This window comes from Cnephaeus nilssonii (genome assembly GCF_951640355.1).
Source record: "Cnephaeus nilssonii genome assembly, chromosome: 5".
Lineage (NCBI taxonomy): Eukaryota > Metazoa > Chordata > Mammalia > Chiroptera > Vespertilionidae > Cnephaeus > Cnephaeus nilssonii.
The window spans coordinates 27,583,380-27,655,468 of record NC_137076.1 but is presented as its reverse complement, the minus strand read 5'-3'; the positions used below and the strand labels follow the sequence as shown (position 1 = coordinate 27,655,468).

Genomic DNA, 72,089 nt, shown 5'->3' with positions numbered 1-72,089 from the left:
CATGGGGGTGAAAAGATGTCTTTAAGGGAGTTCAAGGAAAGGAGCCTTTCCAAAAATTCCTACCCCTTCAAGAAAACCTACGAAAGCTATAAAGCCAACAATATGTGGCCATTATCACAGGCCAAATGAGGAACTGAATAAAAATGATCCAGAAAAAGACTAAGACAATGTAGAAAAATTCACCACCTCAAGTGATAACTTGGGCAGCCAGTCACTTCAGAGCAAGGCCAAAGACCTCAGAACTTTCTATGAAGTCTCCGAAGTCTGGCCCCCAACAGAAATGCTGACAGTGTGGAAGCCAAATTTTATACCTACAGGTTACACCAATAATAATCTAATCTAATAATAGACAAATATGCAAATTGACCGCACCTTCGCTACGCACAAGCCACGCCCACCAGCCAATCAGGACGAATATGCAAATTATCAAAACAAAGATGGTGGCTAATTTGCATATCACGACAGCGTAGAAAGAAGCCAAGAGCTGTAGAACTGAGCAAAGCTGCAGAGAAGCAAGCAAGCCGGGGGTGGGGGGGGGTGGGGGGGGAGGAGAAGGGAGGAGTGGAGGCGGGGCCGGGGGAGAAGGAAGTTGAGCAGGCAGGGCCGGGGGAGAAGGGGCGGGGCCGGGGGAGAAGGGAGGAGAGGAGGCGGGGCCAGGGGAGAAGGGAGGAGCGGAGGCGGGGCCGGGGGAGAAGGAAGTTGAGCAGGCAGGGCCGGGGGAGAAGGGAGGAGCAGAGGCGGGGCCAGGGGAGAAGGGAAAAGCAGGTGGGCTGGCGGAGAAGGTGGGCTGGGGGAGAAGGGAGGAGCGGAGGCGGGGCCGGGGGAGAAGGGAAGAGCGAAGGCAGGGCCGGGGGAGAAGGGAAAAGCAGGCGGGCTGGCAGAGAAGGCGGGCTGGGGGAGAAGGGAGGAGCGGAGGCGGGGCCAGGGGAGAAGGGAAGAGCGGAGGCAGGGCCGGGGGAGAAGGGAAAAGCAGGCGGGCTGGCAGAGAAGGTGGGCTGGGGGAGAAGGGAGGAGCGGAGGCGGGGCCAGGGAAGAAGGAAGGAGAGCAGGCTGGCGGAGAAGTTACAAAAGCAGGGGGCCTGGCGGAGATCGCGGGGCGGGGGACAAGGGAGGAGAGCAGGCAGGGTGGGGTAGAGTGCAGCAGGAAACCCTATTGCAGGATTTTTCCTGCAATGGGAACGCTAGTGATTAAAATAAAATTGATAAGAGGTTCACTTTCAGTGTAAGCATAATCTGCAGACAATTTTTATTAAATTTATTTGGATAACATCTACATTTAAAAGACCAGGGGCCATCATGTTCTAAAGGACCAGATGGATGACCAGTCACTAGGTGGGAGAGGGGGACCGCAGCGGGGGAGTGCAACAGGGCAGGGCGAGGCAGGTGCTGCAAAGTTGTTAGTCTCTGGCCAAGGCCGGGTGGAGGCCTAACAACCTCGCCACTGCCTCAGCGGCTACGGATCAGGCCTGGAGAAAGGCCTGGAGAGAGAGTCAGGGTCTAATCAGCAACCCCCATGGCTGCTGTCGAGGCCCAGAGAGAGAGAGGCAAGGGCTTATCAGCAGCTACACGAAGGCTGCGGATCAGGCCCGAAGGGAGGCCTGGAGGCAGAGGCAGGCAGAGGGGTTAGGGGCAATCAGGCAGGCAGGCAGAGGCAGTTAGGGGTGATAAGGCAGGCAGGCAGGTAAGCAGTTAGGAGCCAGCGGTCCCAGATTGCAAGAAGGATGTCTGAACGTTGGTTTAGGGATCAGGCCTTAACCAGCAGCTGGACGTTCCCTGAGGAGTCCCAGATTGGAGAGGATGCAGGCTGGGCAGAGGGAACTCCCCTCCCCTCCCCATGCACAAATATCATGCACTGGGCCTCTAGTTCAGCTATAAAAAGGAAGGAAATTCTGACACATGCTACAACATGGATGAACCACGAGGACATTATGCTTAGTGAAATAAACCAGACACGAAAGAACAAATACTATGTGATTCTACTTATATAATGTCTGTAGAGGAGTCAGAACCATAGAGACAGAAAGTAGAGGTAGGAGACAGGGTCTGGGACAGAGGGATGGGAAGTTATTGTTTAATGGCGACAGAGTTTCAGTTTGGAAAGAGAAATGATTCCTAGAGACCTAGTATGCAGCATAAGACATATAGTAAACAAAACTGTATTATATACTTACATTTTAAAAAGAAGACCAATCTTTAAAAAAAGGGAAGGGTAATCTTAGATTATATGTTCTTATCACACACAAAATAGAAGGAAGGAGGAAAATTTGTAGAGATGATGGTTAATCTGATAACATTGATTATGGTGACAGTTTTACAGGTGTTTGCTTATCTTCAAATTCCTTGAGATATATACATTAAATTGTTTAGTTTTTTATTTTAAAATTACAGTTGACATTCAATATTATTTTATACTAGAGGCCCAGTGCATGACATTTGTGCACCGGGGGTTGGGGTGGGGGTAGCCCTCAGCCTGGCCTGTGCCTTTTCCCAGGCCCAGAGCCCTCTGGGGATGTCTGACTGAGGGCCTAGGCCTGCAGTCGGACATCCTTAACGCTGCCACAGAGGTAGCCTTCAGCCCGGCTTCTGGCTGAGCAGCGTTCCCCCTGTGGGAGCGCACTGACCCCCAGGGGGCAGCTCCTGCATTGAGCATTTGCTCACTGGTGGTCAGTATGCATCAGAGTGACCAGTTGTTCCACTGTTCAGTCCATTTGCATATTACCCTTTTATTATATAGGATTAGTTTTAGGTGTATAGCATAGTCATTAGATATTTATACAATTTATGAAGTGATCGCCCCAAAAATTCTAGTACCCACTTGGTACCATAATTATAGTACATAGGTATTACAATATTATTGACTATATTCCCTATGCTGTTATGTCAGTCATGCCTCAATAAACAAATAAATATAGGATGTTTTAACCACTAAAAATAAATTGATTTCACAATCCTTTCAAATTTCATGATACTTGAATTGTTTTATTCCTTTTGCTTAGTAATTTTCATTTTGGGAAGAGTGTATGAAAATATATTTTATTGTAAAATTTTCTTTGGTCAAACAGACATTGCCTAAGATTATGTATGATCTTAAATAAGTGTGATATGTTTTAAAAAAATGTGTAACCACACAGGCCAGTGTGTTCAGTGGTTAGAGTGTTGTCCCTCCATCTAAAGGATCGTGGGTTTGATTCCCAGTCAAGGGCACCTACCTGGAATGCAAGTTCAATCCCCAGCCCTGGTCGGTGCACATGCCGAGGCAACCAATTGATGTGTCTCTTTCATATCCATGTTTCTCTCTCTTTCTCCCTCTATATCCCTTCCTTCTACACACTCTAAAAATTAGTGGAAAAAATATTCTGGGGTGTGGATTAACAACAACAAAATGTCTAATCAAAATCTCAATTGGACCAGTGCATGGAGGACCGCCTGTAGGGGGTGCGAGTGGATACAGGAAGACCATTCCTGAGGCTTTGGAACAGAAAAAGACTGAACAGCATGAGATTTTGATAGATTAAATTTATAAATTAAAGTATCTCTGGAAATGTCCAAAAGGATAGGAATAAGCTGGGGTCACTTCCCTACTCAGAAGAAGAAGAGACTGGAATGAGAGAAAGGAATAATTGAAAACAAGGCAAGGAAGGAGGGAAATGCAAGTTGGAAAAGAAGAAACAATCAGAAAGCACAAAATCAATCCATACATATCAATAATTGAAATTAACTGATCATCTAAATCTACACTGTTCCATACGGTGACCGCGAGCCTATGTGGTCATGGAGTACCTGAAATGTGAATGGTCCGAACTTTGAAGTGTTAACATTTTGGATATGTTGTTAAACAAAACATATTATTAAATTTAATTCCAACATTTTTAAAAACCTTTTGGCTGCTAGGAAATTTCAAATTACAGTGATGGCTCATAGTACAATCCTGTTGGACTGCATTGGTCTAAAAACTCAAATGAAAAGACAAATATTGTCATGCTGGATAAGAAAATTTAGAATCCAGTAACATGTTTACATCTATCCTAATGATAAAGAGGTGATATGCAAATTGACCATCACTCCAACACACAAGATGGCCGCCCCCATGTGGACACAAGATGGCCACCACAAGATGGCCATCATGGAGGGCAGTTGTGGGCCATCAGGCCTGCAGGGGAGGGCAATTAGGGGTGACCATGCCAGCAGAGGAGGGCAGTTGGGGGCGACCAGGCCTGCAGGGGAGGGAAGTTGGGGGGACCAGGCCTGCAGGGGAAGGAAGTTGGGGGGGTCCAGGCTTGCAGGGGAGGGCAGTAGGGGGAAACCAGGCCTGCAGGGGAGGGCATTGGGGGCGACCAGGCAAGCAGGGTGGGCAGTTAGGAACAACCAGGCCTGCAGGGGGGGGGTAGATGGGGGGGACCAGGCCTGCAGGGGAAGGCAGTTGGGAGGGACAAGGCCTGCAGGGGAAGGCAGTTAGGGGTGACCAGGCCTGCAGGGGAGGGCAGTTAGGGGCAATCGTGCTGGCAGGGGAGCAGTTAGGCGTCAATCAGGCTGGCAGGGCAGTGGTTAGGGAGTGATCAGGCAGGCAGAATCGGTTATTGGTAATCAGGCAGGCAGTCAGGCGAGCAGTTGTGAGCCAGCAGTCCTGGGTTGTGAGAGGGATGTGGGCCTAAATGGGCAGTTGGACATCCCTCAAGGGGTCTCAGGTTAGAGAGGGTGCAGACTGGGCTGAGGGACACACACACACCCGCTCCTGCCGTGCAAAAATTTTGTGCACCGGGCTTCTAGTATATATATAAAGAGCCAGGGTCAGGCTTGACCAAAACCAGAAGGCAGTGCTGGGTTGCCGAGGCCCAGTTACCCAGCACTGACCGCCAAGGGAGGGTGTCGATCTGGCCCTGAGAGAGGACTGTAGAGAGAGAGAGGCAGGGTCTGATCCGCAGCCTCCTTCTCAGCTGTTGATCAATTGTTGCCTCTCTCTTTCTCTGCCAGCTTGGTCAGCAGCCCGCCTCTGTTTCTCTCCAGCCTCCTGGGGCTGCAGATCACACCCACCTCTTTTATAAGGCTCAGCGATAGGCCCAGAGATATTGACTGGCATAGAAACCGACCAATCAGAATCAAATCTGGGTTAATTTCCAGGAGCCAATGGCTGCATAGGAGGGGGAGCTTTTGACGCTGACTGGCATAGGAACTGACCAATCAGAACCAAATCTGGGTGAAGTGCCAGGAGCCTATGACTGCCTAGGAGGCGGAGCTTTCTTATAAATTTATAAATATATATTTTTTATTGTTTAAAATCTTACAAATAGTAGTACACACGTCACATTTTTCCCTCCATTGACCTTCCCCTTGTCTCCCCTACCGCCTGGCACATGCCCTCACCCCACCCCCCAGTGTCTTGTGTCCATTGGCCATGCTTATATGAATGCATACAAGTCCTTCGGTTGATCTCTTACCCTCCCAACTCCCCGCAACACTCCCAAGCCTTCCTGCTGTAATTTGAAAGTCTGTTTGATGCTTCTCTACCTCTGTATCCATCTTTTTTGTTCATCAGGTTATAAAGTTCTTTATTATCCATAAATGAGTGAGATCATGTGGTATTTTTCTTTCACTGCCTGGCTTATTTCACTTAGCATAATGCTCTCCAGATCCATCCATGCTGCTGCAAATGGTAAGAATTCCTTCTTCTTTACAGCAGTGTAGTATTCCATTGTGTAGATGTACCATAGTTTTCAAGTCCATTCATCTGCTGATGGGCATTTAGAATGTTTCCAAATCTTAGCTATTGTAAACTGTGCTGCTGTGAACATAGGGGTGCATACATCCTTTCTGATTGGTGTTTCTGTTTTCTTGGGATATATTCCTAGAAGTGGTATTACTGGGTCAACTGGCTGTTCAATTTTTAAATTTTTAAGGAAACGCCATACTGTTTTCCACAATGGCTGCACCAGAGTGCATTCCCACCAGCAGTGAGGAAGGGTTCTTTTTTCTCCACATCCTCTCCAGCACCTGTCATTTGCTGATTTGTTGATGATAGATAGCTATTCTGACAGGTGTTAGATGGTACATCATTGTCGTTTTGATTTGCATCTCTCAGATGATCAGTGACTTTGAGCATGTTTTCATGTGTCTCTTGGCTTTCTGAATGTCCTCTTTCGAAAAGTGTCTATTTAGGTCTTTGGCCCATTTTTTGATTGGGTAGTTTATCTTCCTTTTGTTAAGTTGTATGAGTTCCCTGTAAATGTTGGAGATTAAACACTTACCGGAGATAACATTGGCAAATATGTTCTCCCATGCAGTGGGCTTTCTTGTTGTTTTCTTGATGGTTTCTCTTGCTGTGCAGAAGCTTTTTATTTTGATGTAGTCCAATTTGTTGATTTTTTTAGTCTCTCTTGCCCTAGGTTCTTTGTCTATAAAGATATTGCTATGACATATGTCTGCAACTTTGCTGCCTATGGAGTCTTGTAGGATTTTTATGGTTTCCATTCTTATGTTCAAGTCGTTTAGCCATTTTGAGTTAGTTTTTGTGTATGGTGTAAGTTGGTGATCTAGTTTCATTTTTTTGCAAGTATCTGACTAAATTTCCCAGCACCATTTATTAAAAGGCTGTTTTGACTCCATTGTATGGTCTTGCCTTTTTTGTCAAATATTAATTGAGTATAATGGTTTGGGTCAATTTCTGGGTCCTTTATTCTGTCCCATTGGTCCATATGTCTGTTCTTGTGCCAGTATTAGGCAGTTTTGAGAACTGTGGGTTGGTAATATAGTTACATGTCTGGTATTGTGATCCCTTCAACTTTGTTCTTCTTTCTCAGGATAGCTGTGGATATATGGGGTCTTTATTATTATTATTATTATTATTATTATTATTATTATTCCAGATGAATTTTTGAAGAGTTTGTTCTAGATCTTTGAAATATGCCATTGGTATTTTAATAGGTATTGCATTGAATCTATAGATTGCTTTAGGTAGTATGGACATTTTAATGATGTTGATTCTACCAATCCATGAACATGGTATGTTCTTCCATTTGTTTATATCTTCCTCTATCTCTCTTTTTTAATGTCCTGTAGTTTTCCAAGTACAGGTCCTTTAATTCCTTGGTTAAGTTTATTGCTAGGTATCTTAATTTTTTGGTGCAATGGCAAATGGGATTGTTTTTTTTTTCATTTCTATTTTTGTGAGTTCATTATTGGTGTATTAAAAGGCCATAGATTTCTGGGTATTAATTTTGTATCCTGCTACATTGCCAAATTCATTTATTAGGTCTAGTAGTTTTTTGATGGAGTCTTTGGAGTTTTCTATGTATAGTATCATGTCATCTGCAAATAAGGACAGTTTTACTTCTTCTTTTCCAATTTGGATGTCTTTTATTTCTTCTTCTTATCTGATCGCTATGGCTAGTACTTCTAATACTATGTCAAACAGGAATGATGAAAGTGGGCATCCTTGTCTTGTTCCTGTTCTTAGGGGAAATGAGTTTAGTTTTTGCCCATTGAGACTGATTTGGGCTGTAGTTTTGTCATATAAGGCTTTTATTATGTTGAGGTATGATCCCTCTATCCCAACTTTGCTGAGAGTTTTTATCAAGAAAGGGTATTGGATTTTGTCAAATGCTTTTTCTGTATCAATTGATATGATTATGTGATTTTTGTCTCTCAGTTTGTTTATATGATGTATCACATTTATTGATTTGTGGATATTGTACCATCTTTGCATACCCAAAATAAATCCCACTTGGTCATGGTATACAATCTCTCTAATGTATTGCTTAATCCGTTTTGCTAGAATTTTGTTGAGGATTTTAGCATTTATATTCACCCAGGATATTGGCCTGTAGTTCTCTTTTTTTGTGGTATCTTTATCTGGTTTTGGGATTAGGGTAATGCTGGCTTCATAGAAAGAGCGTGGAAGTGTTCCTTCCTCTTGAATTTTTTGGAATAGTCTGAGGAGGATAGGTTTTAGTTCTTCTTTGAATGCTTGGTAGAACTTCCCTGTAAAGCTGTCCGGACCAGGACTTGTTTGCTGGAACATTTTTGATCACTGTTTCAATTTCTTCAGAAGTTATTGGCCTATTCAGATTTTTTTATCCTTCTTGGTTGAGTTTTTGGAGCTTGTATTTTTCTAGGAATATGTCCATTTCATCTAGGTTGTTCATTTTGTTGGAATAGAGTTGTTCATACTCCTTTTTCATAATCATTTGTATTTCTGTGGGGTCGGTTGTTATTTCACATCTTTCATTTCTGATTTTGTTTATTCAGGTCCTCTCTCTTTGCTTCTTTGTGAGCCTGGCTAGGGGTTCATCAATCTTGTTTATCCTTTCAAAGAACATGCTCCTGGTTTTGTTGATCTATTGTATTGTTGTTGTTGTTTTTTGTCTCTATTTCATTGATCTCCGCTCTGATCTCTATTATTTCCTTTCTTCTGCTTATGCTGGGCTTTTCTTGTTGCTTTCTTTCTAACTTTTGAGTTGTAGAGTTAGGTAATTTATGACCATTGTTTCTTGGGTTTTTTGTTTGTTTGTTTTTTTTTTTGCTGTAGCCTTGTAGAGCTATGAACATCCCTCTTAAGATTGCTTTCATCGTGTCCCATAGATTTTGGATTGTTGTGTTTTCATTGTTGTTTGTTGCCATAATGCTTTCTATTTCTTCTTTGATCTCCTCTGGTAACCCAGTCGTTGTTTAATAGCATGCTGTTTAGTCTCCAGGTGTTTGATTTATTTTATTGTTTTTAATGTATTTGATTTCTAGTTTTATGCCATTGTGATCTGAGAAGATGCTTGATATGATGTCTATCTTCTTGAATTTGAAGAGACTTTGCCTGTGACCCAATATATGGTCTATCTTTGAAAATGTCCCATGTGCATTTGTGAAGAGTGTATATTCTGTGGCTTTGGGGTGAAACGTTCAGAAGATGTCAATTAATTCCATTTGATCTAGTGAGTCATTTAGGATTGATGTTTCTTTGCTGATTTTTTGTTTAGAGGATTTGTCCAATGATGATAGTGGGGTGTTAAAGTCACCTACTATGACTGTATTACAGTCAATCTCTTCCTTGATAGCCTCCAGAAGTTTTTAATGTATTTGGGTGATCCTGTATTGGGTGTGTATATGTCTACCAGAGTTATTTCTTCTTGTTAGATTTCTCCCTTTAGTATTATGAAGTGGCCTTCCTTATCTCTTGTTATGTCCTTCACTTTGAGATCTAATTTGTCAAATATAAGTATTGCTACCCCAGCTTTATTTTCATTTCCATTTGCCTGAAAAACATTTTTTCATTCCTTCACCATCAGTCTGTGTGAGGTTTTGTTTTGTTTTTTTGTTTTTTTCTGAGGTGGGTTTCCTATAGACAGCAGATATATGGATAATGTTTTCTTACCCACTCATCTACCCTATGTCTTTTGATTGGGGCATTTAATCCATTTACATTTAAAGTTATTATTGATAGGCACTTGTTTGTCACCATTTTTTTTTTCTTTACGCCTGTGTTCCTTCTTCGCTTCGTATTTCTTCTTTTCACAGCAGACCCTTTAGCATTTCTTGCATTGCTGGTTTGATGGTAATAAACTCCCTTAGTTCTTTTTTGTCTGTGAATCTCCTGATTTCCCCCTCAAATTTGATTGATAGCCTTACTGGGTACAGTATTCTTGGATTCAGACCCTTCCTTTGCATGACATTGTATATTTCATTCCATCCCTTCTGGCTTGATGTGTTTCTGTTGATAAATCAGTCACTAGTCTGATGTGGGATCCTTTGAGGTAATTTTCTGTCTCTCTCTGGCCACTTTTAAGATTCTTACTTTGTCGTTGGTGTTTGCGAATTTAATTATAATGAGCCTTGGCATCGGTCTTTTGGAGTTCATTTTGTTTGGGACTCTGTGAGCTTCTTGGATTTGTGTGAGGTTTTTCTTCCCTATATCAGGGAAGTTTTCTGTCATTATTTCTCAAACAGGTTTTCTATTCCTTGCTCAGTTTCCTCTTCTTCTGGCTCCCCTATTTGTAGATGTTGTTTCGGTTCGTGTTCTCCCCAAGTTCCCTTTGGCTCTCCTCCTATTTTTTAAGTTTTTTCCCTAGATGATGCTCTGCTTGGGTATTTTTTTTATACCATGTCTTCTAGCTCACTGATGTGGTCGTCTGCTTCTTCTAGTCTACGGTTGATGCTTTCTATTGAGTTCTTTATAGCAGCGATGCCATTTTTCATTTCTTCTTGGTTCTTCTTCATTTCCTTTTGGTTCTTACACATATTGTTGAATTTGTCTTCCATTCTTTTCAGCGACCTTATGACCATTTATCTAAATTCTTTCTTTGACATATTCCTTGCCTCCATTTTGTTTACTTCCTTTTCTGGTGATGCCTCCTTTTCTTTCATATGTGGGCTGTTTCTTTGTCTCCCCATGATCTCTCTTCTCCAGGTGTCTGGTTATGTAGCTCTCTCTCTCCTTTCCATTAGAAGGTGCAGAGCTCCTCCGAATCCCCATATTCACGCTGTTGAGTTCTGGTGTTCCTGGGTTCACAGCCATTCCCTGGGTGTTGTTGTTGTAGATTTCTGGGAAGTATAGGCTTCCGATAACAGCCACTCTCCCTTTAAAGATGGCATGGTCCTCCCCTGAAGTCAACAGTGCCTTTTGGAAGTCAAAGTGTTCCTGGTGTCATCTATTGGATTACCTGGACACATTTTCAGTGTATCCAATTCTTTTTATCCCACTCTCTCCAGCATACACTCTGTCAAGTTCATTCTCCCAAACCTGGGACCATTTCCTCATCACTTTTTAAAATTTTTTCCTCCTTCAAGAACTAGCATAAATCTAGGAGGTGGAGCTTTTGACGCTGACTAGCATAGAAACTGACAAATCAGAACCTAATCTGGGTGAAGTGGCAGGAGCCAATGTCTGCCTAGGAGGCAGAGCTTTTGATGCTGACTGGCATTGAAATCAACCAATCAGAACCTAATCTGGGACCGCTTTGGCAGTATTGTACATATGGCTGGCTGTCAGTCCAGATATAGGGATTATGTGTTTTTGTCTGCCAAGAGCATCTCCTCCTGCTGAAAAAGGCTCCCCCCCAACATTTAAGCAATCCTATCCTATATAATCTATTGACTTCCTTCCAGACAAAGCCATCTTGGTAGGGGCCGAGTTAGAGGCCTTTAGGGGGCGATCATGTCTGCAGGGGAGTTCAGTTGGGGGCAATATCAGGCCAGCAGGGGACGGCCATTGGGGGTGAGACCAGGCTGGCAGGGGAGGGCATTGGGGGTGACCAGGCAGGCAGAGGAGAGAACTTGGGGTAGAGATCATGCCAGCAGATAAGGTAGTTGGGGGCAATTGGGCTGGCAGGAGAGCAGTTAGGCATTGATCAGGCTGGTAGGGGAGTGGTTAGGGGGTGATCATGATGGCAGGCAGAAGTTGTTAAGGGAAATCAGGCAGGCAGTCAGGCGAGCAGTTGGGAGCCAGCAGTCCTGGATTATGAGAGGGATGTGGGCCTAAATGGGCTGTCCGACATCCCTCAAGGGGTCCCAGTTTGGAGAGGGTGCAGGCTGAGCTGAGAGACACCCCCTCTAGCGCACAAATTTCATGCACTGAGCCTCCAGTTTAAATATAAACAGTGCAACAATTTGCCAATAGGATGGGTGTAAATAGCCGGAAAGAACATTGGATTAACCCTGTTAGTATCAGACAACATAGACTTTAATGTGGAAAGCATTACTAGAGATAGCTAAATCTCTGTCATAAAAATATAACAATTCTAAATGTGTTTGGACTTAAAAACATAGTCTCACAATCAATGAAGGGGAAAAAAGACAGAACTACTCAAACATGCGATGGTAAGAGCTGAGATGTGCTATTGGTGTAAAATGCTGTGCAGAATTTGAAGACCTGAAGTGGGCGGAAATGAAAAGAATGTAAAATACTACCCTGGCCAGATGGCTCAGTTGGGTGGAGCATCATCCTATGGACCAAAAGGTTTCAGGATTGATCCCCCAACGGGGCATATACAGGAGGCAACTGATGGATGTTTCTCTCACCTCTCCTAATCAATTAAATAAAAACACAAATCTTCAGGTGAGGATTTTTATAAAAAAAACACACAATGTAAAGTATCTTTCATTAGATAATGACAGCAACAAAGAGAGATATTTTAAAAGCATCCCTCTTGATCTTGATAACTTAAGCAGACAAAAAAGCAAAGATATTGATTTCAACAATATATAAACAAGCTTTATCTCTTGGTCTCATATATGAAACATGAACAGACCCAGTGCAAAATACGCAATAAAGAAGGCTTGGGGAACTGTTAGGAATGTAAAATAGTGCAGCCTCAATGAAACACAGCATGGTGATTCCTCAAAAAATTGAAAATAGAATTATTATATGATCCAGAAATTCCACTTCTGGTTCAATATCCAGAAGAATGGAAAGCAGGGATTCAAAGTGATATTTGCATGCCCATGTTCAGAGCAGGATTATTCACAACAGCATAAAAGTGAAAATCTTTCCTTCAAGAAGACAAGAAGCAAGGTCTTGTAGGCTCCTTGATAACATGACCACTAGAGCTATTAGTAAGTGCTATGGACTGAATGTGTGTGTCCCTCAATATTCATATTTGGGACTCCTATCCCCATTCCCCCCAGTGTGATGGTATCTGGAAGTGGAACTTTTGGGAGATTATTAGGTCATGAAGGTAAAATCCTAGAGATGGGATTAGGGCCCTTATAAGATGACACTCTAGAGAGATTCTCTCTCCCATGTGAGCACACAGTGAGCAGGTGCCATCTGCAAGCCAGGAAGAGAGCTCTCTCCAGAACCCCACCAAGCTGGCACCTTCATCTTGGCTTCCAGCTCCCAGACTGTGCGAGATAAAGGTCTGTGGTTTAAACCATTCAGTCTAGGGTATGTTGTTCTAGTAGCCCGAATGGACTGACACATTAAGGCACCCATCATTTCTTGTGTGGTTGGTTGCAGTAGCTTTCCAGCTGAAGGTCTTGCTTTACCACCTGCCACCTTACAATTCACCCTCTATCCTCTAGTTAGTGTGACCTTCCTTAGTTATTTATATTTTATTTTATTGAGGTAAAATTCATATATTCTAAAACTAGCCATTGCAAAGCAGGTTGCTCAGTGGCATTTAATACATTGACAATGTTGTGCAACTCTATCTAGTTCCAAGACATTTTCAATGCCCCCAAAGGAAACTCCAGAGCCATTAAGCAGTTACTTCCCATTCCCCAATCTTCCCAGCCCCGGGCAACCACTACTCTTTGTTCTTGCTCTATCTAATTACCTGTTCAGAATATTTCATAAAAATGGAGATATGTGATGTGTGGTCTTTGTTCACTGAGTATAAATGTTCTCAAGGTTCATCCACATCATAATGAGTGTCAGTGCTTTGATCCTTTGTTATGGCTGAATAGTATTCCATTGTGTGGAAGGACCACATTTGTGAATCCATTAATCTGTTGATGTGCATTAAGTTGTTTCCACCTTTTGGCTACTATGCATCATGCTGCTGTGAGCCTGCATGCACGTATATTTGTCAGGATATCAGGTTTCAATTGTTTGGGGTACATAAATAGAATGGAAATGGCGTGCATTAGATTTTATGACATTTAAGGCACCTCTCATCTCCTCCCCTGTTTATATTTTTCAGTGGCCCTTCCAGTGTGGTTCAGTGGCTGAGCGTTGACCTATGAACCAGGAGGTCATGGTTGGATTTCCAGTCAAGGTCACATGCCCAGGTTGCAGGCTCCATCCCCAGTGGGGTCATGCTGGTGTCATCGGTCAATGATTCTCTCTCATCATTGATATACCTATCACTCTGTCTCCCTCTCCTCCCTCCCTCTCTGAAATCAATAAAAATATATTTAAAAAATTAAAAAATATATAAAATCGTTCAATGGCCTCCCATGGAGCTTATTAGCAAAATTAAGCAGGCCAATCCGTTAGACCTCCTGCTTCTGTACAGCTACAGGAGCAGTTCTCAGGGATGGGACATTAGTGAGCTGTAGAGACACAGATGGGTGTTCTCCTCTGCCCCTAAACCCCACTCTGCCTCCTTGATCAGCAGCCCACACCTGACCACTGTCCATGCTCTGTGATGGTCACACTGATCACCCCAACATGTTGGAATGTCCTCTGTTTGTGACTGAGTGGGTGAATCTCATTCTGGGTGTGGTACCTGGCCAGTGAACCAGATGAGAGAGCTGGGCCTTTAAGGGATAGGCTGGCTGAAATCTGGAGCATAGAGAGAAACTGGCCTTGGGGGTCACCACCACTCCTGCCCCTGCTTAGATTGCCAAGCCTCAGATTGATCACTCTTCATCCAGAGAATGTCTCCAGCAGTGGGCCTCAAGTCACACCCATCACTCCAGTGGCCCATCCCAAGCAAACAGGGCATGGCAGGGTGGAAGTGCCTTAATAATAGCTCCCATTGTACCTCTCACCCCTCAAAGCCTGAGATATTGACTATCTTGCCCTTTAGAGAAAAAGCTTGCCATCCCCTGAGCTTAGACACTAAGTGGGTGTCACTATCTTGAAGCCCTTGTGACCTTGCTCACCTTGCAACAGGTATGTCAGGGCCTTTGCATGTACTGTTCCCTCTGCCTGAAACAGTCTTTCCCACGTCCTCCTTGTCATCTTTGTCTTTACTCAAGAACCCCCTTCACAGAAGACTTCCCTGTCCATCTGCATGAGGCAGGGGTTTCTGTATCAGATTTATATCTATATTTAATCTGTACCATCTATCTATTTGTATACGGGGCGACAGAGAAACAGAGGTTTATTTTAAGGAGTTGGCTCATGCAATTGTGTGGCTCGGCAAGATCGAAAACTCCAGTGGGCTTAAAATTTAATTGAGTTGATGCAACATTTTGTCTGAAGGCTAGAAACTCAGGCAGAATTTCAACACTGCTGTCTTGAATTCCTTTTTCTTCAGGAAACCTGATATTTTTTGGTCTTCATCCCTTCAATTGATTGGGTGAGACACACCCACATTATCAAAGGTAAACTGGTTTTTCAAATATATGTATATTTATTTATTTATTTCAGAGAGGAAGGGAGGAGAAGTAAATAGAAACATCAATGATGAGAATCATTGATCAGCTGCCTCCCGCATCCCCCTACAGGGAATTGAGCTGCATGTGTCTTGACTGGAATCAAGCTGTGACTTCCTGGTTCGAAGGGCAATGCCCAAGCACTGAGCCACACTGGCTGCGCTAAGGTAAACTTCTTTTAAAGTCAACTGATAATAGATGTGAATCCCATTTTTAAAATACCTTCCTAGCTACATTTAGCTGGTGTTTCACCAAACAGCTGGTCTCCATGGCCTGGCTAAGTTCACACAGGACATGAACCATCCCTCATGTAAAGGACCTTTACTGGTGGCCCCATCATAGGCAGGCCTGCTCAGGTTGCCCTGCTCTCCTTTCCTCGCTGTCTGAAATCAACCCTCTGCTGTCTTCAGAATGTTCAAAGCTTAGAACCATAGGTGCTCAAGCAACACTCAACCCCATGTTAAAGAAATGAGGACAATGGACTCAGGGCAAGAGAAAGGGGAAAGAGGCAGGAAAAGAAATGAGAAGATGAACATCGGGGGAGCGGGCAGCAGGCTGATGTCAGCTGGGACACCTAGTGAGTGACGAGGGTCTTCCCTCCACGGAAGTCTCTGGCAAGTGGGGGCTGGAGGAAGCAGGGCTGGGCTGTGAATGTGTTCCCCCACAATCCTAGAACTGGGAGGTGGTTTCTAGGACCAGGGGCTCTAGGGCCAGGGGGCTGTGCTGGGGTGACTTCCAGGCTGTAGGGTTTTTCCATGACGACCGGATCTAGAACCCTGTGCTTGGGTCCCACCCTCAACAGTCTTCGAGGATCTAGAGCAGGCATCCTCAAACTACGGCCCGCCGGCCACATGCGGGTGTTTTTGCCGTTTTGTTTTTTTACTTCAAAATAAGATATGTGCAGTGTGCATAGGAATTTGTTCATAGTTTTTTTAAAACTATAGTCCAGCCCTCCAACGGTCTGAGGGACAGTGAACTGGCCCTCTGTTTAAAAAGTTTGAGGACCCCTGATCTAGAGACTAGATGAGGCCTTTGGAGTTCCAGTTTCACTTTGCAACCAGTAGTTCCACTCAGCCTGGTGGCTGTCATCCCCACCCCCCGCCTGTCAGTTCTGGTGATGCTGTGACCCCAACAGCCCCAGCACTCTCGCCTCAACTGCTGACTCATGCCTTCCCCTCACTCACTCAGGCTCCCCCACTGGAAATATCACCCTGCCCGCCCCTTACCGCCCCCTCCTGGGCACAGCCTCCCCACTGGGTCCTTCAGAAGCCTCTAGGAGTCTACTCAGGCCCATCTAGAAAGTGGTTACTGGGAGGGTGAGCCTAGAGAACAAAAGGGAATGCAGGTGAGAATGCCATTGGAGATAGTGAGCTGTGAATGAGGAGTATGAGAACAGGGGAGGCTGCAGGTGAGGATGCAGGTGAGAAAGGAGAGGATACTATAAGATTATGATGCTGAAGAGGACATAGGTAAAGATGCAGCAGAAGGTGCAGGTGAAAAGGCACATAACTGAGTAGGTAGAATGTAGGTAAGGATGCTGATAAGAAGACAGGAAGAGATCCAGATTAGGATTTAAAGATGCAGGTGAGGTTCACGATGAGGATTCAGGTGCAAAGACAGGTGAAAATAAGTAAAGATACAGGTAAGTTTACGGACAGACATGTAGGTGGGGGGCCAGGTGAGGATGCAAAAATGCAGGTGGTAGTAGTCAAGGATGTAGGGATGAGAGGAGGTACAGATTCCAATGAGAATCTGGAAAATATTCTGGATGCAGTAAGAAGTCAAGTAAGCAAGTATGTGAGATCCCAGGTGAGGGGGCAGGGAGCTGCAGGTGAGGATGGTGAGGGCATCAGTGCACAGGAAAGAATGCAAGATTCTTGGGGATTTCAAGTAAGGATGGAGCTGAGATGCAGGTGAGGCAGCTAGGGACCATAATTGTTGCTTTCCCTCTGGCACAGACCTGCAGACTTTGGGAGATCACATGGAATATAACTTATGGATGAAAAAGAAAAAAAGGCCACATGCTAACCTGACTAGTTCAGGGAAGACCTGCATGGCAGTTTTGCAAACTCAAAGACGTAAAGTAGCCACATAGGATGGTCTGAAATGAAACCTTTAACTAAAAGCAGTTGATAGTGAATAGTCATGTCCTAGGCCAGTATAATCCCTGACAAAGGTCCATTTTTACCTTAGATGAGCCTATTGTCTTTTTACATCTACGATAATATATTATGGGAATGTCAAAATAATTTCCCTTTTCCCAGGCCTCCTGAAAGCACAAGCACCACTCTGCCGAGACCAGAAATTCCCTCATTGTTATTGAGTTAATTGTTGACTGTTAACTATCTTGCACCGACTTAAGTAAAAGAAGTGTTTGTCTATCATTTTACTTTTTATCCAATCCCAGAGGTTTCCCTGCTTTGCTTTCTCCCACCTCCCTTATCTATCACTCATGGATTTCATATAAACCACTTATGTCTCCTGCTTTGGCTGGAAAGTATACAACAAGGTGAAAAACGGCCATTTGCTGGAGCATTATCCCAATACCCAATACGATGAGATCCTGCTTCCCTGCAATTGTCGACAGTTTGGCTCAAATAAACTCACAAAAATTCTTTTCAGGTTTCAATGTTTTTATGTTAACAAACTGAAGCTTTATTAGGGGAGGGGCCCTATGAGGGCTCAGTTGGGACAACCAAAGACGATCATGTTCTGTGCGAAGCTGGCCAGGTCCCTGCACAGCTTCTTGTTCTCATCGTCTTGGCATTCGTCTGCTTCAGGCCACAGCTCTACCCAGGTGTCCTTCCCAATGATGTACTTGATGCTGGGGAGGAGGGACACATGGCAGGTCAGGAAGGGGTCCTAGAAGGTGGGGTGGGGCAAATACACGCATGTGCAGGGTGGGCACTCACTTTGATTTCTCTCCCCACAGGTCCGAGGAGAGGCCCCACATGAGGTAGTGTTTCCCCTCCTGCATCTTCAGGGCTGCTCTGCACTTGACGTGGCTGATGAACTTGCGCTCCTGTTCAGGCTGTACCTCGTCGGTGCCTGGAGGGGAGAGAAGGACGCTGAGCTGGGGTGGAGGAGGCAGGAGAAGGGAGGGGAAGGCAGCAAGACAGAAGGCAGCCCAGGGCTGACCTGATTTGATGGTCTGCTTGATGACCATTATGTACTCGTCAAAATCATCCGACAGCTCCTTCCTGAGCAGGCTGGTCTTGTACACTGCGGAAAAGGGGACAGGGGTGGGGGGCGTGTAGGAGGGCCAGCATGGGTCACGGGCAGGCTTGACAGCAGGGCAGCCTACCTGCAAGGTACCTGGGCACATGGCTTCCCAAGCAACCACATGCAGCCACACAGGGTCATATAACCACCATCTCACATAGTCATCCACAGCCATGTGCACAGTTATAGCTGCCCACAACTCATCCCATACACAAGGACAGTTACTCCTGTCCACTGTCACCTAAAAGCACTATCTCCTACACACAGCCACATATGGTCACTCACAACCCCATCTCACACATAGTCACCTACTGCCATGCACAGAATTATAGCCACTCACAATTCATCATATACACAGGGACAGCTCTGCCTATCCACTGTCACCATCTCACACAAGCATAGCTATTTATAGCCACACTCTCACAGACACACACAACCACATCTACTCACAACCACATTTTTTCACACTCTTGCACATACCCAGCCTAGTCATAATCATGATTCCCCAGCAATCATGGCCTCTAGTAACACACACACTAGTCACCCACAACCATAGCCCGAAACACATGAACCTGTGGCCACTCACAGCCAGTCACACACACAACCATGACCACACCTGCCATCACATTGTCTCACCCACACAACCACAGCCACACACACCATCACTCACACACATTCACACTTGTACTTGTGTCTCTCCACCCCCTCCTCACCATAGTCCACTCCTGGCTCGCAGGCTTTGTCCAGCCGGTCTTCTGGGGTGACCTGGTCCTCTGAATGGTGCATGAAACAGCTCTCTGCGGGGTGGGTGGGCAGGGGACATGATCTAAGCTCCACTCCACCATGCGTGTGGTCAGCCCCAGGCCCATCCCTCTTGGTGTCCCCTGGGTGTGGGCTTTTGGGGCTGCTTACATCAACATTGTGGAAAGGGGTGGGGTGTGGGGGAAGGGTATCAAGTGGGCCTGGCCTGCCACTTCCTGGCTCCTGTGCACCCACCCTCAGCACAGCGGCATATTTCACTGTGGCAGAGTTTGCTCAGAAGTCCATCTTCCTTCTCCGGGTGGTAGAACTGGGTACAAGTCTCATCTGTGAGCAGAGGGGGTGGGAGGTGTCAGAGAGCTAAGGCCTCCACCCAAGTCCATGCCTGTGGGGCTCAGGTTCCCAACACCAGTCCCTCAGACCTGGAGATGCCAGGTCCTGAACCCTGGGACTCCCAGGTCCCCAATCTCCAAACCCTGGGACCGCATCTTATAGAACCTTGGGACCCTCAGGCCCGAGGTTGGCTGCTCACCCAGGTTGTAATAGGAGTACACCTTGACTGCCCCTGGCTGGATAAGCCCCACATTAAAGTATTGGTGAACTTTGAAGGAAATACAGTCCTCTTGATCGTGTGAGATCTGGGAAAAGGAGGAGGTAAGTCAGTGGGGTGACATGGGAGAGAGTCTAGCATAAGAAGAAATGGGGGACCAAGGAGGGATCTGCGTGGAGAGTATGGGTGGGGGTGAGGAGTGGCAAAGATTGAGCAGGTCAACAAATCTGTTTTCCTTTTCTCCAAGGCTCATGGCTAGATTACACTTCTCAGCCTCCCTTTCCATTTGGTGTGACCATGAATTTGAATTCTGGCCAATGAATTGCTATCTGTGCCCCTACAAACATCCCATGGTTATCAATACTGCACTGTGTATTTGAAAGCTGCTAAGATAGTAAATCTTAAAAAAATTTTTTTTATTGATTTCAGAGAGGAAGGGCGAAGAAGAGACAGAAACATCAATGATGAGAGAGCATCACTAATTGGCTGCCTCCTGCACACCCCACACGGGGGACTGAGCTCGCAACCTAGGCATGTACCCCTGACTGGAATTGAACCTGGGACCCTTCAGTCCACAGGCTGACACTCTTTCCACTGAGCCAAACTGGCCAGGGCATAAGATAGTAAATCTTAAAAGTTCTCTACACACACACACACACACACACACACACACACACACACACACACACACATTATAACTGTGAGGTGGTATATGTGCTAACTAAACTTACTCATCCCATACACAAGGACAGTTATTCCTGTCCACTGTCACCTGCAAGCACCATCTACATATATCTAATCATTAGATTGTATACCTCAAACTTACACAGTGTTGTATACCAATTATATCGCAATAAAGCCGGGAAAATAAATGAGAAAGAAAAAAGAAAGGAAGAAAGACAGACATGTATGTATATGTGATAGACATGTACTAGTATATTTGGAGGTAATTGCTAACAATTAATGAATCTGGGTAAAGGGTATATGGAACTTTTTATACTGTTCTACAATTTCTCTGTAAAGTTGGAATTATATAAAAAAATTAAAAGTACAAAAATTAAAATGAAAACACTTAAAAAATCCATCTCATGCACAATCAATCCTCTTTTCTTCTAGAAGGAATGGATCAAGTAGAGGACTCTAAGACCAATAGAGAAGGAAAATGCCAGCCACATATGTGTCAAGGTCCCAGTGGAAGCCTTACCTCATTCAGGTAGATGATGAGGGTGTTCTTGTTGGAGAAGGGCTTGTTTTCCAACTCGAACTTCGAGATGTACCTGTCAGTGCCACTGCTCAGCTGGAGGAGGGAAGAGCTTGTGAAAATCCCTTCCTTCCCTCAGCCTCTGCCAGGTCCCACGCTCCTTCCCACTAATCCTAGCCCATGAGCCCAGGATTTTCACACCTGCTTGAGGTCAGCAGTGTCGGGAGCAAAGCCAGTCATCATGGATATATCCAGGATGGACATAATGGCATCATGGTCTCCCAGGTACCTGGATGGGGCAGGGAGAGAGGGTTTGAGCCCCAGGTGGGACAAGGGGGTCTGATCAGTGACTGAGGATTCTGGTTCCCACACAGCAGCACAGAGGATGTCAGATCTTAGGAAACACCCCCACCCCCAAGGGGAATAAAGGAAAGGTGCGTAATGGTTAAGGCGATGAACTGCTCAGCCTCTGAAGCCCAACTCCATGGGTTCACATCCGAGCTCTATGTGACATTTGATGAGTCACTTCACCTCTTCGAGCCTCAGTTCTTCTAGAAAATGAAGACAAGAGTACAGGCAGGTCTCGCTTTGCTTGATTCCATTATCACTGTCTCAGAAATACCAGTCCCTCAGCAACACGGTCTAATTCCAGTACCACAATATATTAATGACAAATCTAATTGCCAGCTCTTCAGTCCACCTATCACTAGGTAAACAAATGAGCATTACAATCAATGACCAATCACATCACTTCTTTCAAAGTCTGTCAGTGATGGGTCACTGAGCACCCATCATTCAGGCACGTGTGTGGCGGTGTCACTTCCTTCTCTCTCGGTAAAAAAACCAACCATGTGAGATTTTACGAAAATGGAGAATTGAAAGGGAATTGCCAGCAAAGATGAAAGTGCAGAACAGAAACGAGAGTGGTAACAGCGGGAGTGAAATTTCAGCAGCACCTAAATGGAGCCAGAGAAGAATCAGCAGATGGTGGGAATGTGGACCTGCTGCCCTTGAAGAGACCATCATGGGGCCAGAGGCACTTAGTGAAGGCAAGGGCATCAACATCAATGAAGAAAGTGGCTGTGGCCAAAAATGATGTCCCGGAGGAAGTGACACTGGCAGGACACTTCACTGTGAAGGAACTCTTAAATACCTGGTGACAACGAAAGCTCAGAGGATTACACGTGGGAAGTTGCCCTAAACTTAGAAGGGAACATGACACTTCACAGCGTCACAGAGCAGATGCTGGCTCCATATCGTAAGTGCTACAGACAAGAAAGGAGGCACTGTTCAAACCACAGGGCTTTGGATAAGTGCTTCACAAAAAATCAAAACCAACTTCAGTCTCAATGTTCTGACCTTTTAAATTACAGCGCACTAAACAAATACTCGTCTCAACTATACTTTTCATTACTCTATACTTTTATAACTGGCAATATGAGAGTTTTCCGTGTTGTGATTAAAAAAAAAAAAAAAAAGTAAGCCAGACCAGTGTGGCTCAACCAGGAAGTCAAAGTTTGATTCCGAGTCAGGGCACAAGCCCTGGTTGAGGGCTCTATTCCCAGTAGAGGGTGTACAGGAGTCAGCCAATCAATTATTCTCATCATTGATGTTTCTATCTCTCTCCCCCTCTCCCTTCCTCCCTGAAAGAAATAAAAATTTAAAAATAATAATAATGTAAAATTCCTGTAACACTTGTAATCTCCCTCGTTGATTATCAATATCACTTTTCACAGTCTCAGCTTATGTGGTCATGGCTAGTCTCACACCACCATGCCATGCTATCTACCTCCTAGAGGGTCAGCACAGCACTACGCACACAACACATTCCCAGAGAGTGGTAGGTACCTCGGATGTTATTTACAGGAAGTCTTGCTAGAGAGAGGGATGAGCGAGATGAACCCCAGTGACCCATCTCTTACCTGGTACAGATGTCGAGGTACATGGTGCGTGTGGCTTCCTGAGGCTTCTTTGCTAGAAACACAGAAGATAGAAGGATGGCGGGCTGGGTACTGATTCAGGAGCTGGGAAGACACTAGAATGGCAGTGGGGGAAGGGTGACAGATAGGGTCTTTATTCCTTCTACCTTCAGGGGCTGGTCGCAGGGTAACACGGAGGCTGAACTTATTGCAAGTGGTTCTGCCTTTGATCTTGGCTTGGTATGATGTCACCACCTGGAGAGATGGGAGGGGAGATGAGGTGTCAGCAAACTTGACTTGGGAAGGAGATGGTCCCTCTGGGGCAGCGGGGCTGAGAGAAGATGGTGAGCAAAGCAGGTGTGGACTCTGGTCCTTACCGACAAGGTGCCTTGTCCTTTCCCTTTAGCTGTTAATGTGAAGTTCTCATTTTCCTTGGTCTGCAGGGAGTGGGGAGAGAAGAGAAGGTGTTGGGAGCCAAGCCTTCCCCCGGCTGCAATGGTCACCAGCCCTCCCTCCTGCCTCCTGCAGACTCTGACTGGCATGGAGGATGAGAGTGAGGAGGGTTTGGCCAAGCATCTGTACCGTTTCTGATCTCAGGAGGCTAGCGGATTCCCAGAGGATGCGGTGTGTGACTGCAGAGCTGCGGCTGGGCAGGTTAATGGACACATCCAGATTCAGATCCTCATGGTCAGGGACATCCCTCTGGTATTGGGCCAAGGCTTGGAACACCATGAAAGTGGCCTAGAACCCATGAGAGAAAAAGAAGGTGATTTGAGAGACTGAGAAAGCAGTCAGAACCTGCTAGGGGATGAAAAGTTTCAGCTTTGAGCTGGGCCACTGAGACTGTGGCCTAAAATGCACCAGAGGGGGTGAGGATAAGAATGGGGGTTGTTATATACTGAGGACATGTTCCAGAACTCTCTCAGTGAGAGAGGCTCAGTCTAGGGCTTGCTGACACTAAGACTGTGCCCTAGAAGGGACCAGAGGGCACAACACTAAGACTGGGAGTCATGAGACACTGAGGACATCTCCTAGAATTCTCCAAGGGACAGAGGCTTACACCAGAGTATGGAGACACTGAGCATGTCTAGATACACAAGAAAGTGCAGGCGTAAGAATGGACGTCTAATATGCCTAGCCCATGGACATTGGCAATAATGTAGTGAACACTTCGGGGTGGGTATGGGCTGGGAGGAGAAGGGAAACGGGGGTGGGGGGAGATATGTGTAATCCTATCAACAATAAAAGTATATTAAAAATAAATACAATTAAAACATGCCAACAGCTGCTACCAAAAAAAAAAAAAAATTAACTGAAGTTCTAGCATCACTGAAAATGTCGTCTAGACCCATCCAGAGAATAGTCTAACAAAGGGGTTTAGAGACACTGAGAATGTATCTAGAGTCCATTTGTTAGTAAATAATAAAATTGGAACCTGGGAACACTGAGCATATAATGTAGAATCTAAAAGTGACACTGAGCCCTGGTCAGGTGGCTCAGTTGGTTGGATCATTATCTCATGCATCAGAAGGTTGCAGATTCCATCCCAGTTCAGGATACATACGGGAAGCAATCCATTGATATTTCTCTCTCACATCAATGTGTTGTTGTTTTTTTCTCTCTCCCTTCCTTTCTCTCTCTCAACCAATAAACATCATTGGATGAGGATGTTTTTAAAAATCTGAGAATACCACCAGAGAGAAAGGGGATCAAACTGAAGCCTGAGGTTGTTAGACTTGAGGTTACTGAAACTATGGACTAGAACCCAGCTGGAAGAGAGCAGACTTTGATAATACTCTAGAAAACTGAGAACATGGTCTAGAACCCACAGTAAGACAAGGTAACACTGGCAGTCTCATGGAACTGAGTGCATGGTCTAAACCCGCCAGAGGGAGAGATGGACTTCATGATTCCCTATAATAATTGAGAATTGGTCTAGAACCCACCAGAGGAACAGGATAAGATGGGAGGCCTGGTGGAACTGGAAACATGGTCTAGAACCCATCAGAGAGAGGCTCACCCCTGAACCTGGGCATTGAGAACGTCATCTGGACACCCGGAGGGAAAGGGAGTCTCAAAATGCAGCTTGAGGCATCCAGAATGTAGTCTAGAATCCATAGACAGATTTATAACAACAACCTGATTTCTCAACTTCATTCCAATCAACTGCCTCTGTTGGTCTCAGCACCTTACCTGGGAGGTCAGTCAGGCCAGAGGAGGTAAGGATGCATTTGCCTGGGGAATGTGGGACCACTTGCCTGGGTGGAGCCATAGCCACCTCCGTAGTATCTCTGCTCATTGAGCCAGCGCACGACAGGAGGTACAGAGTCAAAGTCTTTGAGCAGCAGCAGAGCCAACAGGGCATAGGATGTGGCCTCCACACTGTGGAGCCTTTGGCCAGGCGCCTCCCAGTGGTTCTTATCTACAAGAGAGAACACCAGCCCACCTGCTCACTGCTCTGTCCAGCCTGGAAGTAGTTCAGAAAAAGCTCAGAAAAGAAGACTTGTACGAGACCTCGTCGTGTTCAGGTATCCTGGCCCACATTTGTCGCTTTCAGTCTGCTGGTTCCTGCCTTACTCTCTTCCCTCATCAACCTCACTCTTTCATTTGAATTCTGAACTGCAGCCCCGCTGACCTATGGGAGCAGATTCCCTAAGTTTGCCATGCTCATTCTTACTTCTGAGCCTTTGCATATCCTGTTCTCCCGTCTTGGAGCACCTTTTCCTCCACCTACCCCTGGTTATTCTTATCCACCCGCACAATGCGGCTTCAATGCACCCAAGACAGAGTGAGACCCTTCTTTCTGTCTCTTAAAGCATCCTGTGCTTCTCCTGTCCCCTCACTATGACGCTCTACAGAAATCGATTAACTCATTTCTTTCCTGAAGTGACTCCATGATGGCAGGGGCTGTGCCATATTCACTGTGATGTCCCAAGTGCCTAAGAAAGTACTCATGATAGAGACTGTCTCCAAGAACCATTCCCTTCTCTTCCTGGGCACAGAGTTGGACTACATCTCCCAGAGGCCTTTGCAGGTAGGTCTGGCTACATAATTGAGCTCTGGCTAATGAAATGTGTAGGGCCATTGATGGGGCCCCTTCCATGGCTGGTCTACCTCCCTTGCACAGTCCTCCTGTTTCCCCTTCTGCTTTAAGAGAAGGGATTCTGAGGCCCTGAGGTGGCAGAGCCATGAGAAGATAGAGCCTGGATCCCTGCATCACTGTATAGAGGAGGGCTGTCCACCAACTTGGGACCCCCACACTGCGCTGTTTCTTACACAGCAAGACACCAACTTCTGTGTGTGAAACTACTTCAGTACACACTCAGATATGTTACAGAGGTGAGCATAAACCTGATAAGGTGTCATCATTTGAATCAGTGACTCAGTGCTCACGAGGTGCTATTTATTTTGCTAAAATTCTTATGTCATTCTCTTATCTAGTCCTAATAACCCTTGAAATAATGGTAATGTTATTAATAATACTAAAGGCAATAACAACATCAGTGACAGATCTCTTACTATGTGTTAGACCTTCTACCCACATTGCTCATTTAATCTTCACACCAATCTTGTGATGTCGGTATCATTTCATACACAATGTCCATAGAAGTTAAGTGGATTGTAGAAGATCACACAGTGAGAATGTGACTGAGGGTGATTTGATTTTGAACTTGAATCTGTCTGATGTCAGAGCCCATGTCCTTGCTCCTGTGTCATAGCAAGTACTCAAAAATACTTGTTGAATCATGCAATGGATCTTTTGTGTCACTTACAATGAGGACTTTTCACACCCAGATCCACTCATCCCAGATAAGCTTGGAACCATGCAGCCCCGTTTAAGATGGCCACCCTCAACCCCCAGCCACGTATCTCTCCTTACCCCGCCAGGCTGCCTCTCACCTGTGGCTGCTTTCAGAAATGTGTCGAGGAGAGGGCCCTCCAGCTTGCCCAACTGGGCCAGGGCATAGCCAGCAATGGCCACAGCATATGGTCTCTTCAAGTTCCGGTAGTGTGCTTGAAGGAATTCTCCGGCCTTATTGATGCTGCCCCCAAGGCTCTATGAGAAAAAGATTGGGTACTCTGGTCAGGTGGGCACTGCTGTCCCAGAAAGCTGGCAAGGATCACATAATCACCACTTCCTGGGCACTATGTTTCTGGCTTGGTACATATTTGTCTTGGATCTGTCTATTTTTAAGGGTTCCCCAGACAGTTTAGCCACTGTGCACTGCTCTGTTACTGAGTACCTATCATGCTCCTGGTGCATTCTGTATGCCAATGGTGTGCTAGTCAATCCTATCTAATAAAAGAGTAATATGCCAATTAACTATCACTCCAACACACAAGATGGCTGCCCCCATGTGAACACAAGATGGCCACCACAAGATGGCCAGCAGGGGAGGGCAGTTGGAGGGACCAGGCCTGCAAGGGAGGGCAGTTGGGGGCAATCAAGCCTGCAGGGAAGGGCAGTTAGGGGTGACCAGGCCAGCAGAGGAGGGAAGTTGTGGACGACTGGGCCTGCAGGGAAGGGCAGTTGGGTGGGGGACCCAGGCCTGCAGGGGAGAGCAGTAGGGGGGGACCGGGCCTGCAGGGGAGGGCAGTCGGGGGTGACCAGGCCTTCCAGGGAGGGCAGTTAGTGGTGACCAGGCCTGCAGGGTAGGGCAGTTAGGTGTAATCAGGCTGGCAGGGGAGTAATTAGGCATCAATCAGGCTGGCAGGTGAGTGGTTAGGGCAGTGATGGCGAACCTATGACACGTGTGTCAGCACTGACACTCGTAGCCATTTCTGATGACACGCGGCCGCATGCCAAGGATGAAACATTTGCTGCTCCTGAGGATGAAACATTTGCGACTAGAGTCTTGGAGTTAGTTTTTTCCTCAAAGTGACACACTACCCGAGTTATGCTCAGTTTTTTGGCGAAGTTTGACACACCAAGCTCAAAAGGTTGCCCATCACTGGGTTAGGGGGTGATCAGGCTGGCAGGCAGAAGCAGTTAGGGGCAATCATGAAGGCGGGCAGGTGAGCTGTTGGGAGCCAGCAGTCCTGGATTGTGAGAGGGATGTCCGACTGCCCATTTAGGCCCGATCCTACAGGCAGTCGGACATTCCTCGAGGGGCCCCAGATTGGAGAGGTTGCAGGCTGGGTTGAGGGACACCCACCCCCCTCGTGCACGAATTTCGTGCACTAGGCCTCTAGTATTTAATAACCAGTTGTCTAGTCAGTGCAGGGGTGAGGGTTCTGGGAGCTGGTTTATTGATTGCCAATAACTGTGGTGTAAATACTTCCACCATGGACAATTTCAAGCTACCAGTGTGACAAACCTTAACACAGAGTGGGAAAGAGATGGCCCAAATAAGCACCCAGGGTTAGCACACCACTGGGTCCACCTATTATCTAATCATCTTCATCACTGTAGCTAACACATGTGTCAGTCACATATCCACTCATTTTATCTCAAAATCCTATGAGGTCGGTTTATTTTCATCATCATCCCTACTGCACAGAGGAGAATACTGAGACCCATGAGATGAGGTGCAGAGGCAGATATGCTTTGTAGAGTTTGCTGATTTTTGTAGTGTAAATACATCCATGGCTGATTTCAACCTACCAGCATGGAGTCAATGGCTGTAGAACTGGGAAGAGATTATAAAGTATGTCCACCGTATAGGTACGACAGATACAAATAACCTCAAGTGCATGGATAATGATAAAAGGTAGTAAAATAATTAAGAAGTGATGAATTTTTAGTGTTTATTACCTTTGTTGTTGTTGTTTTTTCTTAATTGATTTGCCTCACCCTGTGTCTTTATATAATGTAGCTTACACGTGTGTTACATCTAGAACTCAGAGAGTCTTAAAAAATACAAAAATTATTATACCCATTTTACACACTGAGTTTCAGTAATGGGATGTCCCTAAAAGCAATGATCTAAATGTAGATCTGTCTGACCCCAGTGCCCTAGAGCTGTCTCTTTTCTATCATAATTTCTTTCAAATCTGCAAGGATTGAAACAAGGTTCCTCTGGCCTTAAAGGTCACAGCCTTTCTCTCCTCCCTCTCTTTTCTGGGGTCCTGAGGAGGGAGAAGCAGCTGGTGAAGTTGGGATCCTGGAGTCCCCCACTTGGAAAGCTAAAGGTCAAACAAACCACTCTCAAAACCCCAGGACTAAGCAGATGCCTCAATTATAGAACCTCCACGATGGCTGTGCCTAGGGAGGAGAGGAGGGGGTGGGGTGGGGCGGAAACACTTACGTTGACCTGTCTCTCGCAAATATCTTTAGCCTCCTGCAGCGCGATGAGAATGAAGGCTGTGAGGGTCACATCTTTCTCCTCAGCATCATTCAAGCCACCCTAGAATGTGGAGCAGGAAGTAAGGATGGGGTCACCTGTGTGCCCCTCATTCCAACCCCCCCCCCCCTGTAGGATCAGCGGGGCAGGGCAGGGCAGGGTGGGTCTCTCCACAGTGTCTCACAGGAGGGCCATACTCTAGAAGTCATTCACTCACTCACTCATTCTGTAAATGTTGCTGGTGTTGTGGGTAAGATGGCTCCAGGCCTTATGGAGCTCCACATCTCATAGGGGAGGCAGGCATGAGCCAACCAGCTCATCAACAGATATATCATTACAAACTGATGAGTGCTGGGCAGTGAAAATGGATAGTGGGGGTGTGTCTATGTTAGGGAAGTTGGAAAGGTGTCCCCGAGAGATGACAGGTGGAGCCACAATCTGAAGAGTGAGTAGGACTCAACTCTCAAAGAGGGCAGTGGGAACATGCCAGGCAGTGGGAACAGCACGTGCAAAGGCCCTGTGCCTGGGAGCAAGGCGCCAAGCAGTACAGATGGAGTGTGGAGAGGGAAGGCTGTGAGGCCGTGGTTCACTCATTTGAGCACACGTCAGCATTACCTGGAGTCAGGGCTTATTAAAACCCCAATTCCTAGGCCCCACCCCCAAAGTTTCTGATTTGTGCGTCTGGGATCCAGCCCAAGAATGTCCATTTCTAACAAACTTGCAGCTGATGCTGATGCTGTTGGCCTGGAGACCAGAGTTTGAGAACCACAATTCTAAGGACTTCCCAAGTTTTTTCCAAAGCAATGGGGGGCTAGGGAACTTTGATTTTGCACTGGACTCTGAGGTCTCTTGTTTTTGCAAAGGAGAAGTGACCATCGTGGCTCCTTTATTTCTCTGTCCATCCCACGCTGGGAATTGGGCAAATGGCAGATGGAGCCTGTCTCCTGTCCATGCTGGGGCACTCAGGCACTCCTCTCCCCCAGCCTGTCCTGAATCCCGGACTCTTACAGTCATTTCTGGTTGTCCCACGGGTGAATCCTCCTGGAAGACTCCATCAGGCCTCTGCTTCTCCAGGATCAGCCACTTGACAGCCCCACAGATGACTTCGGAGTCGATGGCGATGAGGTTGGTGGCCAGAGAGAAGACCTTGACCACGTAGGCTGTCAGCCTGGGGGTGGGCACAGAGGATGAACCAATTGGCTCTGGATCCAGAGACTGCCATCCCAGCCAAACAAGGAGCAGAGAGGGGCGGGCCTGCTAAGGTGTGCCCAGTTTCCCAGGTCCAGGACCCAATGTTGCTTGTAGGCAGTGCTTAGTGACTGCCTCAGCTAGTGGGAACCTTGACTTTGATGGAGGAGGGGTCCAGAGGCACAGGGCAGTGTGGGGGAGGCCAGCCTAGATCACCACAGGCCAGGGCCCAGGCCCTGCTGTGGGTATGCAGGGCCAAGGATGGGCAGGCTCACCAGGTGCTGGACTTCCTGCTCTGGAAGGCCGCAAAAGCGTTGTTGGGTTGTCTGTAGGTCAGTTGCCGCGTGTACCCTGCAAGGAAGAGAAAAGCGTCACTGGGGGAGCGAGGGCTGAGTGGAGGCAGTGGCTGGTGTGGGTATGCCAGGAAACAGAGAGGCTTAGAGAGGGAACAAGGATTCTGTGAAAGGGAAGGTGAGGTTCAGAGAGGAAAGAGAGGGCTCAGGACCAGGAGGAATGTCTGGAGGGGAGAGGAGCTTATTGGGTGGAGGGACTCTGAAAGGGTGCAGGGATCAGAGAGAGGAGGGGTAAGTGCTTCTCAGAGGAGAGGGGGTTCAGAAAGAGAAGGGCTCTCAGGGGGGTTCAGTGGGAGAGGGAACTCCAAGGGACCAGGGCCTCAAAGAGGGGAGAGCAGGAGGTCTCAGAGAAGGGGTGGGGTCTCAAGATGGGGCGGGGCCTCAGAGGAGGAAAGCGCTCAGAGAGGGGCCTCAGAGTTGGGGCCTCCAACAGGGGAAGGGGACATACCCTGCTTGATGAGTTCCAGGGCCTCCTGCCGCTTGTCAAGGCCAAACTTGTCCCACTGCTCGGTGTGGTCCAGGTAGTGCACCGCGATGACCGTGGGCGTCATGTGGATCATGTTCTGCTCTCCGCAGCCCCCGGGTGTCACAATGAGGTGCCCCAGCCGCTGTCCATCGATGGCGTCCTCTGCCATCTGGGCCACTGGGGTCCCTGCAGCCAGGAGGAAGGATGGCGTTCAGGCAAGGAGACCCACTGTGGGGTGAAGAGGGCCGGGGCTGCGCCAGACTTCCCAGGCTTCAACCAGCCAGGGCCAAAGAGTCAGGGAGTCAGGGCCAGCTGGCGGCTGGAGGCATGTGACTGCGGGGGGTCAGGGCGGTTGTCCCCGGGTCCTCATGCTCCACCAGTGGTAACATAATTCCAGGACCAATGGTCATGAATACGTCTATCATGCTTAATGCCATTTGCCAAGCTCCCTTCTAAGAGAACACTATATAGTATCTCATTTAATTTTCCCAACAACCCTTCGAAACAGGTACCACCATTTGCCTTCATCACAGATCAGGAAACCAAGAGTCTCTATCCCAAACCCAAGAGCTCAGAGGTTGCAAGGTGCTTTGCTAGCTCCTTCCTGTGCCTTCTGGTCCCAGTCCTCTATCCTGGGCAATTAGTTCCAGAATTCTGTTCTTGAACTCTACCATTTCTCATTTAAGCTTCTTTACCAGCAGAAGCTAAGAACTGCCTGGAGCCTTCTGCGAACACACCAAGAAGGGGCGGTTCTAGCACACGAGGAGAGAGGCGCCATGGTTCAATATTCCCGGAAGTCGATGGAACAGGGCACCTTCTTCGGGGTCATGGCTCCCACACCTTCCCGGGCCCCATGGGTAGGACCAAGGGCATCTCACCCTGCAGGAGGATCTTGGTTTCCGACTCTGTGTCAGGGACTTGGTCACTGAGGTCTGCAGCCTCGACCTCCACTCGCTGCACACCGTCTGTGGTGGAATGGGAGACACCCTTGGCACCAGCCTCCTTTCACCAGACCCTGCACACCACCCAGGCCTCACCCCCACTCCTGCGCTGACTCACTCTGGCCCAGGCGCTGTGGATCCAGTGTCTCAACGGCCACAGTTTTGTTCATTCTGATTCCTTCAGGCTGGACAGTGTTGAGGGAAGGGGGAGTTGGGTGAATAAAGGACAGACAGAGACACAGCTGGTCAGCAGGGCACTGTTCTGGGGATTACTGTAGCCTAGATGGCATCTGCCAGTCTTAGCTGTGTGACTGGGAGCCAGTTACTTAACCCCTCTGTGTCTCAGCTTCCTTCCTTTTAGGGAGGAGGCAATACAAACATCTACCTCCTACTGTGGTATGATTTAATAACAATATTGTCAACTAATAATAATAAAACAACAAAGCCTTCAGAAATCTTGCTATGTGCCTAGAAGCTTTCTTTATTCTGGTTAACTCGTTTAATCTTTATAATAAGGTACCACTATTATCATCCCCATTTTAAAGGTGGGATAACTGGCCCTGGTCAGTATGGTTCAGCTGGTTGGCCATTGTCCTATACACAGAAATATTGCCGGTTTGATTCCAGATCAGGGCGCATGCCCAGTTTTCGGGCTTGATCCCCGGTAGAGGGCATGCAGGAGGCAGCTGATGGATGTAGGTCTCTCACATTAATGTTTCTCTCTCTCTCTCTCTCTCTCTCTCTCTCTCTCTCTCTCTCTCTCCCTCTCTCTCCTTCTCCTTTGCTCTCTCTCTCTCTCTCTCTCTCTCTCTCTCTCTCTCTCTCTCAAACTCAACAAAACGTCTTAAAACAAAACAAAACACACAAACTTATAATGAAGGGGCCAGAGCCACACAGCCAGTAGAATAGAACTGGAATATGTGCCTGGTAGTCTGGCTCTAGGTCTGTTTTCAACCCAGTGCCTCTCAATGGGTTAAATAAAATAAAAATAAAATAGAAATTTAAAAATTAAATTAAACTAAAAAATAAAATGCAATAAGTAATTTAAAATAAGTGAAATAAAATAAATACAAAAGTAAACACATTAAATTAAAATTTTAATTAATTAATTAATACTTGTTTTAATCCCTACCTGAGGATATTTTTATTGATTTTTAGAGAGAGAGGAAAGGAGAGAAAGAGAGATATTGATGTGAGAGAGAAACTTTGGTTGCCTCTGGTATGCACCCTGACTGGGGATAGAACTTGCAACCTGGGTATCTGCCCTGATTGGAATCGAACACACAAACCTTCGGTGCATGAGATGACGCTCTAGCTACATGGGCCAGGGCTAAAATTAATTTTTTAAACAAATGATTTAAATAAATCATAAAATAAAAGACTGTGCTTAAGTACTTAGCAGTGTATGGGGCTATCTTAATTAGCATCAAACACCCAACTCAAGTTCTCAGATGTCTTCAGATAAGCCTTTACTGCGGATAAACCTTTTTGCCTTCCAGAACCCATTCTCCTTTCACCTGGTAATAAATCCCAGATTTTTCTTTGCAGACTGAATTTCTTCCCAAGGTGTGCTGGTAAATATTTAAATCCAGCTGTCCAGGAAGAAAAAATCCTGATTTTCAGGGCTACCAATTTCCTTGGTGTAAATATCCCCACCGTGATGGATTTCAAGCTACCAGAGTTAATGAATACAGAATTGCGAAGAGCTGTCCACACAGGTTTCTGCACTATGTGGTTTTTCTTTCCCATCAGTGCCTATGCTGGGCCATATTGGGACCCAAAGCAAAAGAAAAAATGTGTGCCCCTAAATATACACTGAGTGGCCAGATTATTATGACCACCCCATCAGTACTTCGTTGGGCCACATTTTGTCTTCAATACTGCGGCGATTCTTCTTGGCATTGACTCCATGAGATGTTGAAAGGTGATGCGAGGAATCTGACACCATGCCTGATGAAGAGCACTGTCCAGTTCTGTGAGATTTGATGGTTGTGGAACCGGCTGCCTGATGGCTCTCTTAATTTCATCCCACAGATGCTCAATTGGATTGAGATCTGGTGATTGTGGGGGCCACCTAAGCGAGGTAAAGTCTCTCTCATGTTCTTGAAACCACTCCTGCACAATATGAGCACTGTGGCATTGTCTTATTGGAAGAAGCCATCTCCATTGGGATACGCCATCAACATGATAGGATGAACTTGATCAGCAACAATACTTAGGTATGTTGTGCTATTCAGACGTTGTTCCACACTAATTAAAGGGCCCAAGTCATGCCAGGAAAACATGCCCCAAACCATAACACTGCCCCCACCAGCTTGAAGGGTTGTACTCATGCATGTGGGGTGCATGCTTTCATGCTGTTTCTGCCAAATTCTCACTCTGCCATCTGCATGATGCAACTGGAAACGTGATTCATCAGACCACATGACTTTTTTCCAATGCTCGACTATCCAATCCTTGTGTTCTTCTGCGAATTGGAGACGCTTTATCTTGGTAACTGCAGACAGCAAAAGTGTTCGAACAGGCCTTCGGCTTCCATATCCCATATGATGCAGTGTACGGCTAATTTGCCTACAAAAGTCAGGTGGTCATAATAATCTGGCCACTCAGTGTACACTTTAATGTATTTTTAAATGGTAATATTATTCCAGAACATTGAAGTAATTGAAAAAAAAAGAAAAGAAATTTGCATCCCTTAAAGCCAGAAATGAAAAAGTATAACAAATTCTGATTTGGGTGTGAATAAAACATTTCAACATAAAATCACACTGTTAGTTTTAACATATTTGTATTTCACTGGTTCCAGGCTTTTCTCAACTACTTTAACAATTTGAGGGAAAATTGATCATTAAAATAAAATCCACAGGCACGTCTGTGGGGGCACTCACTGTTCCTTCTACTTCGCGCTCCAAAATGGCTTTGCTAGACACTGTCAGTTTCTGTCTCTATTTAAAACTTTGATATTTTGTTCATCATAGATATTTTTGGCATTAATTTTGATTTCTTAAACAATTGCATTAAAATATTAGTGATCTGATGCTATAAATGCAGCTGCTGAGCACAGACACAAGGCCCCACAGTCCTCACTGTGAGGGCCGAGTCTGGGGAGAGAAGAAATTCTTCAGCTCAAGTCCGCGTGTCCTAGTGGTGACCTTGCACAAACTACTATCTCCTCTGTACCTGTTTCTGTGTAAAATGAATTGCACCATGTCTCAGGCATCTTCTATACAGGTAGAAACTACCACGCCCTGGGTCTAGCCCTTCTGAGATGTATTATTTCTTCAGAAAATGATTGGCCAGTACAACCATTCTGAGACTGAGGCCAAGCATCTGGCAGACATGTTTAGATTCATCTATTAACATGGCAGGTATTTATTGATCACCTACTTTGTGCAAGAAATGTGAGAGCTGAGGTTTTTGCCTTCAGAGAGCCAACATCTTGGTGGCTGGATCAGGTCTTTCTAACTGAGACAGTGCTTTACATAAATCTAGCTGTAAATTACATAATTGCATGTGTACCCATTTGTGCTGAGTGCAGTTTTGTAAAACTGCTCAAGTTCTAAGTCATAAGATGGGAGTAAAGTGAGGAGAGAGAGAACAATATGGTTCTACACATCTTCACGTCAATGTCTGTGAGGTGCTGCACATTGGTTAGCTGGGTGCTGGCGGGAGATGGTGAAGCAGAGAGTGGCATTGAAAGGTCATGGCCACGTCAAAAGGTCATGGCCACATTTCTTAGCATCTTGTTAACTCACTCATCCTTGTCTGAACTGGACTCTGCTTTCTCACATAAGAACAGTTTTCCCACCCAGCACTAGAAGAATATTAAATCCTGTCAGCATTACGAGGTTTTTATTGGATGCCAAATATCTTCATATAAACCGAACACATGGATCAATTTTAAAATAGAGAGAATCCCCAAGTGAAAATAGAAGAAGAAAAAAGGAAACCAGGAATGTTAGAATTCAAAGGTGCCCCCCGATCCAGGTCAAAAGGCTGAGTGCCCTAATGAGGCACGAACATCAGCTACCTCTCACCTGGGCGCACCCCACCCTCCAACTGTCCTCTCAGCCTCCAGAGGGTGTGGGAGCACTTGGCTCCTCCCAGGTCCCACTTCTCCAAAGCTGCATGGGCCACTGCATGGCCAGCATGCTCCTGACCTGGGAACTTCTTCCCCTCTCCCCCTCCCACCTCTAATTAAAACAGATGTGAAGACTGGCTGAGTTGCCTGCAAAGAGCTCTTTAACCAGTCAGCTTCCCAGATGCCAGGTGGGTCCTGGCCTGGAGAGAGCATGTAAGCCTCATAAATGTTATTAAAGTATTTTACTTTAAAATTATAAAAATAAGTAAATAAATAAAATATTAATGATCTTGTTTATGATCTTGTTTTGCTTTAAAATATTAGAAAAGATGAAAAAAGCATTTTATTAATGATTCTATCTGTTATTATATTTGAAAGTGTTCCAAACTGTGAGTAAAAGTAGGAATGTAACAGTTAATATATATTGTGAGGCAAAAAGTCTCAGGTAATGGAACATTTGAGATCTTTTTCCCCAGCACATGTCGTGAATTTGGCTCAAATAAGTTCATAAAAATTCAACAACAAGAAAATCACAGGTAAAAACAGAACTTTCCCATGTGGTCGCTGTAACTCAGTGTTTGAGCCTCTACCTATGAATCAGTAGGTCAGGGTTTCATTTTAGGTCTGTGTTGCAGGCTGGATCCCCAGTAGAGTTTGTGCAAGAGGCAGCCAATTAATTATTCTCTTTCATCAATGTTTCTAACTCTCTCTCCCTCTTCCTCCCTTTCTGTGAAATCAATAAAAAAAATATTTAAAAAAGTAGAACTTTCTTATATTCTAGCATCATATATTATTGCTTTATAAAATTTGGTTGTGAAATATATTTCCCCCAAATTTTTAAAGTCAAGGAGATTAAAAATGGTGGTGGAGTAAGTGGATGCTGCACAGACACGCTCCCAGAACCAAATTGGAATTACAAGTATAATACAGAAAAACTTCCTGAGTAATCAACAAAAGAATTGCTAGAGAGAATCCTGATAACCGAGGACAGAAAGTGGAGACTGCATAGAGACTAGTAGGAGGGGCAGAGGTGCAAAAGGGCTGGCTGTGTTCCTACAGAAAGCAACTGAAGTTCCAGAGAAATATCTCAACTCTGGGGGGTGGCCACTGAGAACTCTGGAGTCTAATCCCCAAGCTGTGCTGCCAAAAAGAGAGCACCAGAACTAAGAAGAGGAGCCACACAACATCGGGCTGTGAAAAGCAGTGGTTTTGCTATCTGCCGGGGAGAGGTGGCTGAAATGCAGGCACCCTTGTAAAGGGGCAACACACAAAATTGCCTGTGGAGCCACTCACCTTGTGCTTCAGCAGAGGGAGGGCAGAGTGGACTGGAGCTATGAGAGCAGAAGCTAGGATTGGGGGCACTGGGATTAGAGGCCAGAAGGCAGATACCCTGATTTCCTGTGCAGAATTGTTCCCTCACACTGCAGAGATCTTCTTTCTCACGCAGACATTTGCCATACAGCCAGCCTTGCCTGGAGGGAAGACAGTTGACCCACCCTATTAGAAAACACCATACCCCAATGTGTGGAGTTTCTGAGGTCCATTAAGAGGCTGAGAATAACAAGTAGCCTATAGGTAGAAGCAATTGCCCCACCCTGTTGGGAAAAACACTCACCATGCCTGTAGACGATTGCCTGAAGGCCAGTGAAGACAGAATCCTATCAGTCTGTTGGCAGTAGTAGTCTATGGAGGCTTTGAGTATTTGCCTGATCTAATTAGTTAGAAACAGCTTTTGACACTGTACTGCAGTAAAGATTGGGAGGCATAGCAAATCTATCTAATACATAGTCACAAACCCAAACAGCCAGCCAAAATGAGGACACAGAGAAACAACACCCAAATGAAAGAACAAGAGAATTCTCCAGAAGAAGAGATAAATGAAATGGAGATAAGAAATTTATTTGATACAGAACTGGATAGTTCAGAAAATCAATGGTAAAGATGCTCAACAGCATAAGAGAAGACATAGTAACTATGAAAACAGAAATAAAGAATGACATAGCACAAATAAAGGACACATTGGAAGGCATATACAGCAGATTAGGGGAAGCTGAGAATCACATCAGTGAATTAGACGACAGGTTAGAAAAAAATCATTCAGTCAGAGAGCCAAATAGAAAAAAAAACAAAAACAGGAGGACAACATAAGGAAGCTGTGGGACAATGTGAAACATAACAATATTTGAGTAGCAGGTGTGCCAGAAGAGGCAGAAAGGGAAAAAGGGATAGAGAATGTCTTTGAGGAAATAATGCAGAAAAATTCCCTACCTAGTAAAGAAAAAAGTCACACAATTCAGGAGGCACAGAGAGTCCCAAGCAAGAATAACCCAAACAGTCCCATACCCAGACACAACATAATTAAAATGCCAAAAATTAAAGTCGAAGAGAGAATCTTAAAGGCAGCAAGAGAAAAACAAACTGTTACCTACAAAAGAGTTTCCATAAGGCTGACACCTGATTTGTCATCAGAAACTCTACAGACCAGAAGAAAATGGCATGAAGTACTCAAGGTAATGAAAAGGAAGAACCTGAAACCAAGATTACTATAGCCAGTAAGGCTATCAGTGAAAATAGACATTGAAATAAAGAGCTTCCCAGATAAAAACATGGCCAGAGGAGTTCATCAACACCAAGCCAGCATTACAAGAAATGCTAAAGGGACTGCTGTAATGAGAAGAAGAAACAGAGAGAGAAACCTAGCCATACAGAATTAAAATGGCAATAAATAAATACCTATCAATAATGACCTTAAGTGTAAATGGATTAAATGCTCCAATCAAAAGACATAGGGTAGCTGAATGGATACAAAAACATTACCCAACTATATGCTATTTACAAGAGACTTACTTCAGAACAAAAGACTCACACAGGATGAGTGTGAAATGAGGAAAAATTTTTTCCATGCAAATGGAAAAGAAAAAAAAAAGCTGGGGTAGCAAAACTCATATCTGACAAAATAGACTTCAAAATGAAGGCCATCACAAGAGACAACAAAAGTCACTACATAATATATAAAAAATATATATCCTAAATATATTTTAAAAAATTTTAGAGGACTTTAAGGGAGAGATAAAAAACAATATAGTCATCGTATGGGGACTTTAACAGCCCACTGATGTCACTGGAGAGATCTTCCAGAAAAAAAATTAACAAGAAAACAGTGACTCTAAAGGACATACTGGATCAGTATATTTAATTGACATGTATAGACTATTTCACCGCTAATTGGCAAAATATACATTCTTCTCAAGTGCACATGAATCATTCACAAAGATAGACCACATGTTAGGACACAAAACAAGTCTTACAAGTTCAAGAAGATTGAAATAATATAAAGCATCTTCTAAGATCACAGTGGAATGAAATTAGAATTCAGCTACAGTAAAATCCCCCAATTGCATTCAAACTCATGGAGGTTCAATAGCATGTTATTAAACAATAAATCAGTTACCAATGAGATAGAAAAAGAAATAAAAAACTTCCTGGAAACAAATGAAATTGAACACACAACAACCCGAAATCTCTGGTACACAGCAAAAGCACTCCTGACAGGAAAGTTGATAACACTGCAGGCATACCTCAAAAAACAAAAAAAAATCCTATATAATAAAGAGGTAATATGCAAATTGATGGTCACATCCTCACACAAGATGGATGCCCCCATGTGGTCACAAGAAGGCCACCACAAGAAGGCCGGCAGGGGAGGGCAGTTAGGGGCGACCAGGTCAGCAGTGGAGGTGGAGGACAGTTGGGGAGGACCAGGCCTGCAGGGGAGGGCAGTTAGGGGCAACCAGGCCAGCGGGGGAGGGCAGTTGGGGACAATCAGGCTGGCAGGGGCACAGTTAGTCATCGATCAGGCTGGCAGGGGAGTGGTTAGGGGATGATCAGGCTGGCAGGCAGAAGCGGTTAGGGGCAATCGGGCAGACAGGCAGGAAAGCTGTTGGGAGCCAGCAGTCCCAGATTGTGAGAGGGATGTCTGACTGTCGATCCCTATGAGATCAGGCCTAAACCGGCAGTTGGACATCCCCCAAAGGGTCCCAGATTGGAGAGGGTGCAGGCTGGGCTGAGGGACACCCCAACACCCCAGTGCACAAATACTCCAGAAATTTATATGGAACCAAAAAAGACCCCGAATAGCTGCAGCAATCTTGACAAAGAAGAACAAAGTTGGAGGAATCACAGTACCAGATTTCAAGTTATACTATGAAGTCACCTTAATCAAAACAGCCTGGTACTGGCACAAGAACAGGTATACAGACCAATGGATCAAAACGTAGACCCCAGAAATCGACCTAAGCCATTATGCTCAATTAATATTTGACAAAGGAGCAAGAGCATACAATGGAGTCAAGACAGTCTCTTTAATAAATGGTGTTGGGCAAATTGGACAGATACATGCAAAAAAATGAAACTAGATCACCAACTTACACCATACACAAAAATGAACTCAAAATGGATAAAAGACTTAAATGTATGTTGGTACACCATAAAAATCCTAGAAGAAACCCTAGGCAGAAAAATCTCAGAGATCTCATACAACAATATGTCTATGGATACATGTGCTAGGGCAAAGGAAGCTAAGGAGAAAATAAACAAATGGGACTACATAAAAATAAAAAGCTTCAGCACAGCTAAAGAATCCATCAACAAAATGTAAAGGAAGCCCATTGTATGAGAACATATTTGGCAATGATATAGATGATAAAGGGTTAATGAAAATATATAAGGAACTCATACAACTTAACAAAATGAAGACAAACACTCCAATTAAAAAATGAGTAAATGATCTAAATAGACACTTTTCCAAAGTGGACATACAGATGACCAAGAGACATATGAAAAAATGTTCAAAGTCACCAATAATCAGAGAGATGCAAATTAAAACAACAATGAGGCATCACCTGAAATGTGTCAGAATAGCTACCATCAACAAATCAACCAATGACAGGTGCTGGCCAGGATGTGGAGAAAAGGGAACCCTAGTACACTGCTGGTGGGAATGCAGACTGGTGCAGCCATTATGAAAAACAGTATAGAGTTTCCTTAAAAAAATTAAATATGGAACTGACATTTGACCCAATGATCCCATTTCTAGGAATGTACCCTAAGAGACCCAAAACACGAATCAGAAAGAATGTATGCACCCCCATGTTCATAGCAGCACAATTTACAATAGTTAAGATCTGGAAACTGCCCAAGTGCCCATCAGTAGATGAGTGGATAAAAAAGCTGTGGTACATTTACACCATGGAATACTATGCAGCAGTAACAAAGAAGAATCTCTTAACCTTTGAGACAGCATGGAGGGACCTGGAGAGTATCATGTTAAGTGAAATAAGTCAGTCAGAAAAATACAAGTATCACATGATGTCACTCATATGTGGAATCTAAGTAACAAAATCAACTGATGAACAGAGGGGATCCAGAGATTGGAAGCATGGACGAGAATGTGGAGTCTTGGAGGAAAGGTGTGGGAGGGTGGGTGGGTGGGAGGTAACCTATCAAAGACCTTGTATGCATATATGCATGGCCCATGGACACAGACAGTGGGGTGGTGATGTCCTGGGGCAGGGCATGGGGGCGGTCGGGATGTGGTCAATGGGCCAAAAAAGGAGACATATGTAACACTTTCAACAATAAGGAATTACTATTTTTTTTAAAGCTGGAGTACATTTATACCATGGAATACTATGCAACATTAAAAATAAGAGTCTTTTATCCTTTGAGACTAGCATGGAGGGACCTGGAGAGCATGATGCTAAGTGAATTCAGTCAGTCAGGGAAAGACAAGTATCATATGATCTCACTTATATATGGAATCTAATTAAGAAAATAAACTGATGAAAGGAGTGGATTCAGAGACAAAGAAGCATGGAAAAAAGTGCAGAATCTTTGAGGGAAAGCGGGGGGAGTGTGGGAGGTTGGGAGGGAATCAATCAAAGACCTTGTATGCATATATGCATAACCCATGGACTCAGATGGTGTGAGGGGTTGGGGGGTCTTGAATGGGTCGATGGGGGGAAAAACGGGACATATGTAATACTTTCAACAATGAAGATTTTGAAAAAATAAAAAAATAATAATTTTAAAAGTCAAGACAAAACTCTTATACTGAAATGTGTTAAAATCGTATTTGATATTAAAATATATTTTAAGGAAAACAAGTTTTTATCATTATTGCTGAGGTTTGGGGCACACCCTTAGAACTTTATGCGCAGAAGAATGTCTCCGCTGCCTCACACGGCCCTGCTTTCACACCTCTGGGCTCCTAACTTTCCTAAGCTGAACACGGACAGTATTAGTGTCTCAGAGCCTGGGGCTCAAAACTGAGTTGACAGCACAGGGAGAGCAAGAGTCCCTCCTGAAGGACAAGAGGCAGCAGGTGCCCCAAGGACTCACCACGACCTTCAGGGTCTTCCTTACACCGTCGGTGATGAAGTACCGATAGACAGTGGCTTTCACCTCTACCTCCTGCAGGCCGACTGTCAGGGGCACAATGACATAAGGCACGGCCAGTGAGGACTTGGGAGGGATGGATACAGTCTGCAGGTGACGCTTCTTGGCAGTGGCCATGCTGCAGAAGGCTGGATTGTAGAGCATTTCTACTCTCACCTGCCAGGGAGAGAGTATCAGGCCAGGGGCATGCGCCATGGTCCCCTCTCCAGGTCTCCCCTCGTGCCTCTCCTGCTCCAAGGACCCACCGTGAGCGTATCTGCTTCCCGGTAGTTGTAGAGGACGGCTCGGATCTCCACCTGCTCGTTACGAACCACAGAGTAGGGCAGCCGCAGGTCGATGAAGAAATCTTGCACCACCGTCACCTCATAGGGGTCAGCCACACAGATGCCTGCCCAGGGGAACAGAACATGAGTGTCAGGGGTAAGGGATGGGCAGGGTGGACAGGGTCCAAGTTCAGCTCCAAGTTCCTGCCCCTCAAGGCTTAGCCCTGACACGGGAGCTGTCCCGAGCTCAGCTTGTTTTTGTAGAAGCCCATAGACTAGAGAGTGTTGATGGTGATGAATTACAAATGATAGTGGTAGCTGGGAGTTGCCAGGATTTAGTGATTTCTTTGGAATTTTACTCAGAGATAGAGATGGAGGAGGAAAGTGAGTCAGCCTCACTGAAGGGTCTACCTGTTCTCCCTTGGTAGCCCCAAGCCAATGTGGTCACTGGGAGTTGGAAAGGTGGCTAACTTGAAAGGGAATTGGATTTCTACTTTTATTTTAGTTTAGTTAACTCAGATTTAAACTTCCAAACTAGTTCTTGTGTATATACTGAAATAATATACTGTCCAAGGGTGACTTTTATGGAATGTAAATTATATCTCGATTTTAAAATGCCCATGGACACAAACAATAAAGGCCTGGAAGTGACGGGTGAGGGATGGAGGGGGTCAATGGGGAAAAGACAAACAAACAAAGGGGACATCTGTAATATTTTCAGCAATAAAGATAATTTTTTAAAAAAATGGTGCGTGGCCCTGGCCAGTGTGGCTGGGTTTGCTGGGTATCGTCCTGTCCACCAAAAGGTTGCCAGTTCAATTCTGGTCAGCGCACGTGCCCATTTGAGGGCTTCCATCCCAGTGGGGGGCATGTGTAGACCGCCAATTGATGTTTCACTCTCACATCCCACTCTTTCTCTCCTTCTCCCTTCCTCTCTCTCTAAAAATTGATTTTAAAAATCTTAAAAAACACACAATAAAAATGATGCTTGATTTAGTGATTGGAAAACTTTTATCAGTATGATTGGAACAACTTGAATATGTCAATCTGCTTTTTCAACTGCAAATTTTTTGAATCCTAAAATAGAGGTCAAAATGTTTCCAATGAAAAGCTCACATCCTGAGAATCAAGATGGCGGCATAGGTAAACACCTGTACTTGCTGCCTCTCACAACCACATCAAAATTATAACTAAAAGACAGAATAACTATCATCCAGAACCACGGGAAAACTGGCTAAGTGGAAGTTCTACAACTAGAAGTAAAGAAGAAAGCACATTGAGACTGATAGGATGAGCGGAGGTGAATACAGAAAGGGCTGGCAACTGGGTGTGCTGCTTTTTTTTTTTCATTGGGAGAGAGATACAAGCTCCTGATTGCTCTGAACTCTAGTTCTGGGAGAGACTCTGGGGACCCAGACACATACAGAGAGAAACTGGACTGTCTGGCATCGGGCCGGAACACGAGGGCAGCTTTCTTTCAGAAGGAAGGTGCTCACAGTGGTCATTGCTCCTGCACCAGGACCTCTCTGGTGCAGGGTTGACTGGCAGCCATTGCTGTTTGCCCTACCCTTGTGAGTCCCTGAGATCCTGCCCCACCCAATTTTCAACCCCACCCAAGCTGTGTGCAGTGGCTTTTGCATATGAATGGCCTGTCCTTTTTTCAGCCTAAAACCTGTCAAACAGGCAGCAACTGAGTCAGGGAGCCCCAAAGCTACCAAAAGAAGGCCCAAGGCCCGGCAGCAGCGGCCTGCCTTGCTTCACAGCTAGGCCTCATGTGGGCACTTCCAAACCTGATACAAAGAGGAGGAATCTGCAGATCTCTCTGTAGCTCCTGCTGGGCAGCCCCAGGCAGTGGCTGATTTTGCACCTCCTTGGAGATCCAAGAGCCAGTGTACCCAGTGGTCAGAGTAAGACCATACCAGATTACAACTCTTCACATCCATAAGTGACACACTCAAGGGGCAGACTCAGTGAGCACCAAAGCCCCACTGAAGCAAGTCTTGCCCCATAAGGGTGTCTCCTGCACAGCAGTTCTCTGATTGACCCAACTGGTCCTCACAGCCAATTGACCTGGAGGTCAATTCCTCCCAGTGACACCAATAGCAATCAAGGCTTAACTACAACAGGAGTGTGTACACAGCCCACAAAGGGGTGAACCAAGAGTGTCCACCTCAGGTGATTGGGGATGCTGAACCAATGGGCCCTATAAGACACCTACCACACAAGGCCACTCTATCAACACAGGAAAGCAGCCAAAATGCGGAGACAAACAAACATGTCACAAATGGAAGAAAACAAAATACTGGATATAGAGTTCAAAACCACAGTTATAAGGTTACTCAAGAATCTTCTAAAAACCTCTGAGGAACTTAGTGAAACCTTCAGTGATCTTAGTGAGAATGCCCCCCAAAATGGAGAAGGACCAGTCAGAAATTTAAGCATACACTGACTGAAATAAAGAATAATATACAGAGATTCAACAGTAGACTAGAGGATCCTAAGAATCAAGTCAAAGATTTAAAATACAAGGCAGCAAAAACATCCAACTGGAAGAGAAAGAAGAAAAAAGAATCCAAAATTATGAAGATAGTGTAAAAAGCCTTTGAGATAACTTCAAGTATACCAGCATCCAAATATGGGTGTGCCCAAAGAAGAGAGAGAGCAAAATATTGAAAACCTATTTAAAGAAATAATGACAGAAAACTTCCCCTACCGGTAAAAAAATAGACTTACAAGTCCAGGAAGCGCAGAGAACCCCAAACAAGAGGAATCCAAAGAGGACCACACCAAGACGCATCATAATTAAAATGCCAAATGCAAGAGACAAAGAAAGAATCTTAAAAGCAACAAGAGAAAAAAAGTTAGTTACCCACAAGGGAGTACCCATACGACTGTCAGCTGATTTCTCAACAGAAACTATGCAGTCCAGAAGGGAGTGGCAAGAAATATTCAAAGTGATGAATAGCAAGAACCTACAACCAAGATTACTCTACCCAGCAAAGCTATCATTCAGAATTGAAGGTCAGATAAAGAACTTCACAGACAAAAAAATGCTAAAGGAGTTCATCACCACCAAACCAGTATTATATGAAATGCTGAATGGTATTCTTTAAGAAAAGGAAGAAGAAAAAAAAGGTAAAGATAAAAAATTATGAATAACAAAGTGACAACAAATACATATCTATCAACAAGTGAATCTAAAAATCAAATGAATAAAAAATCTGAGGAACAGAATAATCTGGTGAATGTAATAGAATCAGAAGCATGGAAAGGGAATAGACTTACAATTCTTGGGGGGAAGGTAGTGTGAGGGGTGAGGGAAGAGATTGGACAAAAATTTTACACAAATGGACGAGGACAGTGGGGAGGCGAGGGCCTGGGATGGGGTGGGAACCGCGTGGAGGGGAGCTATGGGGGGAAAAAGAGGAACATCTGTAATAATCGGAACACTAAAGATTAAAAAAAGAAAGAAAGAAAAAAAGAAAAACTCACATCCTAATTGAGATGCACTCTAAGTATAAAAGGCATACCAGATTCAAAGGCTTACAAATAGAAGTAAAATAAGTAATTAAAATTTTTGATATCTTGCCTGGCCAATGTTGCTCAGTGGCTGAATGTCAACCCATGAACCAGGAAATCATGGTTGCATTCCCAGTCAGGGTACATGCCCAGGTTGCAGGCTCAATTCCAGTATGGGGCGTGCAGGAGGAAGCCAATTGATGATTTTCTCTCATTGATGTGTCTAACTCTCTCTCCCTCTCCCTTCCTCTCTCTGAAATTATTGAAAACAAATTTCTTATAAATAAGGCTTAAAAATAAATAAACAAATATTTTGATATCTTAATAGTTTATGCTTAAATAGTAAAGAATTTATTATTGTAATATTATTATTAGTGTGATAGTGGTTTTGCAAACCTTTATAAAATGTGGGAATGATAATATTTTGGATATATTTGGGTGAAATAAAAAGTATTTCTGAAATCGGGTTCATCATACTCTTTTTTTCATGGGGCTACCAGAAATATAAAATAACACACCAGCCCACATTACATGTTCCCTTCCTTCCTTCCTTCCTTCCTTCCTTCCTTCCTTCCTTCCTTCCTTCCTTCTTTCCTTCTTTCCTTCCTTCTTTCCTTCCTTCCTTCCTTCCTTCCTTCCTTCCTTCCTTCCTTCCTTCCTTCCTTCCTTTTTTTCAAGGCACTATTATAAGGGCTTTACATGTATTAACTCATAACAATCCTCCCAACAATGCTTTGAGTACGTGCTATTTCTAATCATGCCCATTTTATGGAGGAGCACAGAGAGGTTGAGTAACTTGATTAAGGCCACACAGTGGCTCATGCTGAGTCATACTGGAGTCCCAGGCAAAAAGAAACTATGTGCCCCTGTGTAAATGATTTAATTTAAGATAATCTCTTGTTCAAGAGAAATTGCCATAGCTCTGGCTGGTGTGGCTCAGTTGGTAGAGTATTGTCCCATGCGCTGAAATTCCATTCCAGGTCGGGCACATGCCCAGGTTAGGAGCTCCATCCCCATAGCCGTTTTTCTCTTATGAATCTCAATCTCTCTTTCTCCCCGCTCTTTCTAAAAAAAATAAAAGCATATTTTTTCCTAAATAAGAGAAACTGACAGAAAATGTCAATTCCTTCAATTAAAAATGAGATCAGCAAAGAAGCATATTTTTAAAATCTTGAAGTCAAGAAAGTAAAATGATACTAAAGTGTAATGAACAAAATGAGAATACAGCCTAAGAAAGTCTGGTTCTATCATAAATAAAATATTTACACTTAATATTGTGAGTTTGAATACACCTGCCTTTTAATGTTTTAATATTGTTTAAGAAATTTTACCTTTAAAGTATCCTATCTAATAAAAGAGTAATATGCAAATTGACCATCACTCCAACACACAAGATGGCTGGCCCCATGTGGTCAAAGATGGCTGCCCCCATGTGGACTCAAGATGGCCACCACAAGATGGCCAGCAAGGGAGGGCAGTTGGAAGGGACCAGGCCTGAAAGGGAGGGCAGTTGGGGGTGATGAAGCCTGCAGGGGAGGGCAGTTAGGGGTGACCAGGCCAGTAGAGGAGGGAGGTTGGGGGCAACCAGGCCTGCAGGGAAGGGCAGTTGGGAGGGACCAGGCCTGCGGGGAGGGAAGCTGGGGGGGACCAGGCTTGTAGGTGAAGGCAGTGAGGGGTGACCAAGCCTGCAGGGGAGGGCAGTTAGGGGTGACCAGGTCTTCAGGGGAGGCAGTTAGGGGTGACCAGGCCTGCAGGGGAGGGCAGTTAGGGGCAATCTGGCTGGCAGGGGAGCAATTAGGCATCAATCAGGCTGGCAGGTGAGTGGTTAGGGGGTGATCAGGCTGGAAGGCAGAAGCAGTTAGGGGCAATCAGGAAGGCAGGCAGGCGAATAGTTGCGAGCCAGCAGTCCTGGATTGTGAGAGAGATGTGTGACTGATCATTTAGACCCGGTCAGGCCTAAACGAGCAGTCGGACATCCCTCAAGGGGTCCCAGATTGGAGAGGGTGCAGGCTGGGCTGAGGGACACCCCCCAACCCCGTGCACGAATTTCATGCACCAGGCCTCTAGTACATAAAATATTCATATGGGTCACATTTTTTCTCTTGCCTCAAACTCCTTTGTGGTTTGTCATGGCTCTGGTCTCTGTTTAAAATATGGATATTTTGTTCATCATAGATTTTTTTTTTTTGTACTCACTTTTATTTTGAAAACTATTGCAGTGGGATATTATTTATCTTGATGACCGACTTTTTGGCACCCACTTATATTTTGCACTAAAAGTCGGGGCCTTCCTTCCCTCACCCCTCCCAGCCCTGCTGTAAACCATCTCCATTTAGCTAGAGCTCCTCAGGTCTCACCCCAGCTGTGGGTGACCGGGGACAGGTCCACCTTTGTCATACTTCACAATCTGACCACCGATGTTTCAATTCCCCATTTCATCCTGCTTCCTCCTTTTTCTTAATCACTTAACCCACTATTTTGTCAACTGCAACTCCTTAAAAGCTTTTGTGGTTGCGAATTATTCTGTATGATACTACAATGGTAGACTCATGTCATAAAACATTAGACTAAACCCATAGAATGTACATCAAGAGTGAATTCCTACTGTCAGCCATGAACTTGGGGACTTCATGATTGATTGTAACAAATGCACCACTCTGGTGGGGGATGTTGACAGTGCGGGCGGCTGTGCATGGGAGGGGTGATGGCAGAGGGTATATAGGAAACCTCTGTACTTTTTTCTCAACTTTTTAATAGAATATTTTTGTTTTTGTTCATTATCACCCGAGGATATTTTTTCCCCACTGATTTTTAGAGGGAATGGAAGGAAGAAGGAGAGACAGAGAGAGAAACATTGTTGTGAGAGAGACATATTCATTGGTTGCCTCCAGCACAGGCCCCAATCGCCTGAAACCTGGGTATGTGCCCTGGCCAGGAATCTAACCCACCGCCTTTGTCGGCTCAATTAAAAAAAAAAAAGAAATTATTTATTTTTTACAGAGAGGAAGGGAGAGGGATAGAGAGTTAGAAACATCGATGAGAGAGAAACATCGATCAGCTGCCTCCTGCATACTCCCTACAGGGTATGTGCCCGCAACCAAGGTACATGCCCCTGACTGGAATCGAACCTGGGACCCCTGAGTCGGAAGGCTGACGCTCTATCCACTGAGCCAAACCAGCTAGGGCTGTCTGTTCAATTTTGCTGTTAAACTAAAACTGCTCTAAAAATAAAATCAATTTAAAAAATAAAAAGCACTGCCCAGCTGGCGTGGTTCAGTGGTTGAGCATCAACCCATGCACCACGAGGTTACTGGTTCGATTCCCAAGGAGAGCACATTCCTCGGTTTGAGCTCAGTCCCCAGCAGGAGGCATCCAGGAGGCAGCCAGCTGATGTTGATGTTTCTCTCTCATCGATGTTTCTGGTCTCTCTTCCTTCCTCTCTCTCTAAAAAATCAAGAACATATTTTCTTTAATATATTTTGATTTTTTACAGAGAGGAAGGAAGAGGGATAGAGAGTTAGAAACATCGATGAGAGAGAAACATCGATCAGCTGCCTCCTGCACATCCCCTACCGAGCATGTGCCCGCAACCAAGGTACATGCCCTTGACCGGAATTGAACCTGGGACCCTTGATTCCGAAGGCCAACAACGCTCTAGCCACTGAGCCAAACTGGCTAGGGCAAATCAAGAACATATTTTAAAAAATAAAATAATAAGCACTGACACCCACATCTAGACTCTGATGCACCTGCCCCAACCATTAACCAGGGGTAGAGCGTCAGCCACCACGAAGCAGAGGAGCTTTGGGATGGATGAGAAACAGAAAATGCCCGGGGCCCTGGGCCTGCGAAACCACCATCTCACCTTTCCTGTCGGACAAGCTCACAGCCATGATCTCCCAGGTGGTGATGGAGTCTTTCAGAAACACCTTTAGGGTCTTGGAGGAGATTCTAGATGGAGGAGAAATGGGGGCCTTAGGAGAAGATGTGGTGGAGGGGAGACCAGGTAATGAGGGGCCCCAAAGGGACCGGTTGGAGGGCGCAGGTGTGGGCACCTCTTGGTTTTTCCAGGTTGGGTTGTGGAGTTGCACTATGATCCCAGACAACAGAGGAGGTTGGGGGGCATGCAAATTAAATGTTCTGGTCCTGAGTGTGGGTAGGAAGTGCCTGGGGGTGGGTTGGAATGAGGGGTGCCCAGCCTTACCCATTTTTCTCTGGCTCCTTTAACTCCTCAATTGTCCACAGCCAACTCTCAGGGAACTGGCTTCTGGAAACGATGTCTTCTTCTGGAATGATCTCCTCATCCAGATCACCTGGGCAGGTAGGGGGCAATCTGGGTTTAGAGCAGACCCGCTTCCCCTGTCTTTTGCTCACGTGCGTTGGGAATCTTTGTGAAGGGATGCGACCTTTCCAGCTAAAAGAATTTAGAAATATTTCTCCACTTTGACAACAGCTGCCTTTGAGAGGTGGCTGCTAAGCCCCACCCCCCCAAAGTACACATGTTCACAAAAATCATGTGTTACCACATAAGGCGTCCATCCAAATCTGTTATCTTAAAGGCTAAGTGATATTGATCTTTGGGAACAGCTCTCTTGACTTAAATTTTAAAAAGATGTTAAAAAAACAACATAAAATGAGTAAAGAGGAACTTTGCAATGGAGAAACAGGGCAGACACCACCTTAATCAAGGATCAAGATTCACATCACCAATGATGGGACAAGTCAATGTGATAGAGGAGACCTACAACCTGATAGATAGTGTACCCGAATTAATCTGAAAAGTAATTATATTATTTTAAATCTTAGAACACATATACTTATGTGCATACGGGGTTAAGTTTCTTATATGTATACTAGAGGACTGGTGCATGGATTTGTGCACATTGAAAGGAAATTAATTAGAAGAAATATTTAGAGGCCGGGGAGGGACCATGGGAGGTTGGTTCCAGACCGTGTCCAGCCCATCTCACCCAGTCCATTGGCCAAACCCCACCACAAGCTAACCTACCGGTCGGAGCATCTGCCCCCTGGTGGCCAGTGCACATCATAGTGACTGGTCGAACGGTCGAATGGTGGGACACTTACCATATTAGGTTTTTATATATATAGATCGGGGGCTAAGTTTTTCTTAAAGTTTTCTTTTCAAGGCCTGCAAAGTGATTGAGGAGGTGACTCAGCTGTGAATGCAGCAAGCAGAACTGATAGGTATGGTCAGGCCAACCCACCAAGAGTCAAAACATCATCATCTCATCAACATCATCTCATTGCCTGATGACTGATTACAATAGCTGATGTCTATGGACCACCAGGCCTGTTCAGAGCTGCATCCTGTACCCCAACCCCCTTCCCACTTATGCCCTTGGAAAACCTGTTTTCCTGAATACTTTTCTTACAGAGCCATAAACCATACACAACTCCCAAAAGGGCGGCTGACTGCAGACACCAGCCAGGACCTCTCAGCTCCCCTTTACCACCGTCATAGGGAGGACTGCAAAAGCCCGGGAAACAGAAACAAAGAACGTAATGCCTTTTATAAAGAGCCCACTACAATCAGCGCTCAGCTTTAGGAACCAATTCCCCTGAGCCACAGCACAGGTGCTCCTGCAATAAAGTGCATTTTCTCAATCTTCTGAGTGCCTGGTTCTCAGTCTTCTCAATGCCTGGAAATTTTGCCATAACAAATGCTACCTGCTTCCAGATCAGAGGCATCAAGGAGGGCACAATATCTCCTCTGGGACAGCCCTGCCCAAAATGCAAAACCCGAATGTGAGCAGGAGAAACATCAGGCAGACTCAGGGGGCTGAACAACTTTCAAATGATCTGGCCTGTGTACCTCCTGTACGTGAAGAACGTGAGAGTCACAGAAAGACCGAAGAGCCGCTGGGGGTTGGGCAGATACGAGGAGGCTAAAGAGACACAGCCAGACACACCAATGCAATGTGTGATACGGAACTGGGTCCTTTTCCTAGAGAGAACTAAAAAATTTAAAAAGTGGCAACGTTTGAGTGGAGTCTGAATTAGATGTTGGGAAGGAATCCACAGTAATGTCCTGATGCTGAGCATTGTGCTGTGGTGTTTAGGAGAATATATTTGCTGCCAAAAAATGCACACTAAACTATTCAGAATGATGGGGGCATCAAACAACTCAGGAGGGCGCGGGGGGGGGGGGGGGGGGGGAGGAGGGAGGGTTTAACCCGAACAACTTCCTCTGTAAGTTAAAGGCTGTTTAAAGAAAACAAGATCATTATTTTTGCATTGGTCGGCCAGACAGCCACTGGGCAAGTTTCCCAATCTTCCTTAGGTTTTAAGCAGAAGCATATTTTTTGTTACTTTTCATCCTGTAATTGATAACGTAATTTCCCTCAATTTCACAAGCCGCTCACACCTGCATTTGTTCTTGGAAGCAAATTTGATCCACTCATTTCCCACCCCCAGTGATGGGCGCCTCCCCCTCCCACCACCAGCCCTCAGGCAGGGCCCCCCAGGCCACAGCACTCACTCCTGGCCAGGCCCAGGTCGCCATCCCGCCTGAGCTCCAGCCGCAGCTGGGTGATGTAGTTGCAGCAGTCCAGGAAGGCGTCCACGCAGGCCTTGTCCTGGAGGATGAACTGCGCCCTGCGCTGGCACGGGTACTGCATGGGGTTCTCCCGCATACCGTCCTCACAGCACTTGCGCAGCTCCTTGCTGGGGTACTCACCCGCTGTGGGAACACACACCTCAGGCAAGTCCCCACAGGGCCTCTCAGGGAGGACCTGCCCAGGTCCAGGCTGTGCCCTCCTCCCGCTTTGCTGGGATCTCAGTGGACAGGGTGCAAGGGTCGGGGAGGCGGAGGAGGGCTCCCACCTTTGCCCATCCTCTTCTCCATGAGCTGCACGGAGCGGCGTCGCCGGGTGGCTGGTTTCGGGCATGCCAAATCTGAGGGGCGGGTGGACAGAACAAGGTGGGTTAAACACTGACTGCCTGTCCTTGGTTTACTCCTCACAGTAGCTGCGAGGTGGGAGTGTTATTGCTCCCATTTAACAGATGTAGACACGGAGCCTCAGAGAGGAGAGCGATTTGCTAGTTGGTGGTAGAGGCAGGACTGGAAACCAGGGTCCCGGATCCTATCTGGGAGGTAGAAGTGCTGCCCCTCCCTGGGTGTCCACTGGCCGACTCCTCACCTGACCGCTGCTCGGTCTGCAGGCCTTTGCTGGTCTGGAAGACCAGCCCGGCATCCTTAAAGACGCCTGCATAGTTCTTTCCACTGCCCGGCGTGCAGCCAATGTCTGCCTTCTCCACTGTGTCCCAGATCTGCAGGTTGGGGAGGACTCAAGGGCAGGCTGAGGCCAGGCCAGCAGGGCCTAGGTCACCACACCAACACATCCACCCAACCTCACTACTGTCCTCCTTTTGGGCCCCAGACACTCCACAGTCGGTGATCAGAGTGTGCTGCTGTGGGACTCAGATCTGTGTCCATTACCATGACTGTCCCCAACATAGACCCTGTCCATCCACATTTCCAGGAGGATAAGCATCAGCATCTACCTGGACAACAGATATCGCTCAACAGATATCGAGCCCCTTGGTTACCCTCGATCTTGAGCGATATCTGTTGTCCAGGTAGATGCTGATGCTTATCCTCCTTCATGGCACTTTTCACCACCAGCTGTGAGGAGGTGGGAGGGGTAGGAGGGATAAGTCAGCCCAGTGGGGCCCCAGCCTTGGTCAGTAGAGGACAGAAGGGATCCTGGACTGGTCCCGAAGGAGAGAAAGATGGAGACAGAGAGAAGAAAGAGGACGCACAAAACCAGGATTGGGTAGAAAGTCAAGGAAAGAGAAAATTGGGAGCAAGAGAGATACTGAGACTAACTTGAACTTCATCCCATCCCCATGTCTGTGTCCATTTTGACCTCTGCACTCAACCCACACTCAACCTCATGTCACTGGTTATCCCCACCGCCATTCCCACCTCAACCCAAGGCCATCTCTTTGCCTCTGCCATCTTTTACCCAACCTCAGTGACATGGGGACATACCTTTCTCTGAGTCAACCTGTTCTTCTTATTCAGCACAAACACGCCCTTGTCCACGGCCACCAGCCCCACTCGAGCCCCTTGGTTACCCTCGATCTTGAGCGATATCTGTTGTCCAGGTAGATGCTGATGCTTATCCTCCTTCATGGCACTTTTCACCACCAGCTGTGAGGAGGTGGGAGGGGTAGGAGGGAGAAGTCAGCCCAGTGGGGCCCCAGCCTTGGTCAGTAGAGGACAGAAGGGGTCCTGGACTGGTCCCGAAGGAGAGAAAGATGGAGACAGAGAGAAGAAAGAGGACGCACAAAACCAGGATTGGGTAGAAAGTCAAGGAAAGAGAAAATTGGGAGCAAGAGAGATACTGAGACTAAAAAAGGGAAGAAAACTAGATGGAAAAGGAGAATAGAGAGGCAGGAACTCTACAAGCAGGGGAGAGAAGTGGGTTCAGAAGATCAGAGAGAGGCAGAGACAGAGAAAGCCATGGCCAGGCAGAGAGTCACAAGATGGGCACAGAGACTCACAATGCTTACCGTGCCCACACACGAATCCTTGACATCCACCCACACGGAATCAGCCACCACCTCCCTCTGGCCTCCTTTGTTCAGCGTGTAATAGGCCACCAGGCGGAAGGAAGGAATAAACTCTGTCGTGAGGGTCAGAGGCAGCACCACCAGGAACTGGCCGGCTTCTCTCACCTGGCGTCCCACCTTCAACAGCTTCCCCTTGTTCATGACCTTAGGAGATAGGTTGGCATAAGGATCAGGACAGCAGGAGGGAGGATGGGGGATCTGGAATGAGGTAGGGCTCCAAAGGCCTGGAGAAGTGAGGAGGGGGGAGACCTGGGGTTGTAGGAAGCCACGCACCAGGTAGGTGAAGTATAGGACATTGGCATCCTGGCCGGGGTCCATTTGCAGGAAAAAGTGGACATCGAGCTTGTCTCCTGGCTTGAGTTCCGTGGCGGGCACGGAGAGGTGCAGGTAGTTGTTGGAGTTGCCCATCGTACTGTAGGGTAGGACCTGCATTTGATTGGTAGCCTGTCGTTCCTCCGGGAGGCCATCCTTCATTGTCCGGACCTGAGCAGGGAGACAGGGAGGCATGCTGCCTACCTGGGATGTCCATGACCTAACCTCTGGCACCTGGCAATATGGCAGCTTGTGTGACAAGAGGGATTTTGCAGATGGGATGGAGCTAAGGATCTGGACACGGGCAGACTATTCTAGGTTACCCAAGCACGCTAATGTAATCACAAGGGTCCTTATAAGACATCCATGCAGATGACAGGAGGCCCTGTGTAAATGGCAGGAGGACCCTCTACCCAGACGGCAGGACTCCAATGTGCAGACAACACTCCTCTATGTGAATGAAACATCTCTGTGTGAATGGCATGACCCACTTATCCAAATGAAAGGACCCCCGCTATGCACATGACAAGACCCCTTTGTACAATCATTAGAAGCCCGCTGTACCAATAAAGTCCTCTATTTCCCTGGGGTGGGGTCCTGCTGGTGCAGACTCACAGTGAACAACAGGGGCTTCTGGCTCTTGTGTGTGTTGATGGTTAGCTTAGCCAGGCCATCATCCCGGGTCACAGAAATCTCTTGGTTGGAGTCCTGAATTGCCACAGGAATGCGGGGGGCTGGGGAGCCATCGGGGTTCGTCACATACACCTGTGGGTGCAGGGGGTTTAGCAGACCCAGAGACGAGGCCAGTGCTCAGGAGTGGGGTGCAACCTTGCCCTGGGTCTCACCATGAGGTCAAAGGGCATGGCGGGCTTGAAGAACCTGGGCGTCTTGGTGAAGTGGATCTGGTAGGGGGAGGTCACGATGGGGATCCCGCTGCGCTCCGCCTCCACCATGTCGCTGCCTGAGGGGGCCAGCTGTGAGGGTGGGCTACTGGGCCACCCTTCAGGGCCAGGCTTCCCCCAAATTGGACCCTGCTGCCTTCATATCGGACCTCCCTCCTCAGACGGGGCCTCTATCATGGGACTGATCCCACCTTCATTCCGGGCCTCCTCCCTCAATTGGGCCTCCCCTCTCACACCAGACTGCGTGGTGGTACTGAGCCTCCACCTTCAGCCCATGCCTCACCTGAGTGTAGGATGACGGTGACAGACACATACAATGACTTTCCCACTAGGGCAGCTTCTCGCGGGTGCTCTGGGGCCGCACTCAGCAGGACCTCTCGGCTCAGCACAGCTTCTCCAGTGCCATCCTCTATCTGGGACAGGGAATGAGGGCTGAGAGTGTGTGTGTGTGTGTCGGGGCGGGGGGGGGGGGGGGAACTCAGTGGGGCGGGGATTCAGAGAGTGAGAGGGAAGGGTTCAGAGTAGAGGAAGCTCTGGGGGCCTTTGGTAGGTACCACAACACGGGTGAGTGACTGGGACAGTGAAATCCTCTGGTCACCATCCTGGACCCCAAAGATGACGAAGGCCGTTCCATCCACATTCTTCCCATACAAGAACCTGTGCAGAGAGGAGAGTCTCAGATTCTCCCGCCTGAAAAGCTGAGTCTCCCACCCCAAACTTCCACTGGCCACGGAGAGGACACAGAATGCCTAGCCCCTCACCTCACCCTCACCAGGCCCTCACCTGGCCCCTCATTTGTTCTTTCACCTGACCCCTCACCTGGACCATCACTTGGTCTCTCACCTGGCCCCTCACCTGACCCCTCACATGGTCCCTATCTGACCCTCACCTGACGCTCACCTGAACCCTCTCCTGGTCTCTCACCTGGCCCCTCACCTGGTCCTCACCTGACCCCTCACCTGGTCTCTCACCTGGCCCCTCACCTGGCTGTAATGGTGACCTCCAGGCCCTTAGGGTCATCAATGTAGTAGAATTTCTCTGCAGGCTCCACTTGGACCTCAAAACTTGGCAGCACTGGGGATGGGGTGGGGGCAGGGACAGCACTCGTGAGGAGCCAGCACTGAGCCCAGCATTATGGGGCCGACACCCTGGCTCCCTCCTTCTCTTACCATATTCCTTGACCTCAAACTCAGCGGAGAAGACCTGCTGTGGCGAATCTTCATAGTGGGCTCGTATCTTCCACTGCCCCATGCTGTGGGGAAGGCAGATGAGTGATCTGCTGAGACCTGGAAGCCCCCCACTCTTTCTGGGATAGGGGTGCCCCAAACCCACTCACGGAGGGCCTGACGTACTTGACCAGCTCTGGGATATTCCAAGACAAGGGCAAGATGCCAATGTGGTTTTGAGAAGAGAGGAAGTCCTGCTTGATGGGAATGCCTTCGGGAGTCTGTAGATAGACAGGGAGGGGTGTGGTTCTTCAGAGCAGGCTTAGCCCCTTGGCCCTCTCCTTCTCTGTGTCTGGATACTCTTTCTGCCATGTCTACAGCAGCAGCGGCTAAGAACGTGGACCTGAGTTGGTCAGCCTGTGTTCAGCTCCCACTGTGCCACCTACAAGCTGTGTGACCTTGGGCAAGTTACTTAACTTCTCTGTGCTCAATGTGCACATCTGAAAACAGGAGATAAATACAGCCCCTCTGGCGTGGGACAGCGTTCATGTAAGCAGGAGCTCATCATTATGAGTGGCCCCCTGATATTAAGAATCACTAGACTGTATTACCTCCTTTTGTGCAGGGCTCTTGGCTGAGAATTTGATTTGTGCTAAGCCATACACAATTGCTCTGTTCAACCTTCTCCTCTGCAAGAATAGCAATCTCCTGTACACATATTATTTCATTTCTGTCAACAGTTAAACATCGGGAGACCCCACATAGAAATCTGGTTCTCTGGCTTCTCCTGGAAACCAGGGTAACTGTGGATAATGCCCTCCTGTTGGCACAGGTGACATTTCGCTTCTTCCTTTCTCCCTCCCTGCCTCCTTTCTTCCATCACTTTGTATTAAGCCCACTATGTGCCAAGCACTTTGTTGAATTCAGGAATAAGGCCCTGAACAAACAGATAAAAACTCCTTCCTGTAGGGAATTGAGGTTCCACAGAGGTAGGTGGAGGAGGCAATTATCCTATATAATAGAGGCTGATATGCAAATAGTCCCCTTGGGAGTTCGACTTTTTGCTATAACATGCGCTGACCACCAGGGGGAGGTATGGAATGAATGCAGGCCCTGGCTGGCAGCCAAGGAAGGAAGGCCCTGATTAGCCCTGATCGCCAGCCAGGCCTAGGGACCCTACCCATGCATGAATTTAACTAGGCCTCTAATTAAATGAATAAATCCAATTTACAGGATGCCAAAATGATGGCAGGAAGAGAGTGGAGTGCATGTGTGAATGCAAGGGGGTTGCAAATTTACAGGTGCTCAGAAAGGTCTCACTGTAACATTGGGGCATTGGTGACATTTGAGCAAAGTCTTGAAGGAGATAAAGGGCAAGTAGTATGCATATTTGCAGGAAGATTGTTTTCTGGGCAGAAGGAACAACCAGTGCAAAGGCCCTGGGGCAGGAGACTCTGCCTCATGTGTCAGAGGAACAGGGAAGAGTCCTGTGTGGCTGGAGCAGTGTGAGTGAGGGGAAGAGAGGGAGGAGGTGAGGGTGGGAAAGGGACAGGGGAAGTCACTGGAGGTTTTGAGCTTTTATCTGGAGGGTGGGAGGAGTCCTGGAGGCTGTGAGCAGAGGTGGGGCTGGACCTGACTCAGGTGCTCACAGGCGCCTCCTGGCCCCGTAGGCAGAACAGACTACTACACAGCATTATGGAATTACTCCAATCTTCAGAAGAGAAAACTTAGGCTCTGGACAGTGAGTGACTGGGCCGGAGTCACAGGGACCAGGGGTTTATCTGGAGGTGAAATTCACAGGTGCAAGCATTGCCCCATGCCGGCTCCCCAGATCCCTGCCCACCTGTAGGCCTCTGTGTTTGTGCCTCTCTCTATTTCTTGGCTTTAAGGTCTTTCCTAGTGTCTCTTTCTCTGTCTCAAACTCTTAGTCTCTCCTTGAGTCTCTGCCCCCAAGTGTGTCTGGGGGCCCAGCTGCCTGGTACCTCAATGCTGACGATGACCTTCTGGTTTGCAGGCAGCAGCTTGTGGTCCACGGTGAAGATCCGATAGAGGACTGGGAGGTGGCGGGAAAGAAAGGGACAGCTCAGTGAGGTCCTGCCCCTCCCGATGACCCAGCCCCAGCCTCGGAGCCACCCACCAGCCCTTACCCGTGGAGCCTGGGGTGTAGATGGGCTTGTCCGTCTGGATGAAGAGATACCCGCTCTGAAGGCTGACTAGCACCACCTTCTCCACCAGAACATTTCCAAAGACCGCCTGGACAGTCACAAACTTTTTCCCCTTCTGTGATTTTAACTCCTTGCTGGCCGGGATCTAGGCATGGATCGGGGAGGGCGTGAGGAGGGGTCTGCCCCAGGGCCCCTTGCCCACCGTCCAACCTCTGGCCCTTTGACTGGGCCCACATCTGCCCCTCCTCACAACAGAGCCTGCCCCTCACTCCTTCCTTGTCTCTCTAGTTGGCCAGGGTTTGGGGAGGGGGGTACTCAGCAAGGGGGCAAGGGCAAGAGACAGGCTAGGGTTCAGAGAGGAATGGAAAGGGGGATCAGAAAGGTGGCTCAGAGGATGGAGGGCTCAGTAGTAGAGGGGGCTCAGAAAGGGGAGGAGACTCAGAGAGGAGAGGGGCTTGAAGGAAGAGAGGGCTTGGAGGGAAAAGGGCTCCAAAAGGAGGGGCACAGACATTGTTGGCTTGGAAGGAAGGGGCTCAGGGTGAGGGAGGGCCTTAGAAGGGGCGGGGCCAATAAAAGGAGGAACCCAAATGGGGAGGAGAATTAAAGAGGAGAAGGGCTGCCCTGGCTGCTGTGACTCAGTTGGTTTGCTTGGACCTGTGCACCAAAAGGTCACCAGGTTTAACTGCTGATCAGGACACATACCCGGGTTTCAGGTTTGATTCTCCAGCCAGGGTGTGTACTGGAGGCAACTGAGCATGTTTTTCTCTCACATCGATGTTTCTTTCTCTCTCTCTCTCTCTCTCTCCCTCCCTCTCCCTCTCCATTCTTTTCAGTGAAAACATATTCGCAGGAGGATTAAAAACAAAAAAAGGGGAAGAGCTGAGGAAGGGACTGGGCTCATAGGCCAAGCGCTGGAATGGGGAGAAGACCCATAGGGGGCGGGGCATCCGTTGGGTGGCTCCAGTGAGCACCCACCTTGATGGTGACGGTGCTCAGGTATCCATTGGCGCTGTTCAGAATGGTGTCCTTGCTGGACAGCACCTGCTTCTTGCCTGGGAAGTCGTGTACTGTAACCTTGACAGGAATGTTACCTGTCCCATCGTGGGCCTCCAGCACCACCGTCTCCTCGTTCTCCAGCCGCAGGATGTTGGGGGTGATTATGGAGAACCTGTGGGAGGAGTGCACGGGGCCGTCCCAGGGACCTGACATTCCAGCCCGCACAGGGGTCTCCCCAGTCCCTGGTCCTGGAGGGGAGCCAGTGACCAGCAATGGCTCAGGAGCTGTAGGTCTCATCAACCCCTGAACCTCCAAACCAGAACCAGCAAGTCCTCCAATTTTCTAGACTTGCAAAAACACAGTTGGGGATCCCACATATGTACTCATGAAGCCTTAATCCCTAAATCTTTACACACCGCAATTTTCTAAACAACCAGTACCTCGGGTACCCCAACTTTACATACCCAAACTCACATGGACCAAATCTTTGAACCCCAAATCCTTGAACACCCCAAGCCTCTACCTAAACCTTTATCACTCAGGCCTATAAATAAAACTACATCCACCCTTCCTCTGATATAACGCCACACCACAGCTCTACACACACTGAAACCCATAAATCCTAAAACTACAAACTCCCAAATCATGTAAAGTCAAACCACCACATCCATAGAATCCCCAAACATCATATGCACCCTAAACCTACAGACCCCCAGTTTCATAAACATCCACACCCCCACTCTGCACAATGCCTGAATTTCACAACCAACCAACCAACCAACCAACCAACCAACCAACCCATAAACTCTCAAAGTCACAGGCAGCCCCATTTATGAGCATTCCTCCCACTAACTCCTCCTCCTCCGGCATAATGCACCCTGAATTCTACAAGGACCTGAACCCACAAATGCCCACTCCACCTCAGAAGTAGCCTTGCTTGGGGTAGGGTCATGACTACTCACATGGGGTCCCCCAGGGCCAGGGGGAGACTGCTCAGCAGCAGCAGCAGGAGGCTGGGACCTGAGGCAGGCCCCATGGTACAGGGACAGTGGAGGGACAGAGGGACAGAGGGACTGAGGGACGGAGGGAGAGGACAGGGAGGACTGAGCAGAGGCTGCTGGAGGCCTCCTTTTATCTGGCTCCTGCCTTTCCCCCACTCAGCCCAGCCCTCTGCTCCCCATGGCCTCTCCCCTCCCTGGGGTTGCCCCAGATTTCTCAATAACGTTTCCTAAGTTTTTTAATCCCCTGGGCCAGCAAGTCCTGGGATAAATAACCTGAGGGCATGTCCTCCTCCAACAGGGGCGTAAGTGCCTCCTGCCCTGGCCTTCTTTAGGGACAAGACCGTGAGTGAACAGGGACCTTTCTCTGTTACACCCACATTGTAGTGGAGGAACACTGAGGGCCAGAAACCCACCCCCCACGTCAGATCTGGGCCTGGCTCAGCCCAGATTTGTCCATGTACTTATTAACAAAACCCTTCCCAGCATTCCATATCCACACTGGTAGTTAAAGTCCTAGTTCCAGAGTCTTCCATGCTGGGGTAGGGTGGGGGGCAGAATCCACACAGACACTCCTAGCCCTCCAGAGTGTGATCTCATGTGGAGAAGAAAAACTCTGCTTCTTGGAGGGTCAGACAAGGTTTCTGCAGGGGCCAAACATGGCGGGGATCTCCCTTTTCCGCGTCCCGCGCAGAAAGAGAGATGAACGAACCGGTTCTAAGGGGAGGCGGCCAGGGATTGAGAAATATTAGAAATAAAGAAAACAAGACGCAGAAATAGATTCATGAAGCTGGGAGCTGGGTGGATCTTTCTGTGCCTGGCTGAGGCCACAGAACAGATCCAGACTGCAAAGCTGAGGCTTTATTTATAATCAGGGACAAACAATTAATAATGTTCTTGTAAGTTTCACTTGTTTTGGCAGCACTTGCTGCCCCTCCCACAGCCCACTAGCTACCCAGGAAAGATCTAGGGATCAGTTACAGGATCAGACTTAATTATGCTGGGAGGGGTCTGCCCTCCAAATGAACTTGCTTGTGATCCTGCCACAAGTCAGTCCGAGGCTTAACCCTATAACCGCTTCCTATAGTTTCTTGGTGGAGGGAATATTTCAGCTGGGCTTTGAAGTATACATAGGAGTTCGCTGTCCAGGTGAGCATGTTTTATAGGGCAATAGGAGCATGGAGCTCCCTTTACCTACTCTTGTTAGGATGCCTGAATAGCTATGATGATTTAAAAAGTAATGTTTTTGTGGACCATAGCTATCTTTTGTATTTGTCTTATATCAAAATCCTCTTAGTATATTATTGTTAAAAAGTATATTTTTGTGTTAATAGATAATATATTAATATTATTTAACATCTAAAAGGTAGAAATATATATATATATCCTACCTAATAATAGAACAATATGCAAATTGATCGCACCTTTGCTACGCCTAAGCCACGCCCACCAGCCAAGCCACGCCCACCAGCCAATCAGGAGCAAATATGCAAATAAACTCAACCAAGATGGCTACAGCCACTGAGAGTGGGAGGGAGGCTTGGGTTTCCGCAGTAACAAAAGAAGCTATCCTGTTTCCGGCCTAAGCCTCCACTCAAGGATACAAAGTTTCAATTATAGAAGGTGAATTAACTCCAACAGAAATTGCTGCTGGCCGAAGAGCGAGCAGCAGGCTTGGCTTTGCTCCAGGCTACAAAGTTTCAATTGTAGAAGGTAAATAAATTCCAGATACCAGGGCCTCCTCTTGGGTCGCTAGGGGGCGTGGCCGGCCTGCAAACCACCACAGGCCCCTCGCACAGGCTGCCCCACGCCCCAAGGGAACCCCCATCCTTCAGGGAAAACCAGTCAGCCCCCACCCATGCACCAGGCCTCTATCCTATCTAATAAAAGAGTAATATGCAGATTGACCATCACTGCAACACACAATATAGCTGCCCCCATGTGGTCAAAGATCCTGCCCCCATGTGGACACAAGATGGCCACCACAAGATGGCCAGCAGGGGAGGGCAGTTGGGAGGGACTAGGCCTGCAAGGGAGGGCAGTTGGGGGCGATCAAGCCTGCAGGGGAGGGCAGTTAGGGGTGACCAAACCGGCAGAGGAGGGAAGTTGGGGGCAAACAGGCTGGCTGGGGAGCAGTTAGGCATCAATCAGGCTGGCAGCGGAGTGGTTAGGGGGTGATCAGGCTGGCAGGCAGAAGCGGTTAGGGGCAATCAGGAAGGCAGGCAGGTGATCAGTTGGGAGCCAGCAGTCCTGGATTGTGAGAGGGATGTCCGACTGCCTGTCAGACATCCCTCGAGGGGTCCCAGATTGTAGAGGGTGCAGGCTGGGCTGAGGGACATACGCCCCCTCTGTGCACGAATTTCATGCACCAGGCCTCTAGTATATATATATAATTTTCTTCCTGGGCCTGTTTTCTGCCATCCAGGTCCCAGACATGACCATGTAATAAAGGATCATGATTTCTTTCCACAGATATCTTTTGCATTTACAAATGTCCACATGTTGTCAGACCTAATATTGGCATGCTCTACATACAGTCCTTCCTAGTGTCCCTGAGTCATACCTTATTTCTTTATAAACAGCTAAAGACTGTTGATTACTAGTGCACAGAGAACTGTTTCTTAAAAGCACTACCTCACATTACATTGTGTGAAAGTCACCAGCCTCCAACTGATGGACAGACATTCTCAAATTGCAAACCATACTCTTGCCACTTAGATTAAAAATGGTGGTGGAGTAAGTGGATACTGCACTGACACGCTCTCAGGATGAAACTGGAATTGCAACGAAAATACAAAAAAATTCCTGCAAAATAAACAAAAAACTAATTGGAGCGAACCCTGATAACCAAGGATGGAAAGTAGAGACCACATAGAGAATGGTAGGAGGGTGGAGGCACAAAAGGGCTGGCCAGGCTCCCACAGACAGCAACTGAAGTTCTGCAGAGATATCTCAGCTTGGGGGGAGGGTCTAATCTCCAAGGTGGGCTGCCCAACAGAGTACCACAACTGAGAAGGGTACCTACAGAACATCTGGCTGTGAAAAGCAGTGGGGTGGCTGTGTGACAGGGAGAGAAGGCTGGAAATTCAGGCACACTCTTAAAGGGCCAATGCACAATATTCCCTGTAGAGCTACTCACCTTGTGCTCTGGAAGTGAAGGGCAGAGTGAACTAGAGCTGTGGGAGCAGAAGCCATGGTTGGGAGTTCTGAGTTTAGAGGTCAGAATGCAGACACCCCAGTTTTCTGTTCTGAGTCATTACCTTATGCTAGAGAGGTCATCTTTCTCATACAGACAGCTGTTATGTCGGTGGTTTGGCATGGGAGAAACTATTGAAAAACACCTAGCCCCACAATGTGGTGTTTCTGAGACTCATTAAAAGAATGATAATAACAAGTATCCTCCAGGAAGAATCAATTGCCCCACCCTGCTGGAAAAAACTCTCACTAAACCGTAGACAATTGCCTGATAGTCTAGACTAAATCCAATCATGCTGTAGGCAGAGGCTATCTCTGGAGGCTTTGAGTCTTTGCTTGATCTAATTAGTCAGAAACAACTTTTGATACTGTTCTGCACTAAAGATTGAGAGCCATAGCAAATCTACCTAATATATAGTCACAAACCCAAATAGCCACCCAAAATGAGGATGCAAAGAAACAACACCCAAATGAAAGAACAAGAGAATTCTCTAGAAGAATAGATAAATTAAATGGAGATAAGAAATTTATCTAATACAGAACTGGATAGTTCAGAAAATCAATGGTAAAGATGCTCAACAGCATAAGAGAAGACATAATAACTATGAAAACAGAAATAAAGAATGACATAGCACAAATAAAGGACACATTGGAAGGCATATACAGCAGATTAGGGGAATCTGAGAATCACATCAGTGAATTAGAAGACAGGGTAGAAAAAAATCACTCAATCAGAGAACCAAACAGAAAAAATAATGAAAAAATAGGAGGATTATATAAGGGGGCTGTGGGACAATGTGAAACATAACAATATTTTAATAGCAGGTGTGCCAGAGAGGCAGAAAGGGAGCAAGGGATAGAGAAATAATGCTTGAAGAAATAATGGCAGAATACTTCCCTACCTGGTAAAGAAAAAAGTCACACAATTCAGGAGGCACAGAGAACCCCAAGCAAGAGAACCCAAAAAGGCCCACGTCCGACACAACATAATTAAAATGCAAAAAAATTAAAGTCGAAGAGAGAATCTTAAAGGCAACAAGAGAAAAGCAAACTGTTACCTACAAAAGATTTCCCATAAGGCTGACACCTGATTTCTCAGAAACTGTACAGGCCAGAGGGAATGGCATGAAGTACTCATGGTAATGGGGAGCAAGGATCTGAAACCAAGATTCCTATAGTCAGCAAGGCTATCATTGAAAATAGATGCTGGAATAAAGACCTTTTCAGTCAAAAACATGGCCAGAGGAGTTCATCAACACCAAGCCAGCATGCTAAAGGGACTGCTGTAATGAGAAAAAGAAGCAGAGAGAGAAACCTAGCCATACAGAATTGAAATGGCAATAAATAGATACCTATCAATAATAACCTTAAATGTGAATGAATTAAATGCTCCAATCAAAAGACATAGGGTAGCTGAATGGATACAAAAAAAATGACCCAACTATACGCTGTCTACAAGAAACCTACCTCAGAACAAAAGACTCAGACAGGATGACAGTGAAAGAGTGGGAAAAAAGCTGGGGTAGCAATACTCATATCTGACAAAACAGACTTCAAAATGAAGGCCATCACAAGAGACAACAAAGATCTCCACATAATACTAAAGGGATCCATCCAACAGGAGGATATAACGTTGGAAAACACCTATGCACCCAATACGGGAGCACACATAAATAAATAAAAAATTCTAAGGAATAGCACGACAACAATACAGTCATAGTAGGGGAACTTAACACCCCACTTACTTCACTGGGTAGATCTTCCAGACAAAAAATTAACAAGGAAACAGTGACCCTAAAGGACACAAGGGAACAGATGGAATTAATTGATAAAATTCAGAACATTTCACCCCAAATTTGCAGAATATACATTTTTATCAAGTACAGATGGGCCATTCTCAAAGATGGGCCACACATGAGGACCAAAAAAGTGTCTACAGTTTCAAGAAGATTGAAATCATATCAAGCATCTCCTCAGATCATGGTGGAATGAAATTACAAATCAACTACAGTAAAAACACCCAAAAATATTCATACCCAATGGAAGCTACAAGCATGTTAATAAACAATGAATGTGTTACCAACAAGATTAAGAAAGAAATAAAACCTTCCTAGAAACAAATGCAAATACATACACAACAACCCCAAATCTCCAGGACACAACAAAAGCAGTCCCCAGAGGGAAGTTCATAGTAGTACAGTCCTATCTCAAAAAACAAGAAAAACTAATAATAAACTATTTAACCCTACAACTTAAAGAACTAGAAAGAGAACAACAAGAAAATCCCAGAGTAAGTAGAAGGAAGGTATCAATAAAAATATGAGCAGAAATACCGTATTTTCCGGCATATAAGACGACTGAGCGTATAAGATTTTCCTGGGTTAAAAAGTCATTTTATACTCCGGAAAATACGGTAAATATCTATGCAGCTTTGAGCACAAGTCACTTCACCTCTAAGATGGAAATACTGTATTTTCTGGCATATAAGACGACTTTTTAACCCAGGAAAATCTTATATGCCCAGTCGTCTTATACACCGGAAAATACAGTAAAAAACATAGGGACTAAAAAAGCAATATAAAAAAATCAAAGAAACCAAGAGCTGGTTCTTCGAAAGGATAAACAAAATTGATAAACTGTTAGCTAGACTCATCAAGAAACAAAGGAAGAGGACCCAAATAAATAAAATCAGAAATGAAAGTGGAGAAGTGACAACTGACACCACAGAAATACAAAGAATTATAGGAAAATACTATGAAAAATCATATGACAACAAGATGGATATGTAGATGAAATGGACAAAGTCCAGGAAAAATACAGTGTCCCAAAACTGAATCAAGAAGAATCAGAAAATCTGAATAGGCTAATAACAACTGAGGAAAAAGAAGCAATAATAAAAAAAAAGAACTCCCAACAAACAAAAGCCAACCTCTGGATGGTTTCACAGGGGAGTTTTACCAAACACTCAAAGTAGAACTAACACCTACCCTCCTCAAACTATTTCAAAAAATCCAAGAGGAAGGAACATTTCCAAGCTCCTTTTATGAGGCTAGCATTATTCTAATTCTGAAACCAGATAAAGACACTACAAAGAAAGAAAATTAAACGCCAATATCCCTGATGAACATAGATGCAAAATTCCTCAACAAAATATTAGCAAATCAGATCCAGCAGTATATTAAAAAGATCATATACCATGATCAAGTGGTATTTATTCCAGGGATGTAAGGCTGGTACAATATTTGCAAATCAATAAATGTGGTACATCATATAAACAAATTGAAAGACAAAAATCACATAATCATATCAATAGACATAGAAAAAGCATTTGACAAAATTCAACACCCATTTTTGATAAAAACTCTCAACAAAGTGGGAATAGAGAGAGCATATCTCAACATGATAAAGGCTATATATGACAAACCTACAGCCAACATCATACTCAATGGACAAAAGCTAAAACCATTTCCCCTAAGAACAGGAACAAGACAGGGATGTCTGTTTTCACCACTCTTATTCAACATAGTACTCAAAGCCCTATCCCAAACAACCAGACAAAAAGAAGAAATAAAAGGCATTCAAATTGGAAAGGAGGAAGTAAAACTCTCATTATTCTCAGATGACATGTTCATAGAAAACCCTACAGACTCCACCAAAAAAACAACTAGGTTTAATAAATAAATTTGGCAATATAGCAGGATACAAAATCAACACCCAAAAATCAATGGCTTTTTTTTTATACATTGATAATGAATTCTCAGGAAGAGAAACTAAACAAACAATCCTACTTACCATTGCAACAAAGAATTTAAGATACTTAGGAATAAACTTAACCAAGGAGGTAAAAGACATGTACACAGAAAACTATAGGACATTGAAAAAAAGATATAGAAGAAGATATAAACAAATGGGAGAATATTCCATGTTCATGGATTGGTAGAATCAACATCAGTAAAATGTTCACACTACCCAAAGGAATCTATAGATTCAATGCACTCCCCATTAAAATACCAATGGCATACTTCACAGATCTAGAAGAAATACTCCAGAAATTTATATGGAACCAAAAAAGACCCCCGATAGCTGCAGCAATCTTGAGAAAGAAGAACAAAGTTGGAGGAATCGCAATACCATATTTCAAGTTATATTATGAAGTCACCTTAATCAAAACAGCCTGGTACTGGCACAAGAACAGGCATACAGATCAATGGAACAGAACGGAGACCCCAGAAATGGACCCAAAGCATTACACTCAATTAATATTTGACAAAGGAGCAAGAGCATAAAATGGAGTCAGGACAGCCTCTTTAATAAATGGTGTTGGGAAAATTGGACAGATACATGCAAAAAAAAAAAAAAAAGAAAGAAAGAAAGAAAGAAAGAAAGAAAGAAAGAAAGAAAGAAAGAAAGAAACTAGACCACCAACTTACACCATACACAAAAATAAACTCAAAATGTATAAAAGACTTACATGTAAGTTGGTACACCATAAAAATCCTAGAAGAAACCATAGGCAGCAAAATGTCAGAGATCTCTTACAACAATATGTCTCCAGATACATCTGCTAGAGCAAAGGAAACTAATGAGAAAATAAACAAATGGGACCAGATCAAAATAAAAAGCTTCTGCACAGCAAAAGAGACCATCAGCAAAACAAAAAGGGAGCCCACTGTATGAACATATTTGGCAATGATACACCTGATAAAGGGTTAATATTCAAAATATACACTGAGTAGCCAGATTATTATGATCTCTGAATGCATAATAATCTGGCCTCTCTCTCTCTCTCTCTCTCTCTCTCTCTCTCTCTCTCTCTCTATATATATATATATATATATATATATATATATATATATATATATATATATATATATATATACTAGAGGCCCGGTGTACGAAATTTGTGCACAGGGTTGTGTGTCCCTCAGCCCAGCCTGCACCCTCTCCAATTTGGGACCCCTGGAGGGATGTCTGACTGCCCGTTTAGGCCCGATCCTGATAGGATTGACCCTAAACAGGCAGTCAGACATCCCTCTCACAATCCAGGACTGCTGGCTCCCAACTGCTCGCCTGCCTGCCTTCCTGATTGCCCCTAACCACTTCTGCCTGCCAGCATGATCACCCCCTAAGCACTCCCCTGACAGCCTGATTGATGCCTAACTTCTTCCCTGCAAGCCTGATTGCCCCTAACTGCCCTCCCCTGCAGGCCTGGTCCCCCCCAACTGCTCTACCCTGCAGGCCTGATTCCCCCCCAACTGCCCTGCAGGCCTGGTCCCCCCCAACTGCTCTCCCCTGCAGGCCTGATTCCCCCCCCCCCACCCAACTGCCCTTCCCTGCAGGCCTGGTAACCCCTAACTTCCCTCCTCTGCTGGGCTAGTCACCCCTATCTGCCCTCCCCTGCAGGCCTGGTCCCTCCCAACTGCCCTCCCCTGCTGGCCATCTTGTGGCAGCCATCTTATCTCCACATGGGGCATCCATCTTGTGTGTTGGAGTGACGGTCAATTTGCATATTACTCTTTTATTAGATAGGATTATTAGATAGGATATAGGCCTGGTGCATGGGTGGGGGCCAGCTGGTTTGCCCTGAAAGGTGTCCCGGATTAGGGTGGGGGTTCCCTTGGGGCATGGGGTGGCCTGGGCAAGGGGCCTGTGGTGGTTTGAGGCTGGCCATGACCCCCAGCGATCCAAGTGGAGGCCCTGGTATCTAGGATTTATTTATATTCTATAATTAAAACTTTGTAGCCTGGAGCAGAGCCAAGCATCCTGCTCGCTCCATGTCCGCAGCCATTTTTGTTGGGATTTATTAATCTTCTAGAATTGAAACTTTGTAGCCTTTAGTGGAGGCCTAGGCCTGCCAGGGTGTGTGGAAAGCTTGGCTTCCTCCATTGCCAGGGAAACCCAAGCCTCCTGCTGGCTCCGTGGCTGCAGCCATCTTGGTTGGATTAATTTGCATACTCGCTCCTGATTAGCTGGTGGGCGTGGCTTGTTGGTGTAGTGGAGGTATGGTCAATTTGCATATTACTCTTTTATTAGATAGGATATTAGAGGCCCGGTGCATGAATTCATGCTAGGGTAGGGTCCAGCCAGCCTGGCCAGGGGGAAGGGATATGGGCGTTTGGCTGGCCTGCCTGCTGGTTGAACTCCTGGTCGAGGGGACAATTTGCATATTAGCCTTTTATTATATAGGATATACACTGAGTGGCCATATTATTATGCATTCAGAGATCATAATAATCTGGCTACTCAGTGTACAAGGAACTCATACAACTTAACAGAAGGAAAAATAAACAATCCAATTAAAAAGTGGGTGAATGACCTAAATAGACACTTTTCCAAAGTGGCCATACAGATGATCAAGAGACATATAAAAATATTCAAAGTCACTGATCATCAGAGAGATGTAAATTAAAATGATAATGAGGCATCACGTCACACCTGTTTGAATGGCTACTATCAGCAAATCAGCCAAAGGCAGGTGCTGGCGAGGATGTGGAGTACAGGGAGCCCTAGTACACTGCCGGTGGGAATGCAGACTGGTGCAGCCATGATGGAAAACAGTATGGAGTTTCCTCAAAAAATTAAATTTGGAACTGCCATTTGACCCAGTGATCCCACTTCTAGGAATATATCCCAAGAAACCAGAAACACCAATCAGAAAGAATGTATGCACCTTATGTTTGTAGCAGCACAATTTACAATAGCTAAGATCTGGAAACAAGTGCCCATCAAGTAGATGAGTGGATAAAAAAGCTGTGGTACTTTTATACCATGGGAAACTATGCAGCAGTAAAATAGAAGAATCTCTTACCCTTTGAGACAGTGTGGAGTGACCTGCATGTGAAATAAGTGAAATAAGTCAGTCAGAGGAAGACAAGTATCACATCACCTACTCATATGTGGAATCTAAGTAACAAAATTAACTGATGAACAGAGGAGATCCAGAGACTGGAGCATGGAAGAGAGTGGGGAATCTTGGGAGGGTGGGAGGTAATCAACCAAAGACCTTGTATGCATATATGCTTGGCCCATGGACACAGACAGTGGGGTAGAGGGGTCTGGAGCGGGGGGTAGGGCAGGGTTGGGGTATGGGAGAGCTAGAGGGGGTCTATGGGGGAAATAGGAGGACATATGTAATATTTTCAATAATAAAGATTTATTTTCAAAAACAAAACTAAAAGAAAAACAAACCATACTCTTGCCAGTGAGTTATGAACCTGTGTCACTTTCCATTTGTGTCACTTATTAGTGGTCTCAAGCCCCAGAGAACCACCCTGCGTCTCAGCTTCCCCATGTAAAATGGGCGTATCACATTGCCCACTCTACAGGCGTGTTTTGTAAGGAAAGGAGATAACACAGATCAAAGTCTACAGGCATTGGTAATCTTACTAGATAGCGCTGAATTCCCCTCTATAATTGTATTGATTTACATACTTGCTGGCCCTGCAGAAAACTGTCATTTTCCCCACTGCACCCCCCAACCCCCAATGAGATCATGGTAGCAAAGCTTTGAATGTTTGCTTCAGTATCATTT

The 72,089-nt window shown here is 46.0% G+C and overlaps 1 protein-coding gene across 1 annotated transcript; it reads right to left on the bottom strand.

Annotated features, from left to right (window-relative positions):
- Positions 1 to 17,706: 17,706 nt before the first annotated feature.
- LOC307100729 (complement C3-like) lies at positions 17,707 to 61,401 on the bottom strand (the record flags this gene model as incomplete). The annotated part of the gene is made up of 41 exons (XM_079773282.1): positions 17,707 to 17,848; positions 17,937 to 18,072; positions 18,163 to 18,246; positions 18,960 to 19,043; positions 19,243 to 19,332; positions 19,538 to 19,643; positions 20,760 to 20,852; positions 20,958 to 21,045; positions 22,679 to 22,730; positions 22,843 to 22,930; positions 23,053 to 23,112; positions 23,258 to 23,416; positions 24,934 to 25,097; positions 26,576 to 26,732; positions 28,924 to 29,022; positions 29,968 to 30,127; positions 30,423 to 30,498; positions 30,949 to 31,152; positions 31,845 to 31,931; positions 32,026 to 32,092; positions 42,388 to 42,600; positions 42,690 to 42,832; positions 50,092 to 50,177; positions 50,431 to 50,539; positions 52,726 to 52,926; positions 53,070 to 53,141; positions 53,387 to 53,516; positions 54,241 to 54,402; positions 54,765 to 54,968; positions 55,098 to 55,307; positions 55,752 to 55,901; positions 55,982 to 56,097; positions 56,322 to 56,451; positions 56,593 to 56,695; positions 57,022 to 57,112; positions 57,208 to 57,290; positions 57,391 to 57,485; positions 59,187 to 59,257; positions 59,352 to 59,514; positions 60,345 to 60,537; positions 61,328 to 61,401. 41 exons carry the CDS (start codon positions 61,399 to 61,401, stop codon positions 17,707 to 17,709), a joined length of 4,995 nt encoding a protein of 1,664 aa, XP_079629408.1.
- Positions 61,402 to 72,089: the final 10,688 nt, after the last annotated feature.